At 46.9% G+C, this 71,872-nt stretch overlaps 3 protein-coding genes, 2 long non-coding RNA genes and 1 pseudogene across 5 annotated transcripts in view; 2 read left to right on the top strand and 4 right to left on the bottom strand.

Moving 5' to 3' along the window:
• The first annotated feature begins 21,275 nt into the window (after positions 1-21,275).
• LOC112892052 lies at positions 21,276-21,702 on the top strand. The gene is made up of 3 exons (XR_003228653.1): positions 21,276-21,295; positions 21,390-21,465; positions 21,559-21,702. It is a non-coding gene; the product is annotated as an uncharacterized LOC112892052 (long non-coding RNA).
• Positions 21,703-25,270: 3,568 nt separating this feature from the next.
• LOC112894295 (probable sarcosine oxidase) lies at positions 25,271-26,816 on the top strand. The gene has a single exon (XM_025961952.1). The coding sequence runs from the start codon at positions 25,335-25,337 to the stop codon at positions 26,571-26,573; it is 1,239 nt and encodes a 412-aa protein (XP_025817737.1). The 5' UTR covers positions 25,271-25,334; the 3' UTR covers positions 26,574-26,816.
• Positions 26,817-29,293: 2,477 nt separating this feature from the next.
• Positions 29,294-31,076, bottom strand: LOC112895131. Its single transcript, XR_003229142.1, has 2 exons — positions 30,378-31,076; positions 29,294-29,788 (listed from the first exon to the last, which is right to left on the bottom strand). It is a non-coding gene; the product is annotated as an uncharacterized LOC112895131 (long non-coding RNA).
• Positions 31,077-54,796: 23,720 nt separating this feature from the next.
• On the bottom strand, positions 54,797-56,408 carry LOC112894535 (annotated as a pseudogene).
• A 1,751-nt stretch (positions 56,409-58,159) lies between these two features.
• Positions 58,160-59,609, bottom strand: LOC112894725 (probable sarcosine oxidase). Its single transcript, XM_025962527.1, has one exon. The coding sequence runs from the start codon at positions 59,585-59,587 to the stop codon at positions 58,349-58,351; it is 1,239 nt and encodes a 412-aa protein (XP_025818312.1). The 5' UTR covers positions 59,588-59,609; the 3' UTR covers positions 58,160-58,348.
• A 12,247-nt stretch (positions 59,610-71,856) lies between these two features.
• LOC112895056 (gametogenetin) overlaps positions 71,857-71,872 on the bottom strand; it is a 4,875-nt gene continuing 4,859 nt past the window's right edge. Inside the window, exon 2 of the mRNA XM_025962927.1 lies at positions 71,857-71,872. This exon is cut by the window's right edge and continues 440 nt beyond it. The gene's annotated coding sequence lies outside the window, so the exon portion shown is untranslated.

Raw genomic sequence — 71,872 nt, 5'->3', positions numbered from 1 at the left:
GCTGTTGTTCAAGTTATAAATATGCTAAAAGAGGAGAAAATGTCTTCATTTTCCACTCTCAAATATCAATTTCCCATTAAATATACGAACTGCAGTTTCATATAAGTCAACAGGGGCAAATTCATCTTTTCACAGGTCATTGGATGGAAAAACTAGCGGAGTATCACAAAGGGAATCAAATTTGGACCCGGCGTTAAATAGGAGAGGCTGAAATTTTAAGGACCAAGAAAGGAATTACTCATTATACTGGTGTTAAATAGGGAATTTTCTCTATATCTTTAATTAGCTTATATAACTGTTTGGAAATAGTCATTTGTTGTTAGAACTCAAAAAACTATATTAGTTCAAATAATGAATGAAATCCTCCTATTAATCTTCGATCTTAAACAACATCTTAATCAACAGGCTGAATCTGCAAAAGATTTTCTAAATATCAAATGATACATTTAAATTATATGAAAAAGGTAGCAAGTCAAATATTGTATTCTTCGTGGCGATAATTTCTTCTGATAAAGGTTCACTGAAGCACAAAGTATACAATTTGTACCAAAAGTCTTGCTTTGGTGATCCTCGCTACATGGACTCTAAAGCAAATATATAATTAATTTTAATTAATTTAATCCTACGTGTGCATTACCAATTATGATAAAATTAACATGTTTAGTGTTTGTATGTTTCTTATTTTCTTAGACAGATTAACTAAATAAATAAAAGTTGTCTCACCATGTACAAATTATAAAAGAAACATAGGAGTTGTGTTGATTATAAGAGTGGACTAGACCGGCAAGTCAATCAGTAAAACCACGAGCCAGCACCCAATCCAACCTAGCTCTAGAAAAAGACTATCCTACAATTAGATTAGAGAGTAAACCATATATTTCAAACTTGGTGGATTCCTTAGGTGATCCTCTAAATACTGTGAGGGTCTCATGGCAAGGAGGGAAGATAAAAGCATACCGAGAGGAAGTGATTCAACCCCCGCCATTCAGTGCATCAAGTTGCTCACTATTATCCACTATGTCATTTTATTATCTATGAAAAGATAAAAATATTTAACTGTTATAAAAGTGCTATGCATCATGACGAGGACATCCCTTCTACCGATACAGCCATGCCTACTTCGCAGCAAAGACTAGTGACTCGAGCTCGTGCATGACAACTCATCTATTAATTAAAGTTATTTTTCTCTGTCCAAACAAGTTATCCTCCGAATAGGATGCTTATAAAGCCAGATTACGAACCACATTGGAGAATGGACTGAAATGACAACAAACAAGTGGAAGGAGGCATCAGGAAAGGAAGAATCCGACCAAAGAATCGGATTGCAAGTTCGGACAGCCAGTTCGAACCTCCAGGAACTGAAACCTTCCTCGGGACATAATTCATTGCTCCGAAGGGTGTTTGTTATTGGAAAGCTCTTGAAGTCTACTTTTAGATGGACCAAGAAATACCATCAGATTCGTTCGGAGTCGCCTAGAAACTATATAGAGATGTTCGGACCTCCAGTCTTTGGCTAACATCCTTGTATCAAGTTAAGCCCACTAGGGTTTACACCCTCACATGTCTCCTAGCTGTCTCCCATGTATAAATACACGCCCCAGCCACCAGGAGAAGTTTGGGTTTTGTTTAGATGAAAGTTTAGCTACTGTTACTTCCTTGTAAACGCGTGTGTCGATTAAACCATCCTATTTGCTTGATTCAGAACCCTAAACTTGTGTGTATCGGATTCATCCGTTAGGTAAAAGTTTATGTGTTGTTTGCATATCCACTTGTTTTTACTTGTTCTTCGATTTGCTTGTAGCTTCAAGGTTGTTCTTGGTACATTAGGAACAGCAACAAATCGGAAGTGGTATAACTGTCGCTAAGCGGCAACCCCTTATCGTGTTGTAGTTGGGCAGCACAACGTCGATCCTCCTCAAATCTAGTTATCCCCCACTCTCATCGAAAGATCAGTGAGAGATTCCCCCCATCCTTTTACATATAGTCAAAAAAATCCACAAAAATAGGTTAGATCTAAAAATCCCAACAAGTTTGAGCCTTTGCTGTTCTACTTAGTTTTTTGCTTGTTGATTTTTTAGTTGCATTGTTTGGACTAGTTGCTAGTTGTTAGTGGTTAATTCTTTAGAGTTTTGAGTTCTGGTCACATTTTTTAGTCACCACGAAATCCACCAAATCCATTTATATTTCCCCTATCGTTTTGACACCACGAATCTAGCATCGGAAGAAAATAGTCATATATTTTATGTTTGATGTCCATTCTAGAGGTTAAATACAATCTGGAAAGCTTGTGATCTTTCCAACAGATCTAGCCTTGCCTCCAAATTCATTTCGAGCGCTTCGCAATTGTGCCGGAGATTTACCATATGCTGTTTGAAACTAGAGATGTCGATCTAATTTCAAAGGTGTTGTATGCAATAATCCCCTTGTTTTGGTTATTGTGATACTGAACAAAAGAGTTTTGACCCTTGAATAAAAAGGAAAGAAAGAAAGAGAAAAGAGCAAAATAAAGGAAAACAGAGAAGGGGGTAAAGTTGTTGTTTTCCTTGCACTCGTTTGCTGCTTTAGTGTGTGACAACACTTGTATTTAGGCTCACATCTCTAGCTTGATTTAGCCTTAGGACTAGCATAGGACCATCAATGAATGCTTATTCAATTTGCATTGACTAACATGGTTCTAGCTGTAACTTGATTCATTTTCCTTGCAGCTATCTATAGCTCCACAAATTATCTACTACATCAAAGGGTTGTGCTTGTGTAACCGTTTGTGATGTTCTTGTTGGATCCCAACACCTCCTGCTTTGTATGGCAAGAACATGTAGAACATGGTTGCACAAGATTGAGAGGATGGAGTTTGCTATCACCTAGTGCCACTAGTTGATTCCATATATTTTCTTATGAATTTCTTGCTGCATACTAACCATGGCAGAAGAAGAGGAAAGGACCCCTCCCCAATCACCACGATCGAAGGTCTTGTTGCAGCGCTTTGAGCACAAAGTGAGGCTGCATACTGAACACCTAGATGACGATGTTCGAGTCATCAATGAGCGCATTGGTCAGATGGAAATAGCCAAAGTCGACACCAACATTAGGCTGGCCATACTAGAGAGGTCTACTAGGGATGTGAACGCTTCTCTTGCAGCCGTTTTGGACATATTAGAGAAGATGGACAAGGTTGACCCATAGGAAAATAACAACACTATGGGCAGTGTCTTGGGTCAAGATGAGGATATGTGTGTTCCGATCTGCTGCAACAACCTACCAGATTGACACATATATTTTTTTGCTCTTTTTTTTGGCTCATGCAGTTGTAGATATGTATGTGTCAATTTTAAACAATTTAGACCAAACCCGGCAAAACTATAACTTTTTTCCTATCGGCACTCAGCAGTAATTTGTTCTAGGATTTCCTCTTATCTTCTAGCTTTGATTTTCATGGCCAGCCTGTGCTCTTTTGCTTTATGTAATTAGGCTTCTGAAAAGTAAATTGCGGAATCTCGAAGGTCCTGTGATAGATAAGTAATGTTACTTTTTGTGACTATATAGGATGCTCGAAAGATGTATACTGAAATGCAAATATTTTTGGTGTCCACTTGTGTTTGGTCAATATGCGTTTCTATTGCTTTTTGCATGTGGTAGCTGCTTGCTAGTGAGTGAGGATTCAGTTTCTTTTTCCCCTGGTTTATCTTTTTGTTCATCATTTGAATGTCAACTACAAGAGATGTTGTGTTCTAGTTGTTTGGGAGAGTGTCGTCTCCTTTTTTCTGTAACTTTTTATGAACATCTTTGTTACTTAATACAATATCAATTGTACACGGTTTTTAGGATCGGAGTGCTTTTGAATGTTTTAGTTCAGTGGATATCTATTTCTTTTACCATTTCATGTTTGAATCATTTCTCTCCAAGTAGAGCTGCAATATAAGAAATTATTTTTTGTTTGACTACATAATATTTTTGGATCATATGGAATGTAGAGCTTTAGTTAACATGTGCTGTAATAGTTCCACTCCTATTTTATATTTTGATATATGCACTGTTTTTACCATCCTACCACCTTTCTGTTATTTCTTCTGTACAATCATAGTTCTCTGGAATATATTATTTGTTTTTTGTTAGTTCAATTTATTTCTATGACTCTATATTTATTTTCTGAAGTAGTCCTTTTTTTATCAGCAAGCTTGACTAATTGAAATCTTTTCACCGGAAGCCTGACACTTTTTGCTAGCTGGGTGTCTTTTCTTTGTAAAGGATTTATTATGGACCTATGGATGAGCTCTCCTCATTTTTGCTTGGCATGTCTGTTAATGCATAGCGTAATTTGTTATCAGATCTTACTCACACAAATTTTGGAGTTAGGCAAAATGGTTTTGAGAAGTGAGAAGTAGTAGTAAGCCAGTAGAAGTGGTGTCTGTTTCTGAATTTGGTTCTTTTGTCTTGTAGCTGTTTACTAATCGTTGCTTCTTTTTTCTCGGATTTGATCTAGTAGTTATATGACCACATTTATCCTAAGGAGATACGAACTAGCAAACAAGTCTTATTTCTATTTTTTTAGGACTATAACTACACCTGATGTGCCTATGACTATAACTAAAATAGCTTCATTTATTGTTTTTAGCTTCTCTACTACACCTCTAATTTTTTTTGCTTTTTGTCTCCCTGTATTAACTCAATGACTCTTTTTCCTTTGATTAGGGGGGGACTACATTTTTTATTCTTTAGCTTTTGAAAGCACCACGTTCGAGCGGTAATGTTTTGATCGTTTTGATTGTTTTACAACAGTAATGTATGTCTTTTCGCAGAACTTTTTTTAATTCATTCTGTTGTATTTTTGGCACACAGCTAAACCATGATAGATTCAGTTTTTATTGTGCTATAACCCAGTGTTTATATTTTCTCATTATACTTTTCCATTTTATTTTGTGCCGAACTGATTACAATGATCAGCCTTTGTTATGTTTATAGTGTTTTTAGCTTGGTTAGTTTTGTTATGTTCATAGTGATTTTAGCATGATTATTTCTTGTGATAAATTCCTGTAAGTTTTGAGCCCCAAAATTGTGTTGCAATGTTTGAACCCAATATTTTTTTATGTATGAGCACTTATCTTTTTGTTTTTGTGTTCTCAAACCTTCCTGTTCATGTGCGTCTCCCTTTCTTTGTGCGTGTTTGTGCAGGGGGGGGGGGTTGAGGGGGTCCAATCGCTGAGTTTGGGGTGCCACAAAAATCCACCGAGCGGTTTGTGGTCACTGGGGAGCTGCGTGGGAAGTGAAAAACTATTAAAATTGCACTCTCATTTCCAGTTTTTTAATTTTTCGCGCGCCTCCAAAGCGGCCTTGTAATCCTTGGCGTGGTGGTCCCTAGGCAAAACTGTGGGACCACTTTTGTGTGTTTCTTTTTCTGTTTTTATCTAGTTTTTTGTCATTCCATGTTTTGGTGGCAGCAGCAGGGGGGAGAGGGAGATGTAACAAATATTATAGAACATTTAATTTTCAAGCATACTCCTTAATACCATTTTCTGTTTGTGAAATTATTTTTTTACGCATGTTTTTTCCATTGCAAATATCACTTTTCCAAAAATCCTTGCAGATAGCTCCATTCTCTCAGTTTCGCAGCAGTCGCTCCTGCAATGCATTTTCTTAAGATCCATCACCAAGGTAGAGAAGTTGTACATTTTGTATAATATATCAGAAATATATATTTTCACTTCTTATTATTAATATTTTTATTAACTACATATCCTTTTTTTCATGCGTGTTTTTCTAGATGAGTCAAGATGATGTCCTAGATGACCATGAAGTTTTAGTCTCATCTGAGAGTGATACTGATGGTGAAAATTATGAGGGACCTCCAAATGAAAAAGCACACAATCAAAGTTTTGGTCATGGTCATTTGAGTTCACTTGATGATGATGCACTTTTTGATATGCTAAAGAAATCAGTAAGTTATCTTTCTTTTTGAGATTCTAATAATGTTCCCTCCCTTTCCTGAAATCTTTTTTTGATTTTTGTTCTATACTGTAATCTCTCTCTCTCTCTCTCTCTCTCTCTCTCTCTCTCTCTCTCGCCCCCCCTACCTTTTAGGTCTGCACTTTATTGAGTCACCTTATATCTGAAGCATCTGGTTGTGTTGGTAGCAGCTCTAAATTTTCACATGTTGTTGGAAATACGAGCCATGGTAACAGCCGCGCTGCTACTTTGAGGGCTGTACAAGGCTTAATATCTCCTATTTTTTTGAGATTCTTGATTTACTTGACATAGATAAGCGCCGTGTTATTGAATCTTATGGGTTTGGATCTTTGCTACTCTTTAATAAGTATGTTCAATACCCTTGCGTTCGATCCCTGGGTAGCCAATCATGTTCGTGTTAGTAGCTGGGACATTGTTTTGAAGGACAAATCCATCCCCATAACCCCATAGACTGTCCATGATGTTTTGGGCATCCCGATTGGGGGGAAGACAATAAAAAAAGCAAGCAAAAAGTGTGGAAAGCTTGCGTTCCTAAGGTCCATGAACATGTCCAGCCTGCCAGTGTTGAAGGTTTGCAGTGACAATATTCTAAAAGATGGTATTTCCAACGATGACCTTGTCCGCAATTTTCTTATAGTTGCACTAGTCACCTTCCTATGCCAAAACTACCCCAGCACCGAGTACCTCAAACCACTTGTTGATATTAAGAGAGCTGAAGGGTGGGATTGGAGCAAGTTTGTTCATTATTGGTTAATCAAGAAGATCAAGAAGTATCATAGGCTCAAGAAAGATGACCAAGCCACAACCACCATGGGAGGATGTTTGTTTATCCTTTGTGTAAGTTCTATACGCCATGTTATCTCTTTTTTTTTGCACCATTGGCCTTTCTATATCCTATTTTCTTTTTTATGTCATTTTGCTTTGATGAACTTCTTCTAAATTCTTGGTTGTTGTGTAACTTTTCTCTTTTTTTATATGTGCAGGTTGTGTATATCGATTTCCTGAAAACTGGCCAGCAACAACTACCACCAACGCTCCCACGCATTTCTGTTTGGAAGGGCGATATGATCAAAGAGATGGCCAAGTTTGATTGTGTACAAGGTCACACGTATGGAAAATGCCATGTAAGTTTTTTCCCATGCTTTTTTCTTATTTTTTCTTGTATTTTTGTCTCAATTATGGTGTTAATTTCTGTTCAATTTATAGAATAGCAAGCGGTTTTTTTCCTTCTTTATCTGTCTTCGTTTAATATTTTTTATGTTAGGTATTACCTTTCAAATCAACTTGTGATTACAAACAAACTAGGGTTAGAACACCATCTCCAACTTGCGTTATTGATGGTGCCACTTTTAAGAAGACACTCACTGAAACTTTTCATGGGAGTATGTCTTTTGAGGTATTTTTATCCTCATTCCTTTTTATTCCTTTTTCATTTTCCTGGTTAACTTATGTTCACACACTAAGCTTTTTTTGTGTTTTTTCTGCAGCTGCTTAACAATGTCACCGAACTGTACAAGAAGTATTCAGCAGGGAATATTGATTCCGCTCCAGAAACTGCTCAAAATATTATATGGATGTCATCAGTTATTTTTACCAGTGAGCTCAACATGATAAGTGAGCGAGTAGCAACAATGATGATGACACCCCAAACATTAAGAGGGATACCGGTGGTGACAAGAAAGGTAATGTGCCCGGAGGAGAAGAGCTATCTGCTGATGACGCTCATGCTCATGTTGATGGTAATGGGGAGGCTTCAGTGGCACGTGATGCTTGCAGCAGTAATACTGTGGTTATCCCTCCCAGCAGCGGTGATTGTAGCTCCGCCCTAGAGAGCATCACAGAGGCTGTGAAAGTTTCAGGGAGTTTCTATTGCATGACAGATCAATTGGACTCGTCCCAAGGTACACGATGTGTTCTATTGTTTTTTTTGTGGTCACTTAGGTTGTTTTCAATAACAGTAGCAATAGAAATGTTAGTCTACCATTATAGTTTTATATAACTTTTTTATTTTTTTGCTTCTCATGTTGAAATTTTTTGGTGTAGATTCGTGTAACTTCTAAAAAGTGTTAGTATAAATTTTCATATTCTAATGTTACTTAATTACAAATTTATAGTTCAACTAGTGCTAGATAGGTGCTTGTCTCCTATAGGGTATTTGTTTTAGTTCTTTTAGGGCTTGTCTCCTTTTTTTTCTTTTAAGTTGTCTCTTTATATGATTGGTGTGGATAGGTGCTGGTTCTCAAGCAAAGAGGAGATTATCCACATCTTCCATTAGTGCGTACAATGAATGTGTCAGTTCCACTGTTACTGAATGCACACGGTCTCGTCATACATCACTTTCACCACATGCAGCAGCTCACACTTCAGATCAACCTGGATTTGTTGATAATCCAGAGGTACTGTTTTCTTTCCTCTTTTTTATCTGAAAATGATCACTGCTATTTTTTTGTTTTCTGCTGAATATTTTATTTTTTTGTCATGTGTTAGTTTGTTTCATCAGCCCTATTTTTTGGCTGTAGGCTATCTTGAAGAAAAAGAATGTAAATCGTTTGGCTTCGCGTTCGCACACACAACCTGGTAAAGTTTTGGAGGGCAATTCTCTCAGGGATGATGATGATGTTACTTATTGTGGGTACTGTTGGCGGTCGTTAACCTAGAATTTCCGACCTCCAACAAGTTAATGAAATGATTTTTTGAATGGGAACACCATAGCTATAGGGCTTAATCTCACATGTTCCACAAGTTTTGGTGTTTACATGAATGTAGGACCGTGCTAGACAAATTTGGGATGAATTGGCCAAAGTGCTGGTTCGGCTGAATTGTGTTCTGCTGAACCATGACTGAGCCCATTTTAGCCTATCTTTGGCCACATGCAAGGAAATACACTCAGAACACATTCTATGTGGTGGCTTGATGCTGGTTTGATCCAAGAGCTCCTAGGAACAAGCCTTGTATCCATGGGCCCACCAAGTGACTAAAATGACCGACTTCACTAGCCACCCACCTAAGAAATACATCACAAACCGTCCAAGGGAGACGTTGGTGGAACAGAGGGCGCAGAGGCCCTAGGTGGAGTTCAGCCGAACACAATTGGTTCGGCCGAACCCAACTTGCCCCTACGCAGGCTCAACTGCCTCGGGCAGGAAGTTACCGACCTCAGGAGGCAATCCCCACCGTGCAGCACTCAAGTCTGTGGAACAAGTGGTTCGGCCGAAGCACACATGTTCGGCCGAACCAGGCCCACAGGGAACTGAACTCAGCTTTCTCCTACAAGTACCCCCAAGCTCCCTAAGCACTATAAATAGATGTGTTGGCGCCAAAGATAAAGACACAAGAGAAGAGAAGCTCCAAGACGAAGCCCTGCAAGAATAGAATAGAAAATAGGGAGAGAGGAGAGGTGAGAGTGCTGGGGAGGTGCTGGAGTGACGGCACCTCTTCCACCTTGTACCTCAGCGGATGCAGCTCAACTTCGAGTAACATCCGGGTCTTGTCTGGTAACTCTGGTCTTCCTAATTAATTGAGCATTAGTAATTACTTTCTTTATCTACGGGTTCCTCATTCATTGTTTAGTAAGTTTATCTTACTTGCTCTGGGTGCTTTGCTCTAACGTGGAGTGAAGTAGTAATCGACTAGTGTAGGCGTGGTGCCTAGGCTTTCAATTACCTTGATTTGCACCCAACCACACGGATAGTAGTGGTAGCCAGCAGGTGGTGACAGCTCTGTTCAGCCTACGTATTCCACCACGTGAGAGCGGTTGGTGTTGTACGACTTAGAAGTACACCGCACAAGCTCCCATTCTCATCCCTTTCTGGAGCTTGTCCCGTCCGGGCGCCCGAAGTAGACAGTGTAGGTAATATCTGATTTTCTCAATTGCTTAGTTAGATTTAGTTTATCCGGCAAGTACCCTCTCTACCCTCTATCCTTTTCTCTCTTCCTTCATCGTCAACCTTACCCCCAGGTGAATTAGTTAGGATTAGTACACTTCATGTTCCCCGTGGAAATCGATAATCTGGAATACTCCCGGGTGAAAGCTACATCGATATGTGTATGCTTGCGGATTAATCTGTTAGGCTTAAGAAGTGCCAACAGGTACTTTCCTTCGCAACAACCATCTCCGAAGCTGCTGGCTTCATTACCGGGTGATGGGCCTTCTGATCATAACAAGGAGAGACTTGCGGCTTTAAAGGTGTCATTTTATTCTCAACTTTTGAAGTTTTACACACATAATATACACACCACGCACCAAATTCTGCTGTCTTTTTTTCTAACTTCTATTTATTTTTATATTTTTTTACCAGTGGATTGTAAAAAAAAGTTTGAAGGATCCCTGGCAAAACATAGGAAGCAGCCCCTATCTAATAGCAATATTGAAGCACAGCGTGTTCATGATGATGAAAGGCAACACGGGTTTAATTTTTTCAACAACAACACCGATGATGCCCTTCAAAAGGTTCGGCAACAACTTTCAGATGCACTTGCAAAGGCATGTTTTATTTGTTTTATTTTATCTTTTTTTAATTTCCTTTGCTACTAATTTGTTTTGTATACTTATTTCTTTTTCTCATCTTTTATTCATGTGGGTCAGGACCGTGTCGCTTCCGGAGAATTACATGATAAGGAAGCTTAAGGTGGTCACATTGATGCATCAGCAACATGAGAATGTCCAGAGATGAGTGCTAGATTCAGTCATATGCTAGGTTCAGATATATCCAGTCACAAATCAAGGAAACTCGATCCTCCTTATGTAAGTTCTTGTTCTATCTGCATGTCATCTTTTTTTTTCTGAATGGTTCTGCTGCTGAATGTTGCTCTGAATGTGTAATATATTTTTTGTTTGCAGGTTAACTTGGGGTCTAAATCTTCAAAAACTATTAGTATGATGGATGCTCCTGCTCCATCCTTTTGTTTGTTTGAAGAATTTGATTATAATGAAAATTTCATTGAGGATCCACGCAAACTCAGAGCTGCCGGCTTATCTTGTGATGGGAAAACAATCTATGATGATCCCACATGTTTGCCACATCTTGATGAGGTTTAGATTTTTTTTCCTTTTTCTTTGTTCCTATTTTTTCAAGTTTATAATTTTTTCTATTTTTTTAATTTTTTGTTATGCAGGAGCACACAATCCCAATCATTGAAGTTCCAGCTCCCATCCTTAGCACAAGCCAGCCTAAGCCGACGCACCCCCAAGTATTGCTGATGATGTGCGTGGTCATGGCATCAATGCTGATCATCCGTAGGAGAGTCCTGTTTTTGACAGAACACCAGATGGAAATTATGATTTATTATGTGAAGTAACTCCATTGACAGCTGTCGATGTTCAGGGTCATTTCATATTGCTGGTATGTCTGTTTCTTTTTTCTTGTAATGATCATCATGACACTTTTTCATGTGTGTTCATAGCCTTTTTTCTGAGTGATCCTGAACTTGTAGCTTAAATTTGCGCACTCTTAACGATTCTTGAGGATCTTGTCTTTTTTTATTATCTCTCTCCCCTTCTTTGTTTGATTGCTGCCTAAATTGAATGATGCAGCTTATATGTTTGTCAATGCTATGTTGGACTAAAATTATCTAGGTTATCTGATTCAGCCTCTATGTTTGATTATCTCTTTTGTTGCAGTATATTTTAACTGCAAATTTTATTGTTTGCATAGTATATTTGGTCATACAAATGTATATTTTCTATAATGTAAGCATCATGGCTTTTTGCCTACTCTAGTTACTGTCTCATGGATAGATTTCTTACTTGTACCATTATGGCGCCAATCTCGGGAAGTACTTCTGCGCGCTGAATCTCATGTTTGTTTATCATTTATTGCCATAGTCTCTCCAACTCTTCCTTTTTTTACTATGAGTTGTCTAAGTATCACTGAATCCCTTCATTATAGGTATTGTTTTCAATCAACACACCTTCCACACTTGAGTACCTTTTTTGTTCTTGATGTGAATTTGCACTTTTCAGTGATTTGTATCTGGTAGAACTTGTGCTTTTTGCTGTCATCTTCTTGACTGCCTTGATTTGTCATTATTGAAATAGGTGCTTTTAGTTTGACAAAGATTATCACATCCATTTTATTTTCTGGAACACTAGAAGAGAACTGGTAGAACTTTTTATTTCATTTATTTTCCTTTAGTTTGATCGAGATTATGACATGCAATTTTGTGGAATATCAAAAAGAAACTGGACTTTTTGTGTTGCTACCTGTAGAGTTTTACTACTGTAGAATTTTACTGGTAGAACTTTGAACAACTTTTTTTTGTTGATGAGTTAAATTGCCGCACATATTTATGCAGTTCTTCATGTTGCAAGAGTATGCAAGTTTGGACAACATTTTTTCATTATCTTTTGCTACTGCTTCACTGTTGACAGATACTAATAATTCTAGCAGCTGTAGTATTTTTTAAGCTGCCTATTCCAAGCATGTGCTCAACATCTATATATTATGTAGCTTGTATCATCTGACCTCTAGTTGCATGAAATATTAATATTTTTTATCACATAATTTGTTTACTATGATGATAGTAGTTCAGATTACTGTTCTGAATTTTGTTCTTTTTTTTCTGCAGAGCTCCCAAGAATCACCTGCAACCCGTGAAGTTCAGATCACTGGATTCAAGAATTTCAGTGTTTCATGCAGCACAATGGCCAAAGAGGTTGATGATATCTATAATGAGCCAGGGATTTTATGTTTCAAAAAGTGTGAAAAAATTGGATTCTATCTTGGTAGTTCTTCAACAGGAAAGGAACCAAGACACCCTCCACGTATAATACAACCTAATTCTTATTACAGGAACTTTCAAACCATATTTCAATGTGAAATTCATCGTTTCAACTCATGATTTACTAGTATATGATTGCATCGTTTTCTACGCGTCTCAACGAGACTATGCTAGGTTATTATATTGTTCCTCCCTCACTAAATTCTTTTCATGTTTGTTGATTTTTTATCTTTCCCAACACAATTTCTTTCTTTTTCACCATCTTGTTTGAATAGTATTGTCTCTAATTTTTTCTATCTTTGCAGCACTGAAGTTATCAATTACGACAACATCCGTGTTAGTTATCAGCAACTAGCAATATTAAGACATTCTAACAAAGTATCCGTTGATAAGTTTGTCATCAATGTTTCTTGTCGGAAGTTGTTCAAGGATAAGCACCCTAAAGATTCTTGCCGTCATTTCTTGTTCTCCACAGTTGGTGTAAGTGCATATCCTCTGTAATCCCTAATCTATTTGATTAATTCTAGTGTAATTCCTATTTTTCCTTTTTATTCTTTTTAATTTTTTTGGGTTCGTTTTATGCTGTGGGTTTGCCCAGGACTATCTAATGTAGTATGAATGGAGCCTGACTTTCCTTCATGACACTTGTGGGAAATGTTTTACGCTCGCAAATGGATGCTTCAAGTTCACATCATCAGATTACGAAAGCAGCACACCCGTACATTCCTCTTCAATACGATTTTTTTCTTTTTGTGGATTTCTGACAATCTTTTTTTTCATATTCTGCATGTAGCTTTTGTTCCTAATTCTACACGACGACCACTGGTTTGTGTTCATTGTCGCTCTACATGATGGTTACTTCATCTTCCTCGATTCATTCTTCCACGAAGATGATATGTATCAACAGAATGTCAGGAGCACTGTTGTGAGTCTTTTTTCCTTAGTTTGGTTTTATTTTTTATTTTTAAATGTTTATCTGATTTTCCCCTCTCTTTTTTATGGATCTTAATCTCATTAATAGTGTACATTGTGTTCTATTTGCCCCCTTTTGTGCTGTATGCTATTTTATTTTTCTGTGTTGTTGTATACAAGTTTTATCATGAACAGTGTAAGTTCCAGTTGCATACAAGTTTGAAGACAACTCAATATATTTTTCTCAGACAAAAAATACAGGCATGTGTCATTTTCCCTTCTCTCAGTGTTTTTTTTGGCAATCTACCTTACTGTAGCATCGTTTTGCTTTGTGATTTTAATGTTTGCAACAATAGTTACATATAGAACCTAGATTTTATAGATACTTTTATTTTTATCAGCTACTTGTGTCCTGTCTACACACCTCGGAGTCTACAGCCTGCTGTTTTTTGACTCACAATATCTCATAGTAACCAGTATATTTTTAGTGCACAAAATTGAGTGATATTGTTCGGATTCAGTAGGTTATCCTCATAGTAACCAGTAGATTTTAAATTTTAGAACAATAGTTATCTGTAGAAGCCAGATTTTTACAGAAATCTGATTATATATCTCACAAGCACAAAATATCCCCAACTTGTCTTTTAGCACACAAAGTTTCAGTTTTAATTGTTTCTTCAGTAGATAGAAGCACGAGGAATAGAACAGCTTTAAGCAACATATTTTTGTTTGCTGCTTTATCTTTTAACTACATTTTTCAAAGTCTTTCAAAATATCAACACAACAACAAATAATAGTTCTTCTTTTGTCATTCTTCACATCACCCCTCCTTGATTGCCATTCAGCACGAGTAATGACGATCCTTTACGTTGCCCATCACCTGCATATCAAAACATAACATGTGTTTTTTTAAAAAAAATCTATACACATGATCTTTCTTAAACACATTTTTTCCTATGTCAAAAAAAAACTATTGCCTTATATAGTAAATGTTTTGCACCTGGAATGTTTGTGGTTTGTGTTGGATTGGCCTTTTTTTCGCTGTTGCTTTCTTCTTCATAGCTGCCCCCTCAGCTGGTAGTTTACTGCATGTTGCTTTGTTATGGTCATGAGAACCACAATGCTACATGTTATTTGCATTTTAGTCCGTACCATCTCCCCATATGGAATCAGCCGTCTGCTTTTTTGCATTTTTTTGGTCTGCCTTTTCTGGGTACAACATCTGAATTCTTCAATAAACTTGGCACTTCAAGATTTGTTCTAGTGCTAGAACCATTAATCATTTGTTCAGCAATAGGGATTATTGATGCCGATGTATGGCTGCTACTTGTTTGCTGCCAATTGCCATTGCTTGTGTAACCGCCCATCTCACTTGTGTCTTGATTTGTAGCCGACTGCTGTTGTGGTTCATTCCTGATGTTACCATTTTCTTCTCTAATCAGAATCTTTCTCATTTCAGAATGGATCTTTCGGAGTTCAGCTAACATGTAATTTGTCCTTTCAAGATCCAGGCACCCTTCCGAAGTGACATCAACAAAAACATTTTGAAAGTAAGTTATATCTAAGAGTGTTGTTGCTTCCTGTCAGCTCAGCTGGTATGAATGTTGTCGCATTTCTAACTTCTTTTCTTTCAATTGGCCTCCATCTATCTATGAAGTAATTTTCAGGTAATGTGTGCTTGTTCATCTGGATTAGCGTTCTTAGAATGTGGACACACAGGATGCCATCTTTCTGAAACCATGCACAGATACACATGTAATTCTCTTGTGCCATATCAACCAGAACTAGGTACTTCCTTGGCCTCACCTCATTCTTTGTGTGTTCCTCAGATTTATATATCACATACACCTTTTCTTTCTCCATCTCATCTGCTAGATACCTCTCTGTAGCTTTTACCAACTGTTGGAACCTGTAGAATATTTCTATATTGTAGAAGTCTCTTGCCTGTTTTTCGAATGTATATATGCTGAGTGCAGCAAAGCTACTTCTTTGAACCGAGCATTCGTACATTCATTGCGAGGTGATGAACATATGAATGGGAAGAAGTTGTTCTTGAAGTAAACTGGCACAAATTTTTTTCTATTTTCATAAATTGCTTTCAAATACTTCAAGTGATGCACCTGGTGCTCATTAAGCATGCATGCCCACAACTTTCAAATTCTTCTTCTGTTAAACTATTAAATATGATGTCGTACAAGTCCCTTGCAAATTTTGGATTGTTTGTTAACACTGGTCCCATAAGGACCTTTTCTGCCTTAGACATAATATGGAATAAGCAATTTCTGTGTATTGTCTCCGGGAATTCCAATGCAATTGCTGCCCTCATTGCTGCATCCTGATCAGCAATGATAGATTTTGGTGCTTTCCCCCCGTGCAGGTAAGAAATATGCTGAACAGCCACCTGAAAGTTGGAATTGTCTCATCGCTCAGGACTACACCAGCAAACAGAAGGTTATCTCCATGCCCATTTATGCAAACAAACGGTGCGAATTTCAAGTTGTATCTATTTATTTCATATGTTGTATCGAAACTTATGACATCACCATAATGTTCATATAATTTCCTGCTTGTTCCATAAGCCCAAAATGTATTTCTCACTTTTGAGTCTTCTCCTGTGTCAAATGTGAAAAAGAACATAGGATCTTCAGCTTATTTCTGCTTCAAATACTTTACCACATGTGAGATGTTATTTTCCCCACACTCCCTCGTCACTCTTGTTTTGTAGTTGCTAATATTTGTCTTCACCAAATTTGTGTTTTTCATTCCCCCTCTTAAAAATGATAGGAATGCTAGTATTTTTCTGTTCGGCACATTAACATCTATAAAAGATCTGATCATAGCTTTCTCTTGCTCTGTGAAAAATCTGTGAGATCTCAACAACTTGGCTAGTGCTGGAGCTAGTAGGTTGTGGTTGTGTTCAAGATTCAGTCTAGTCACTGCCCAAACACCCTTCTTCTTTGCTATTGTCATCCCTGCTTGGCAGTTTGTCTTGTCAATCACTGCACCGTCTCTTCCTTGCTGCTGGCACAAGCTCAGCTTCATCATTGTTGATCTGAAGTGCTTTTCTTTTCTTTATCTCACTGCTTTTCTGGACACATGATTCATGTTGGTTTTCCCGACCAGATTCCTAATGATCAAGATTCCCTCTGCGGTTGCACTTGTACATTCTCCTTGTGACTTCTCCTGATGCCCATTTTTCCCTTGAGGTGTACGTACCTAACTTTATTGTTGAAAACCCCACAATCAAGGCGTAGTTGTTGTAGAAGGCATATGCTTCCTCATGAGTTTCAAACTGCATATCAATTCTTGGCACATGGAGATGTACCTGACTTTATTGTTGAAAACCCCACAATCAAGGCATAGTTGTTGTAGAAGGCATATGCTTCCTCATGAGTTTCAAACTGCATATCAATTCTTGGCACATGGAGACTTTCACCCCCTTCTCGCTGAGCGATATAGCTGCTACTTCCACACTCTCACTGTGTTTAAAAATCTCTATGTCTTCTTCCGTATTGTCTTGTTCTATATCTCTTGTGGCTGTTTCAGTACTATGTTCAACATTTGCAATAACAACATCATTGATTGATATGTATGGTTGGTCATCATGAATAATTCGTTGTGTATTTTCTGTTTCTTCATTTGCTTGCGTAAGTGAATCATAATTTGTTGCGTAAGTTCTATGGGCAAGAATCATCAAGCTATCTATTTGGGATTGAGGTATACCATCATAAGGTATCTATATGGTATACAGGACTTCTAATCTGTTCCAACATGAGTCATGTATACTCACCCATCATAAGGTTGTTCGACTTGCCCATAGAATCACACGACATTGCTGCTGCCATGTTCTCCTTAGTAGTTTTGAAGCCCCCATCACTGGCCTGCAGGCAAACAAATTTTTTTTATTCAGTCACCTGCTAAATAAAAAAGTACATACATAACAGTACAGTCAGTTTTTTTCCGTGTGCTTATGCATCTGCTCGATCCCTCTATTTTTAGTTAATCCATTTCATTTTTTCAAGCATTTTTTGTCAAGAGTTTTTTCAAAGTTACACTATATTTTCTGCAATCAGATGATTGTTTTTCAAGATTATCCTGTCTACAAGTTTTTTGGCTCATCTACTAGGCTCTTCTACCCCTATGAATCTGCAATCAGATGATTTTTTTTCTTTTTGTGCCATCCAGCAATGGATCTGGAAGCAACAAAAAGTTATGGATCTCAGGGGAGAACAAGTTTTTACCTCCACCACCGCACCCTGAGAATTGATGCTGTTGTTTTGTGCCCAAATCTGCTCCATCCTTTGCCTTCTCTTGCTTTTGGGGAGAGGATCCTCCACGCCCCACATGTGAGAGCTTGAAGAAAGGGTTGAAGGGGGGAGGGGGGGAGGAGGTGGTGGTGACGAACAGATCTGTTGTCTTGCTTTTTTTCCTTTTTTGTCTTGTGTTTTCTTTTTGGTAGGATAACGATCTGACTTGATATATATGGACAGTCGTGGGGGAGCAAACAACCCAGCCTTTTTTCTAGCGGGCTTCATGAAAATATTTTCCTGCCACTTTTTTCTATTATTTTTTTTGCATGACAAATGATCTGCTTGTTTAATGGGCTATTTTTTTCAGCTAATGGGACTCCAAAATTTAACATTTTTTCCCATGTAACCAACAGAAAAATGATGTAGTTTTTATTGGTCCAACAGTAAAAAAGGCCCACAGGTACAACAGAAAAAGAGTCTTAATATTGGGCCAACAGTAAATAAGGCCGACAAACACAAAAGACAAGATATCGGGTATAGTTTTTCAAATCACACACCCACCATTTTGCTAGTCTTAACGGGCGCACAACAAAAAGAAGCGGGCCCTAAACAAATATATATTAATAACAACGTCCAATCGTTGGATTCAGTTGTACAGTGGGAAACAGGTGACTGGTAGATAACCACGTATCAATCAACTGACAGGGAGACGGACTAGTAAAGACGAAAGCAAACAAAATGAGTAAAATTGATACTCCCTCCGTTCCACTTTATAAGCATTTCTAGTTTTGAACGGTTGTTCCAGAATATAAGCATTTCTAGGATTCCATGGACCCCACAGCCTTATCTCACCCACCCACCTTTTTTCTCTCTCCAACCACGGCCACAAGTTTCTATGGGAGAAAAAATGTCCATCTTCTTCCTTGCTTGCCCGTCTCCACGACTCCTCCCCATTTTGCCTATCCGTCTCTACCGAATCTAGGGGCTGCCTCTGGACCTTGCCGGCTTCCCTCCACTCCACACCGCTCCGCTGCCAGGGAAGCACCAGGAGCGCACCATGGAGGATGGCCCCTCCTCCGAGGAGGATCCACCTACTGCTCAAGAGCTGGAATGGCAACGTCGACGGCAGATGAGGGCGCGAGGGCGGAGGGTGGAGGAGCGACTCCATCAGGAGTGGGTGCGTAGCTCGAGATCTGTGGGCTCTGTGTCAAGAGAGAAGGCGCTTTGGGTGAGATTCATGGCCTTTAAGCCCGGAGATGTAGACGCACCTCCGGTCGTGGAGGAAGATGGCGTGCAGTCGAAGAGAGCCGCGTCCGCGGCACTGGGAAGAATCGTGGCGGGGCTCAAGTTCCTCCCCCCAGGAGCCAGAGCCAGTGCCGACTGGGAACAGCGCGTTCTGGGACGAGGTTATAGGTGGCTCACAGGCGCCTTCCTCGCCACCACGTGCTGAAAGGTTGCTGCTAGGCGTCAAGAAGCCAGTGCAAGGCGATGAAGGCGGTGAGAAGCCGGTGCAAGGCGACAAAGACGGTGAGAAGTCGGACGTCCAGAAGCCGGCGCCGGGAGATGAAGCCAGTGACAAGCCAGTGCCAGACGATGAAATAGGTGAGAAGCAACATTTCAAGCGTAAAAAAGATTAGACTAGGACTATGACCGTGCGATGTGCTAGTACTAATAGTGGCGGTATCTATGCGTCATGTTTAAGTTGTAGTAATATGTTCATGAATGTGTGCTTTGCTAGTACTCATAGTAGTAGTAATTGTGGCAAGTTTGCAACTATCTAATCCTGCAATATTAATGATTCTATGATGCTCATCTCAATATCAATTATTCTATGATGCTCATCTCAATATTAATGATTCTGTACAGAAAACAGCAGTACAGTTGATATGAGGGATTACATTCCTGATTACACAAAAGATATTTCTGAGTACACAAAATGATCGAAACCTTCCACTTCCAGACTTATGATAAACTTTGCATTACATTTTGGTATAGCTCGTGGTCAACATTGAGGGCAGCAGGAAGTGCTCCTGCCATCTCTAGCCCATCCTTGTTGATATGAGGAATCTTGTAGCCATTTCCTCCGGTAACTTTCATGATTTCTATCATGCAACTTTGTAAAGTGAGATAAACCCTTCGAAGCAGCGATGCATCATAACTGGCATACTCATTTTGCACATTCTGAATCAGCTTGTCCATATTCCTAGAATTTGTAAGAAATGTTTTGGACTGTAAGGAAGCAAAGAAACCAAGGTCTAGGACATTCAAGTCTGGTGAGTTAGGAGGCTAGTTAAATATCCAAATGTCTAGACCTGTTTGTGCTACAACATGTTGGAATGCTTCATCATTTTGCTCTATATGTGTGCGCACATTATCTTGTTGTATCCAGATTGTCTCTCTTGTATGCTCACGCGGCCAAGATGCAACAATAGCTGGAAGAACCTTACAAATCAAGTAACTTCTGCTGACATCCCTAGTAACATTGATGGTTTTTGTGATTAAAGTACCTTTGGGTCTATTTCGACTACCCCTTTGTGCTGGTTCCTACAACATGTTGTACAGAAAATAAGTACTTGGAAATAAACAAACACACTTTATTGCTAATTGTGACTAGGACTACACCTTGCACACAAATGGCCATATGCCAATTTTTCCATCAAAGTAGCACACTCCTGCACTATTGTATCTTGGGGGTGCTACAGCACATAGCAGCATACATTTTGGAATAGAATTCTTGTTTTGAATTGTTCTCAAAGGATCTTCTTCCTCCGGCAGCATGTAAAACTTTTTTGCTTTTTTAGTTGTGTTGAACCATTTCTCATCAATATGAATAATATTCTTCGTATCAATAAACTTTGGCTCACTAGAAACTGATAAAGCATCTACCATTGCCACACAATATTTTAGTCGCTCCCTTTTGTTATCATCTCTCAAACATGGCTTGATAGTGTTCGTGTGGCGGCGTAGTTTTCCTGCTTTGAACAAGCGGTAGAGGGTAGTCTTCTTCACACCTAATGCTTTAGCTAGAGACTTGAGTGTGGTTCTCATGTTCAAAGGTATTGTCAAAATTTGAGAAATCAATTTGAACCTTATGGCGGCCACATGCTTGCTTTCTTTTTTAAGAAAGATTTACTGGAACACCTGCAGCACGACATTTCTTTGCTTCCCTCCATATAGTTTGCACTTGACACCTATTGACATTAAACAACTGAGCCACTACTGTGGTGCTTGTTTTTTTCAGTTTGCCATTGTTGCTCATTAGAAGCAATTCTTCATAAACATCATGTCTTTCCTTTTCTATCAAATTCTTTCTTCTTCTCACAATATTTGTATTTGCATGCTGATCATGTGCTTGAACACTGGGTCCTTGGAGACTGCCTTCACCTAAGTTGACATGAAAATCTTCGCCATACACAGGATCTTCATCATCTTCATGGTGGCAGTAAATGAATGTAAGACTCGAATTGTGCTGATTAAGGTAGTTTTAAAATTAAGTACAGTTTGCATGTATTATACCTGAATAATCAAAACATGCTGCTTCAGCAGAAACATTGAAAGGGTCCACATCATCATCAAAATCTAGGACAAGGAGGAAGAAAGCTTTTTACCAAAAGGACAACAGGTAACAAGAAAGATTCTGTTCATTAGCTGAAAAAAAAAGTACAAAAGTTGAGAATGTAACCCCACCCTCTTCTGATCTTGCTGGGAAGTTTAGGTCCGGGAGGCCACCACCACTTGCTCCTGCTGCTGGTCCATCTTCGTTGTCATCAAAGAAAGGGGGATTATTGAGATCAAATGACATGGCTCTCAGCAAGATACGAGATGGAGTGAGGAAAAAAGAGATGAAGTGGTCTTATTTATAAGCTGTAAACTTTACTCCGTAGTTGCCTCCAGTGGATTCAAAATTTTGGTGAAATGTGAATTTGTTTAGAACTGAAATTTGTAAACTGGCGGCAACTGAAATGTGTGTAGAACTTTTTTGTTACCGGCCACTCGAATAAAGGAGGTGCATGTACAAACGTTGGGCAAGTAGCAGTTAATGCATATACTAGTGGCCATTACTTAATATTATTCTCTGAATAGATGATTGAGTGACAACGTACTACTGTCTGACTTTTGAGGGAGTGAACTTGTAGTATTGTCAGACTTTTGAGGGCACATAGGATATTTTCTGCTTCTACTATTCGGTGTGCAGCATCTTAGAAATACTTATAAAGTGGAACGGAGGGAGTAGGTTGGTTCTACAAAAAGCTGATATCTACCACCATTCATCACAAAATCTAACTACGAATAAAGAGGAGTTGTTGGTTCTGTTACACGATTGGTTGCACTGTTTCAACACCACAGTGGGGCTTATTTTTTGCAAGATTGAAATCCATTCACTAGTTCAGTCAGTTTGTATGTCTGAGACTTACGATAATGAATAGTCAGTTTTCCTATAGGTTGGATTTTTTCTGAGAAAAATACAGTCTCTTCCTTGGAAAATGATTTTTGTAGTAAGGAGTCTTTAATCTTCGGTGGTGATTAGTGCTAATAAATGAGATTTAGGTCGTCATGGAAAGACATGGCTGCTGGGATCGAACTGTATACTTCATATCAATATATAATAGACTGGCGAGGAGCTATTTTTGACTAATTTCAGTAGAGAAATAGAGAGATTAGACAACATATTTAATTTGCTTTTGTGCAGCCCAAAACCATGGCATTAGCATTTTTTAGATATGGGATAACTGGTACCTATATCCATCTGTAGTTCTTACACTCTAAACCTCAAATGAGGATCTCTTGAAAAAAAGAAAACTAGAAGACTAAACTTCGATTTCCTTCTTCGCTCCCATTTTATCCCTGCAAAGTCTTTACGTAGCACATGACCATCACATCTCTCGTGTTCTTAGAAACTTGATATCTGAATCGCCTGATGCTGCTGAAGTAACAAAATCAGACCCAAGAACCTCCAAGGCGACGCTTCAAGAAGTGAACGACATCAAAAGATGCCGTCGCCACCTCATCCGGCAAGCCGGAGTTGAGTTTTCACCTGGAGATCCATCGATAGTTGCAGGCTACACCACGACAATGCCCCAAACGAAAATGACGCAAAAAATACACCGCCGTTGTCGACACCGACACACTGCCAGGAAGAGCTTTCATTTGGAAAACCTGCTCAGCAGCACCACCGTCCATCGATGGTGATACTGCTATCAGGGTCGATGGAAATGGCGGCCGTGCCGGACAATAGAGTGGCCCGTTGGCCGTGGCGGCGTGTACGCCTCCAGCGTATGCTCGAGAACCAGCATGCCAGCCCACAGCGGCAGATCGGCGCAGAAGCAACCAAAACCGGCAGCCATAGCTCCGGAGAAGGCACGAGGACCCACCACGCTGGCAAGGGTATCTGAGGTAGGGAAAGCCGGATCCGGTGCAGGAAACTTAGTCCGCAGCCACCAGGTGCCGAATCGTTGCTGCCGCGCGGCCAACACCCGTGACTCTCACCTGCGTGAACGGCTGCCACCGGGTCTCCTCATCCCCCAGTGCCGCAGCCGCCAAGCCTCTTCCCGGAACCAGCCTCAGTGGCCACGGATCCGGACGGCCTCGCCTACCAGTTGCCCGAGAAGCCGGAATCCAAATCGTCCCTTCCCGCGTGAGGATGAGCTTCGTTGTCGAGAGGCCTTGCCGCCGCCCTCCCGGTGGCCACACGAGCTTCCGCGTAGGTCACTCCGCCGGCGGCAAGGAGAAGAACGTGGAGAGGGAGGGGCTAGCTGCGGCGGGGCTGGGCTCCGCCCGTGTCGCCCCGACGGGAGCGACGCGGGGGAGAGAGAACGACGCATGTGAAAGTCTTGATAGCTAGGCAGCAAGCCATGATAGAACTTGCACACCGTAGATGTTGCTGAGATTTTATCAAAGCTACATCGATACTAGCCCTGGTGAATCATATGGGTCATCTCCCTAGTTGTTACTATAGTAAAAATTAGTTATCCCATTTCGCAAAAGAAAAAAAATCCATTGGCTATCTCTTGTAAATAAACAAAACACTTAGCTTTAGAAACATGGCCGATCAATGTGAAGATGACATTTTCAGTTGTATAAGTATGCCTCATGCTCATTCCCATGTAACTGCAAGAGTAGAGCTTCACCCGTATGATCACAGGAAGGCAGCCCACTGCATCGTTGGCCCATCGTTGTTTGGTGCCAACCCGGCTCTTGGAGTCTTCCATCCTTTTCCCTCAACCTGTGCAAGTCCTGGCTGCTGGTATTGCCAGCACACGTGAAGTAGCTGGACCGATTCATGGTCTCCTGCAAACTGCAATTTCAGCTCCCTGAAACGGCCAATCAAAGTTCACATGATGGCCAAGGTCATGGTTAGGTGTAGCAGTCCTCATGCCCTTCAATAATGGTCACCAACGCCACCTACCCATGCAGAAACTGTTCACAAGCTCAGCCATACCGCTCTGACCAGTGTTGACAATCTGTCTAGCTAGACAGATGAACAACATTGATTAAAACGCTTTTGAAAAGACCAAGTGGCCGGACAAATTTTGCAAGGTAGGTTCAGAGATGTACTCTATACAGCAAGCCAAGTTGCAGTTACTTTTTTCACCTACCTCAAGTCCAGTAGGCCTCGTCCGCATTGGTGAATAGGAGATACATTTGTGAAAGGAAAAGAAAGAATTTGTGAGCTATTTAAATGCCCACTCCGATGGCTTGTAGTCATCCACCTTGGAGTTCTATTTTGCCATGGATAAAAGTTTCTAAAACTTAGGGCCTGTTCGTTTCCTACTATCTAAACTTTAGATCCATCACATCAAAAAGAATCTTGCTATTTAGAAGTATTAAATAAAATCTGTTTATAAAACTTTTTGCACAGCTAGGTGCTAATTCGCGAGATAAATTTAATGAGCCTAATTAATCCATAATTTGCCACAGTGATGCTACAGTAATTATTCACTAATCATGGACTAATATACCTCATTAGATTCGTCTCGCGAATTAGCACTAGGGTTCTGCAATTAGTTTTGTAATTAGACTTTATTTAATACTTCTAAATGATAAGATTCTCTTTGATGTGACCCCTCTAAAGTTTAGGTACCCGGAAACGAACACACCCTTAGTCGTATGACCTTTATTTCCTTTTTGTTTTCTCTTACCATTGTTTTCTCTGTTTGGTTTTTCCCCTGTTTGGAGGTGCTAATACTAAGGGCTAAAGTTTAGCACCTATTAGCTCCTTTTTTCCATCTAATGTTTTCCTCTTATTTTTGAATTTGGCTAAACTTTAGCACCCTTATTAGCACTTATGTTTGGAAGTGTTAATGCTAAAGTTTAGTATTTTTATACATTAGAACTAGGATCGAAGAGAGCCTTTTATCTTTTCAATGTGGTTTGCAACATTTTGCCTCGTTTGTTTTCGTCTGAGTCGTCGTCAACGAGACTATAAGAGCATCACCTACGCTTTGCTTGTAAAAAAAGGCCACAAGCCCAGAGCAAAGCAGGATTTGCGCCATGGCCGCTTCACTCGCACTTCCCCAGGTCACCGCTTCCGCCGGCCACCGTTTCGAGTTCGACGTGATCGTCGTCGGTGCCGGCATCATGGGCAGCTGCGCGGCGCACGCGGCCGCGTCTCGCGGGGCGCGCGCCCTGCTCCTGGAGCGCTTCGACCTTCTCCACCACCGGGGCTCCTCGCACGGCGAGTCCCGCATCATCCGCGACGCCTACGCGAAGGCGCGGTACCTGCCCATGGTGCGCCTCGCCCGCCGCCTCTGGGCGGACGCCGAGGCCGAGTGCGGCTACCGCGTGCTCACCCCGGCGCCGCATCTCTCCATGGGCCCGCGCAGCAACGCCTCGCTTGTCGCTGCCGTCGAGAACGCCGGCGCGGAGGAGATGGACCTGGCCCTCAGGTGGGGAGGCGCCTTCCGCGTCCCGGACGGATGGCTGACCGCGGTGAGCGAGCACGGCGGCGGCGTTCTCAGCGCGACCAAGGCGGTGGCCATGTTCCAGGCGCTCGCCGTCAAGAAGGGCGCCGCGGTCAGGGACAACGCCGAGGTCGTCAGCATCGAGAAGGGGCCGGAGGGTGGCGTCGTGGTGAAGACGAGCAGCGGCGAGGAGTTCCACGGCGCCAAGTGCGTCGTCACGGTGGGCGCCTGGGCGAGCAAGCTGCTCAGGTCCGTCGCCGGCGTGGAGCTCCCCATCCAGCCGCTGCACACGCTGACCTTGTACTGGCGCATCAAGCCCGGCTGCGAGCGCAACCTTACGGCGAAGGCCGGGTTCCCGACGTTCTCCAGCTACGGCGACCCGCCCGTGTACGGCACGCCGTCGCTGGAGCTCCCGGGCCTGATCAAGATCAGCTGCGACGGCGGGCCGCCGTGCGACCCGGACGGCCGTGACTGGGTCTCCGGCGACCGCGAAGTCACCAAGCGCGTGGCCAGGTGGATCGAGGAGTCCATGGCAGGCCACGTGGAGGCCGCCGGCGGGCCGGTGATCCGGCAGTCGTGCATGTGCTCAATGACGCCGGACGCGGACTTCGTGATCGACTTCCTCGGCGGGGACTTCGGGGAGGACGTGGTGGTCGGGGCCGGGTTCTCCGGGCACGGGTTCAAGATGGGGCCGGCGGTGGGGAGGATCCTGGCCGAGATGGCCATCGACGGCAAGGCCAATACGGCGGTGGAGGCCGGCGTGGAGCTCGGCCACTACAGGATCAACCGTTTCGATGGCAACCCCATGGGAAATGCCAAGGATTACTAGTGACGTCGATCATGGATCGGATGTGTATCGTCCAGAGTATTATCCATATGATTCATGTCACGCGTTGAAATAACTTAGTAACTAATTGGATCAGCAAGTTGCATGTAATGGTTGCAAGTTTGAAGTGAAACAAGTAAAGTCAGTGCTAAGTCTATGAACTAAGCACCATTATCGAAAAACATAAATGCATTTGAGTTCGAGGGGGAATTAAAAGTACGGTATGTGCTGACCCTTTTCTACCTTTTCTTGGTTTAACCTGAAAGAACATATATGCATGTTATTCAGTTTAACAGTGGTTCTTACTTAGTTCGGATCTTATTTTGCAGTGTAGTTGTGTAGTCCTTTTGCAGAATGCGACAAGTTTTCTGATATTTTTGCAGCAAAAACAGGGTCCTTGGGTGTTGGACTGTTGGTAGATTGATAATAAGGGTATATTTCTAGCAAAATCTTTTTGTCTTTTGCATGGAAATATTAGTTTGTGTTGGCGATCAGAAATTGCATATTAGGGCAATGCTTTGCTGCTACGCGTTACCTTTCCAAGCAAAAGGAAGGACCAGGACGAAACTTCATAGGCCGTTTTCCTTGGTAGAGAGAGAGTGTGTGATTGATTGATTGATTGCTACTGATCCTGAGTCGACATCCGTGTTTCATCTTGGAACTTGTCTCATTCGTTGCATTCGATACTGACAAAATAAGGCTGGCTTGGAACTTGGAAGTATTTCAGTTTGGAAATCTCATTGGCCCTGTACCGTCGCCAGCACTGCCTGTACCAGTGCATGTAGCCATGTAGAGTTGTAGACGACTCTGAATTGGCCATGTGATCTGAGCGAAGCCTGGCCGCTTGGGAACGCCAGAATTGACGGGTCGTCGTTCACGCGATTGGCGGTGGGGATGGGATAGATCATACTCCTTCCGTCAATAAATAAATGTAAACATACTTTTTGAGCGATATTTATTTAAGTACGGAGAGAGTAAACCTTTGTATGAACGTCCGATCAATGATCAATGGTAGAATTCAATCGATGGATCCAGACCACCAGCACCGCTGCAAGTCAGCAAGGCTAATCAAAATAGGGGTTTTCATATCCCTATTTCCAAGAATGCCACGTCAGTTTAGAAATGAATGAAATACTGTATCTCAATAGAGAGTTTCATTTTACTATTTCCAAAACTAACCAGTGTAATTAAATGCTAGTTGATCTATTAGCGCACGGGATCCCCCATGAAACAACGGCGGTCACAGCGGTCGTTTCACGCTATTTCCAACGTCTTGGAAACGAGTTAGGAGTATCATGGGGATGAAACTGGTTCCCTCTCTTCCCTCATTAAATCAGTGCCACATCATCAAAACTGCTAATGTGTCATGGTAATTAATATTATGAAACTCGCCATGAAACCCTATTATAATTAGCCTAATCAGTCCTCACAGCCTCCGGTGGCAAATGGCACCTGCCACTGACTCGTATTGGGAGCAGATTGCCGTATAACAGATGAGCACGAGACTGAGGTCTTGTTTGATCCGGCGCTCAACTTTCATCATATCGCATCGAATATTTAGTTGCTAATGGAAAATATTAAATGTATATTAATAATAAAATTAATTGCATAATTTCTAGCTAATTCGCGGGACGAATCTATTAAGTCTAATTAATCCATAATTAGCCCAGCTAATTATAGATTAATTAGTTTTAATAGATTTATTTCATAAATTAGTTTTAAACTTCCGCAATTAGTTTTATAATTAGCTCCTCCTAATTGATATTAAAATATACGACGCGACTTTATCCCTTACGATCCAAGCACCCTCGAGACACCCACGTCCTATCGTTCCCCACCTCCTGCAACAAGAGGAGCTCGGTAGCTGTCCCCACATTGATGCTGTGGCTGCCGCGTGACACCTGACCCCGCCAATAATGCTACTCATCGTAGGGCTCGATCTTTTTGCAAATATGTTGGGAAATGAAGGGAAACACTGGCATATCCAGGGTTGCAATGGATGAACGCAAAAGCACACAAGATTAGAACGATACTAGGATGGATGTCGCGCTACGCTGCGCCTGTACTGGTAGGTTATGTTTGTAATCATGTGTTGCTATTGTCCATACTTCTCTTGGTCTCTTTATTTCTTGAAATCACTTGATTTTGCTAATCACGTATCATTAAAGAAGATTGTGGAAGACTAAATTAATAAAACAGCCACAAACACTACACGCAGAAGGTAGCTTGGAAGAGCACTTAGGAAAAAAAAGGCTTTCTGAAAGGACTATTAGACAACCACTCGAAGCATGCAGTTTGGTACATTGCCAGAAGCAAAATGTAAGCGATGCATCAGCTTTGCAAGTTTTGCAGGATAGGCTACTAAACCCAACAAAATGGTTGTTACCAGTGTAAACTCAAATTTGCGTCAAATCCTTTTTCGTCAGCAATACAGCTAGCACATAGAATTTTTTACAAATATGTGTACTTACGTACCCTTTGGACAATAAAATGCTAAGCAACCGAATCAGAATGTAAAAGAAAAGAAAAAGGATTCACAGGACGTCTCATCATTCTTTACCCTTAGAAAATATAGTAGGAACAACCCGAGCTGATATTGACAATATGCACAGAGGATGAAAAATATAAGTTACTGTAGCACCATGATTCCATAAATTAACAGGGTCAGCTAACAGATTCACAAAACACATGAATCTTAAGATGAAGGTAAGCAAAACTCCGGCAAATATAAACATATTACATTACCTTCATAGAACACCACCCAATTGATTAGTCATTTGCTATCCATTGGTTGTATTTTAGAGATACAACACAGGTAAACCTAGATGGCTAAGCAGCCCTACAATTGACCTACATATTAACATTTGAGGAAGGCATAGTATTTTAATTTTGGACAGACAAATAGCATTTCTGTTTGAAGGGAACTTTAGTGGACATAAGAGAGTAGAGATCTTCTATTAGCCGTCAAAATGGAAATGAATAACTAAGTAGGCGATAAATTGAGTGCACTTCATCAGGCAATTTCAGTGACAAAGATTCACATATGAAAAGTCATATGAAACTTGCACGAAACCTGTTGCAGGACAACCAAGAAACTTTTGCATTGCCATGCTTGACCGCATGGCTTCAGGATGGCAGGGTCTTCAATAAATCAAGAAGTAATGCGCCTAGCAGTCCATTTGAAATGTGAAAACATAGCAACCATGGCTCTTTGCTTCCTGATGACGATAATAAAATCAAAGAATAAGATATGCAAAGGTGAAAAGACGCATAGGCTAGCCACTAACAGAAAAGTTCTGAGAAAACTAATCTCTGATATATGCAACAAAGCAACTTCGATATATTTTTCTCTCATCTCCCTTCAATTCTATCTTCTGCAGGACAACATATCAGTCAAAGGGAAACAACTAAACAGACCTAAAATTGTCAGAGATATCTACAAACCTAAAAACAGGAAGTGGAACACGTACTAAATCCAGAAATTGCAGAGAAGGATAGCAGTCCAGGATTTAGATTACGAAGCAGAGGGCGGCTTATACTACAGATCAGTTTGTAGGTATGTAAGCTGCCAACATCAAAGTGGGCCTGATGCCCTGGTACGCACAAATGGGGAAAAAATGACCAGAAGAGTTGCTATGACAACGGGAAGGTACATCCAGAAAGGGCTCGAAAATGCTTTGAATATATGACAGTAGAACTATGACTATTTGCATTTCAGATAGCATTTGGAAAGGAATGCCATCAAACATTTGGCTGCAACAGATTTGAATTGCACGCTGGCAAAGTTCAGAGAACAGTACAACGTACGTGGATGATATTTTGTTCTCCGAAATAACATCTGTATCACCTTCCCTGCAATGGTGCCTCCTAAAGGATGCCATCAAACCGTGACACAGGCAATTGACTGATGCTGAACTGGGCACTGGGCCGGCAGCGTTGGCTATGCACCCGGTGATTCCCTGAGGTCCCCCGGACATAGGGAACCCTGATCCTATAGCACCGGGGTCGAGGTGGTCCGCCACGATGGAGTTGCCGCAGTTGTCGACGAATAAGAACCAACGTTGCCGCACCCTGATCAAATAGCTATCTGATGTGGTCATCTGACATCGAAATCATGGCACTAACCCACGCTATCAGCTGAACCTTGGCCGGTGGAATCACGGAGAGGAGTCGAGGGGGATGGACGGCTGGTGATGGGAACGTTTGTGGCGTCGACGCAGCGCCGATGCACGCAAACCACCACCGGCTGTCTATCTCTGAATGTTCGGCATCCACCGGTGGCCGCACATAACCGGAGCCTGCGCACACCTCGATGTCGGTGTGGTGGATGCTTCTTCTGCCATGTGCCATCCCCGTCGCGGCATCCCGTCTCCTCTCAATCGCTGTTGTAGCTTCCACCCCACAAGAGGTCCGGGAAGGGTAGCACCACAGCAGAAAGGAGATGGAGGCGTCATCGAGAGAGAAGGCGGAGTAGGCGAAGTGAGCGAGGAAGGAGATCATAGGAGCGGACTGGGATGCGTGCGAACTCGTCGATATCTTCTTGAGACACGGGCGGTGAAAATCAACACGCCTCGCGGCAAGCTGCGTAGAGGCTACGCAAGTGTGGCCCGATAACGTGGCAAACGCGTAGGAACGGCCAGATTGTGAACAGTATCATAATCAATATTTTATTGGCCGACCCGTTGCCACGCGCTGTAATTTCATTTGACAACAGTGATTCGATGCCTTCGCTGCTCCAGGAATCCTTCGAGCATAAGAGGTTACATATGGCGTCAGAAACCATACAAAAGAACAATACCGTGGTACCATATTTTCTAGAGATGTTCAACCTTGAGGGCTGCATCTTTAGGGTAATTACTATTGGTACACCTTTCTACTCACGGATTACTCCCTCCGTCTCAGATTATTAGTCGTTTTAGTTTTTCTAGATTCATAGATTTTACTATGCATCTGTCGGTACATACAGATAGGGGTACCTCCTGCTAGGGTGACCAGGTCCTGGGACTTCTCATAATCCCCGCTCCCCCTCGCCTCTGGGCCGCGTGGCATACGGCCTCCGGGCCTGACAGCTGGGACCACGGCCTCCGAACCCTCCCCGAGCTCCGTGAGGTCCGGGCCCTCTGCACACCCACGTGAGCGGGAGAGCTCTCGGGTAACCCCTGCGGACCCGGCCTCCCCTGGGAGGTCCGGGGCCGCCACGTGTGATGGCCAGACCATCACAGGCCAGCCCGCTCCGGCCGGCCACGGGGGCCCCGGACCCCTCTTTCCCCCGGGAAGGGGTCCGGTGCCGCCATGTGCTGCCCAGCGGGAGGAGCGGGGCTGACCCCGCCGCGTGCCTGCGGCCGGAGGCCCCTTACGGGTCGCCTCTCCACCTACCAGCATTTAATGCGGTAGCTGAGTTGGGCGCGCCAAGGTCAAAAGGTGCGGCCTGCCACTAACACACGGGGCAGGTAAGCTGACACCACGAGCCCGCCTGATCCGAAGGCGGCGCGTCGTATCACCGCGCACAGTGCGCGGACTGTGTGCAGTCCCGTCACGGTGCTGCGCGCGTGATGATGGTCTGTAATAGGCGTGCTAAGGCTTGCGCTGTAACAGTGCGCATGGTACGAGCCAGCGCTGGCTCACCCCCTGACTGGAGGTTCCATCCCAACAGTGACAGCACGGCTACACTGTTGGGCAACGCTGACACCGAACACTGTACAAGACAAGGCTGTACACGGCTGTATCCCGACTGTGGATACGCACATCAACTTCCCGATCGAGAGGACTACGGAGAGGAGCTCGAGGAGATGACCTCCATATCTCTCGTAGAACAAGCTCCTGTTGGCCGGACCCACATGTCGGGGTCCCGCTCAGTGTAAGCACTCCTCTTGGACTATAAAAGGGAGAATGCACTCGTTAGAACACAGGGATAAAAAAGAACACTCACACTAGACGTTCCAAGTTCCAGGTTGCACACACGCAAGTTTAGGCTGCTTTCCATTCAGGCTCACGCAGCCAATACAACACCAAAGTGAACGTAGGGTATTACGCTACGGCGGCCCGAACCACTCTAAATCTGCGTGTCCTTCCTGCGTTCATCTGTCCACCGATCGAGCGCTCCTGAGCCCCCTCCAAACCCATCCTTAACTAGGATTAGGCGGGTGCTCTCCGCCACCCGGCTGGAGAATTCCTCCGACATTTGGCGCGCCAGGTAGGGGGAGGGTTTTGGTTTGCGCTAGGTCGACCTTCGCGACTTCAATGGCGCAGGAAAATGGTCACCATGACCTCCTGATCGGTGAAGAAGTGGCATCGACAGCGCCACACGCCTCGCGCCGTCACGCCTCCAGGGTGGCTCCGCGTGCTGCTCCACCATGTGCAGCAGAGCGGGACTCCGTGGCCCAATCGGTGCTCCCACCGAGCGGGCCCCTCATGGCAGCCAGGGAGTTGCTCCGCAACCCCCCTGGTGAAGCGGCGTCGCTAGACGCGCACAGACAATGGCGTGACGACGTCGACCGCCTCCTCAACCTGGCACAGGCTTCCCCAGGCTCAGCGGGGGGTCTGTATCCAGGCAGCGCCGTCGCCAGGGCGGCGCATCCGGTTCTGTGCACTCACCATCAGTAAGGAGTGCACGGACTGAGTACCTCCGGGCAGAGCTCAACCGCAGGCATGCGGGAGAGGATGCCAGGATCTCCATCGAGCGAGCACGCAACCGACGGCTCAACATTGAGGGTCGGGACCTTGCGCCCGAGCTCGATGCGGCTGCGGCCAGGCCGCAAGGACTCGCCCAAGTGCCGGTATCGGGCGTGGGCTGTGCAGCGCTCGCAGACCACCTTCGTGTGGTCGCCTGGCCGTCCAAGTTTCGGCCTCACCTGCCGGAAAAATATGATGGGTCCTCCAACCCGTCAGAGTTCCTGCAGGTCTACATCACCGCCATCACGGCGGCCGGGGGTAACGAAGCCGTCATGGCAAGTTACTTTCATGTAGCCTTGACCGGGCCGGCCCGGACCTGGCTCATGAACCTTACCCCGGGATCCATCCATTCCTAGGGAGAACTCTGCGCACAGTTCACGGCGAACTTCGCCAGTGCGTACCAACAGCATGGTGTGGAAGCCCACCTCCACGCCGTGAGGCAACAACCCGGGGAAACCCTCCGGGCCTTCATCTCCCGCTTCACTAAGGTACGTGGAACCATCCCACGTATCTCCGATGCATCTATTATCACGGCTTTCCGACAGGGGGTCCGAGACGAGAAGATGTTAGAGAAGCTGGCGACCCACCAGGTGGAAGCCGTCACCACCCTGTTCGCTCTGGCGGACAAATGCGCCCGAGCTGCAGAAGGCCGTGCGTGGCACTCTGCAACTCAGGCAGGACCTGCTCAAACGAGCGGGCCCAGTGTCGCTGCACCTGGCAGCGGCAAGAAGAAGAACAAGAAGAACCGTGGCTTCGACAAGTCATGGATCGGGGGTCCGGCCGTTGCGGCTGCAACGACCGGGGGCCAGAACTCCCGCGGCAAGCGCCCACGACAGCAGCGCACCGACCCCGGGTCGTGCCCTGTTCATCCTGGGGCTCGCCACAGCGCCGCTGAGTGCCGCGAGATCCAGAAGCTCGCGGAACGCCTCAGCAAGAGGTGTGACCAAGCCTCCAAGGAAGGCTCCTCCCCTCCGCGGCGGTCCGGCAAGGAGAAGGCCTCTGATGCCGACGCTGCTGCGACTGAGAGGGAGTTGGGGTATCAAACCCCCAATAAAGACCTCAAGGGACTGTTCCAGCAGTCCGATTCCGAGTCCGGCGGGGATGAGCGCCGCAAAAAGCTGTACGTTATGTACGGTGGCAGTTCGGAGCTCGTCTCCCGGCGAGACGTGAAGGCCCTTCGCCGGGAGGTCCTCTCGGTGAAACCAGGGGTGCCAAGGGCGGCGCCCCACCAGCGGTGGAAGGGCATCACCATCTCCTTTGGGCCATCCGACTGCCCAGAGAACATGGCGGGTGCAGGGGTGCTGCCGCTCATCACGGCGCCCACCGTCGCCAATGTTCGTCTTCACCATGTGCTGATCGACGGAGGCGCCGGCCTCAGCGTCATCAGCTATGCGGCGTTCAAGCACCTGCAGATCCCGGAGTCCAAGCTGGCTCCATCACGCCCATTCTCAGGAGTGGGCCCCGATCCCGTGTACCCGGTAGGGACCATCACCTTACCGGTTACGTTCGGGACGGAGGACAATTTCCGTACCGAGAACGTGCAGTTCGAGGTCGCGGAAGTTAACCTCCCCTTCAACGCCATCATCGGCAGACCGGCCCTGTACCGGTTCATGGCTGTTGCCCACTACGGGTACCTGGTCCTAAAGATGCCCTCTCCGGCGGGCGTCCTCACCGTCCAAAGCGATCGGGCCGCTGCTGCTGTAGCGGTCGAAAAGCTCCATGCGCTGGCTACGGGGCTTGCCCCTGCAGCTGGCACCCTAGGGTCCGACCCCTCGACCTCACGAGTCAAGGCCCTGGCCAAGGCACCGAAGGTCCATCCGTCCGACACGGACGATGTCCCCGTGAAGACCGTCCAGGTCGGAGCGGAGACCTCCCAGACCACCCGCATCGGTGGCAACCTGGGAGAGAAATAGGAAAGCGCGCTCATCGCCTTCCTCCGGGCAAATGTTGACGTGTTCGCTTGGGAACCGTCACAGATGCCCGGGATCCCTAGGGAGGTGATTGAGCACCATCTGAAGATCCACCCCGACGCCAGGTCGGTCCGGCAGAAGCCACGCAAGCAGTCCATCGAGCGGCAAAACTTCATCCATGAAGAGGTCCGCAAGCTGCTGCAGGCTGGCTTCATCAAGGAGGTCTACCATCCTGTATGGTTGGCCAACCCGGTTGTAGTCCCAAAGGCCAACGGGAAGCTTCGGATGTGCATCGACTACACCAATCAAAACAAGGCATGTCCAAAAGACCCTTATCCACTTCCGCGTATAGACCAGATTGTAGACTCCACCTCCGGGTGTGATTTGCTGTCCTTCATAGATGCCTATTCTGGTTTCCACCAAATCAAGATGGCTTGTGATGACAGGAAGCACACAGCTTTTGTAACAGTGGATGGACTTTATTGTTATGTAGTGATGCCTTATGGGTTACTTAATGCTCTACCCACCTTTGCCCGAGCAATGAACATCACTCTAGCTGATTTGGTTAGAGATATAGTCGAGGTGTATGTTGATGACATCGTTGTCAAGACTAGAGAGTCGAATTCACTCTTAGAAAACTTAGCTCAAGTCTTCGACAAGTTACGGGCGACCTCCACCAAGCTTAACCCCGAGAAGTGCGTCTTCGGCGTATCGGCGGGAAAGCTCCTTGGTTTCCTGGTCTCCCACCGGGGGATCGAGGCCAACCCGGACAAGGTCCGGGCGATCGAGGCAATGAGATCTCCTGCACGCCTCAAAGATGTACAGAGGTTGACGGGGTCCCTTGCAGCCCTCAGCCGCTTCATTTCGAGGCTGGCGGAGAGGGCGCTACCCTTCTTCAAGTTGATGAGGGGGTCCGGCCCGTTTCTATGGACCGAAGAGGCAGAACGTGCCTTCCAAGAGATGAAGCAGTACCTTACCTCCTTGCCGGTCCTGGTCGCTCCGGACCCAGGTGAGACACTGTTTCTTTATCTTGCAGCAATGACCGAAGTGATCAGCATGGTGCTGGTACCGAGAGGTCCGAGTTTCCCTCGCAGGGGGCCCCTGTGGACCCCCCTGAGGGAGAAGGAGGCCCGGCCTCCTCCACTCCAGCAACCGGCCCTGCTTCGGAGGGTCCGGCCGGGTTCCGACCCGGAGGAGCTCTGAGCAGCTTGGGGGCCGAAGGGTCCTCAGCCCAAATTGAAGGATCCAGTCCACCTGGCAGAGTCAGGACCGTCCAGAAGCCGGTCTACTACGTCAGTGAGGTCCTTCATGAGGCAAAGGCCAGGTATCCTGAAACGCATAAGCTCCTTTATGCTATACTTGTAGCGTCCAGGAAGCTCCGCCACTACTTTCAGGCCCACAAGATTGTGGTGGTGACCGCCTATCCATTGAGGGCCATCCTCCACAACTCCAACGCCACAGGCAACATCGCCAAGTGGGCTGCAGAGCTCGCGGGGTTCCAGCTTGACTTCCAGCCGCGTCACGCCGTCAAGAGCCAGATCCTTGCTGACTTCATCGCGGAATGGACGCTGGCACCAAGCGCCTTTGGGGGTCCGGACCAAGGGATGGACCCCCCGCGTCCGGAGGACAGGGCTCCGGTCTTCACCAGGCCTCACTGGACCCTCTTCTTTGACGGGTCCGCCCGCAGCAAGAGGGCCGGGGCTGGCGTGGTCCTCATCGACCCACGTGGCGAGCAGCTAAAGTACATGGTGCACCTTGATTTTGAGGCCACCAACAACATGGCGGAGTATGAGGCCTTAATCTTCGGACTTACGGCGGCTCTGTCCCTGGGGGTCCGAGAGCTCCTGGTCAAAGGGGACTCCCAACTCATCATCAGGCAAGTCCGGGGGGAGTGTTGCTGCAACAACCCCCAGCTCGCGGCCTACCTCATTCATGTGAAGAGGCTCGAGAAGGACTTCGTTGTGCTGGAACTGCAACATGTTCCACGCGAAGGCAACACAGCAGCTGATGCACTCTCCGCGAGCGCATCGACCCAGGCACCCGTGCCTGGGGGCGTCTTCCAGAGATGTCTGCTGAAGCCTTCCGCCCAGCCTGCCGACCTGGGCGAAGGGGGTCGGACTAGCACCTCGAAGCTGGCGGTCCCGGCGGCGCTCCATCCGTGGAGCCCGCCAAGGGTTGTGTGCTCCCTTGAGGGTCCCGGAGACCTCGGGGAGCCACGCCCAGTTTCTCAGAAAGGTCCCGATGCATGGATCTCTAAGGTCCGGGACTACCTGAAAGATAATTACCTTCCTGAAGATCAAGCATCTGCTGAGCGCATTGTCCGGATGGCTAAGCGATACACAGTGGTAGAAGGGGACCTCTACCGCCGAGGCGCCAACGGCGTCCTCATGCGGTGCATCACCCAGGAAGAGGGCCGCGACTTGCTTGCGGAGATCCACGGAGGTGAGTGCGGAAGTCATTCTTCATCCCGCACACTGGTTGGTAAAGCTTTCCGGCATGGCTTTTACTGGCCGACAGCACTCCAGGATGCAGCTGAGTTGGTAAGGTCCTGCAAAGCGTGTCAGTTCCACGCAAAGCAAATACACACTCCAGCTCAGGCTCTGCAGATGATTCCTCCCTCTTGGCCCTTTGCGGTATGGGGGTTGGATATCTTGGGACCTTTTCCTAGGGCCGTTGGCGGGTACCGGTACCTCTATGTTGCCATTGACAAATTCACTAAGTGGCCGGAGGCAACCCCAGTGGTTAACATCACCAAGGCGTCAGCAACAGCTTTCCTCAGGTCAATTGTGTGCCGGTTCGGGGTCCCGAACCGCGTCATCACAGACAATGGGACCCAGTTCACGAGCCAGTACTTCCAGGAGTACTGTGAGGACATGGGCATTCAGCTCTGTTTCGCCTCAGTGGCGCACCCCAGGAGTAATGGCCAGGTTGAGCGGGCCAACGCTGAGATCCTCAGAGGGCTCAAGATCCGGACCTACTGTGATCTTGAGAAGCATGGCGCAAGGTGGATTGAAGAACTCCCAAGTGTGTTATGGGGGAACCGGACCACACCTAGCCGGGCAACAGGGGAAACCCCTTTCTTCTTGGTTTACGGGGCCGAGGCGTGCCTTCCCCCGAGATTACCATGGGCTCTCTGCGAGTCCGGTCTTTTGATGAGGGAATGCAGGAACAGGAGCGTCGCCAAGATGTGGACCTCGTCGACGAGCGCAGATGGCGAGCAGCAGTCCGAAACGCACGGTACAACCAAGCGCTCCGGCGCTACCACCAACGGTTTGTGCGCAGTAGGGAGCTCCGGGTCGGGGACCTAGTCCTAAGGCGGATCCTGAACCGAGAGGGTATGCACAAGCTCTCCCCCAGCTGGGAGGGGCCCTTCAAGGTGACAAAGGTATGCCGACCCGGATCTGTTCGTTTGGCTGCGGAGGATGGAATGCAACTACCCAATCCGTGGAACATTGAGCACCTCCGTAAGTTCTATCCCTAGGACCCGATCGAGAGAGAATTTTTCCTTTGTAATTGGTAGCATCAACGTGCGGACCAGGGCGGTGGAGGTCCGCCCTCGTAAACCCGGTCCCTGGCGTACATCGCACAACTCTTCTGTACCAATTCATTAAGGGAAAGTTTGTTCTTGAATGCGTCCTTGAAGTCTATACAATTCTACATTTTTTCGCTTCTTGATTACGCTAACCCCTCACATGTTTTCTGCGTCTGTGTCATGGCCAAGGTTCTTCTTAAGTTGCGTAGCTACGTCCCTGCCCCGGACCTCTGTCTCAAAGGAAAAAAGGAACCGGACTCCTGTTAACTGGCTTCAGGGAAACGCGCTCGCCCTTTGCTGGGGTCCAAGGCTGTGTAGCCGCTTAGCCTGGTTCCGTACCCTAAGCCTACACGCCTTGCCCTCCTAGGGTGAGCGCCGTTACACCTCGAACCATGTACCAGGGGACCGGGACCCCTTTTTAGCCCTTAAACATGGGTCCCAGAGCTCTGACTCGCTACGCAACTCAGGAGGCCTCTGCTGGCCAGACCGGGAACCTGTGGGGACGTCTACTAAACGTCGATCCTAAGTCATGTGCAGGACCTCGGTCCAGGGGACCTCGGTGGACTCGAAAACACTTTCCGGACCGACGACCAGGAAAACAGCTAGGTTTTTCAAAAAAGTAGACGCACAAAATGTTTAAATGCATCTCTGATAATATGCACAACATTACGAAGTTATTTTACAATAACAAAATTATATTACAAAAGAAATAACAAAAAGATACTAGCACTACTGCTCTGGAGGTCCGGAGGCACCTCCACTCTCTGCAGGTTCGGGACGTCGCCGGAGGCGGGCCGCGACCAGGTCTACTGCCTCCTGGACTCCTTCCCGCGTAACGGCTTGCCGTTGCCCGGAGGGGTCCAACCAGTACGGGAGTCAGCTGGACGCCTGGATCATGGCTCCGGAAGCTGGTGAGGATGTACTCCGCCATCTCCCGGGCAACTACTCGTCCTTCTGCCTCCAGGAGGTCCTGTAGGCCGGCCTCCGCATCTTGCAGCCGCCTGGCGGTGGAGTCCAGCAGATGGAGCGCGGCACCGTATGGTGAAGAGGCCTCCGGCATCCAGATGGGGTTGGCCCCGAGCGCCTCTAGCAGAGGGTTCACCGCGCCAACCCATCTTGTTAATCGGTTGGCGCCGGCGTGCTGCTCTGCCAGGAGCCCCTCCACCTTGGCCTCCCTCTCCTGGAGTGCTGCCTCGCGCTCCTGGAGCCTCTGGTACCCGGCTGCCAGCTCCTCCTCCACGGCCTCTTCCCGCTTCTGGAGCTCCTGCAGCCGGGCCACCTCCTCTGCCTCTCGGGCGGCCAGCTCTTCTTCTTTCTTCGCTGCTGCCGCCACCTGTTCTGCGAGGGAGGCCTGTTGCGCCTCGGCCGTTTGTAAACGCCTCCCTCGCCGCCTCCGCCAGCTCCCGGGCGGCCCGCTCCCTAGCCGTCGCCGCCTCCTTCAGCCTCTCCGCGACGATCTGCGCCTCGAGGGCCTCCTTTTCCCGCCGGTTGGCCGCCTTCTCCCGCTGGAGCGCCGCTGCCTCTCGGCCGCGCGCCTCCTCCAGCCCCTCCTGAAGGAGCTCGCGCTCCAACACGAGCTTGGCGCGCTCCTTGGCGTGGCGGGCGGAGGCGGTGTTGATGCGGTCCCCCAGGCGGACCTCCCAGTCGGAGAGCCGCTGGCGCTCCACCTCCAACTTCTCCCACTCCCGGCGCATGCCAGCCTCTAGCTCCAGTTGAGCTTGTTGGCATTTGGCTATGAGCCGGGGGAGTGGGACCTCCGCTGTGCTCGGGAGGAGACGCCTTCCCAGTACCACCTCCGGTTCCTCCTCCTCCGCTGGTGGGGTGGCGCTACTGGCGACTTCGGCGGCCTCCGGAGCCGCAGCCTCTGCTGCCTCCGGAGCCGCCACCTCTGGTGCCTCCGGAGCCGCAGCCTCTGCTGCCTCCGGAGCCGCCACCTCCGCTGCCTCTGGTGCCGCCGTCGTCGCTACCTCTGGCCTAGCAGCCTCCGCCGTAGCAGCGACCCCCTCAGCTGCCGGTTCGGCTGGGGAAGGCCCGACCTCGGTGCCCGGCGCTGTTGCCGGGGCCTCTGCCGCCGCAGTGGGCCCGATCGCCTCCTCCTGGGGGGCGGCTTCTGGACGTGCGGCATGGTAGCCTCCAGCTCCGGACCACTGGGTCCGGAGGCCTCTAGGGCTGCTCCTGGCGGAGGCCCTGCTGGAGCCGATGCCGAGGACTCCGGCGCTGGCTGGGGGCCGGGTCCCCCATTTGGAGCATTTGAAGGTTGCGGCCTGCCGTACCACCTGTTTGGTTAAGCACCAGAAGCCATGAAAGGAAATGAAAAACCTTGATAAAACCACTTACGGGAAGTCGTACCACTCCCATCTGCCCCGGGCGGCCGGGGGGACCCTCCTCCCTGCCGAGGACCCCCCGGACCTCTGGGGGCCGTCCCCGACCTTTGAGCCCCCTGGCGGCGGCGTTGGGGACGGTGGTCTGGTCTCGGATGGAGGCGGTGGTGTCGCTGGCCGCGGCCCTGGTGGTGGTGGCGGAGGAGTCTGTTGTCCCGGCGGAGGCCGGTACTGTGGTGGAGGTGGTGCAGCTCCGCTCTGTTTCTCCACCCCCGTTGTCTTCTAGCGCTTGGGCGCCGGCTCCCCCACCAAGGAGCCATCGCCTCGCTGGAGCTTCCGGGACTTGCTCCCTTCGGCTTGGCTGCGCTGCTCGGGTGCCGCCCCCTGAGCTTCGCCGCTCCTTTGGGCCGGGGCAGCACCCGCACAGTCTTTCTGCCGGTGCTCTGGCACCGGCGCTTTCTCTTTTCCCTTCCCGCCGGGGGCCGGACCTCTGGGTCCCGGCTCCCCGGCACCTCCGCTGGGGCGTTGCTGGCGGTCCGGTGTGGCCCCAGGGATCTGGAGCCCGCGGTTGGGGTCGCCCCCAGTTGCCGGACCGCCAGGCCGCCCTCGTCCAGGGTCGGCATCGACGCCAGGACCGTTGACCGCAGAGCCTGGTCCTCGCATAGGGCCTTCACCCCGCTCGGGAGGACCAGGGACTCTGGAACGAACGCCTCGCGGTCATCGCCCGGATCGCGCCTCCAGCTCCGCCCGGGTGAAGTCGCCGCCGGGCCCTCGCGCGATCCTGCAGCAGTCGTTTAGCCCCGTGTACACGTAGGCCATCCGGGGACCGATGCTACAGGGGGGCGATTCGTCGCTTCAGGAAGTCGCCCAGCACCATCATAGAGTCAGGCCGCTCCTTGCCAGCTTCTTGATCCGGTTCAGGACTGGGTCGAGCTCTACCGGAATTGACGGCCTGGCCTTCCAGGTGCTCCGGTCGCTCTGGGGGCCCCCTTCCGGCAGTTCTAGGCGGTCGTGGGGGTCCGTCACCGCAATGACCCAGCCTTCACGCCAGTCCTCCCACTTGGAGCTGGAGAAGGCGGCGATGTAGGCGCCCGACATCCCGTGCCGGAGTTGGAAGTAGTAAGCGCCGATCTCACCGCGCTTCTTCCCGGTCCCGACCAGGGAGTAGAAGTGTTTGAGATGGTGGTGCAGGGGCGCACTCCCACGAACATCTCCATGAAGTGGGCGAAGACCGCCGCGGAGGAGAACGGAGTGGGGGGTGAGATGATGAAGTTGGAGGCCGAACTCCTCCAGGAGCAGGAGGAGAAGGAGGAGATCGGAGGAACCAACCCGCACATAATGTACGAGTTGAAGAGGACGAACTCCCCCGCGGCAAGGTCGCGGAGGGGAACCTCGCCGGCCTTGACCTTCCCGGCATTCGCCGGCGGTCCACCCTAGAAGGCGCCGCACCGCGTCCAGCTGATCCTGGGTCTGGAAGCGGCGCGGGAAAGGAAGTGAAGCCATGGAAATTGTTGGGGTGGATCGCGAAGGAGCAAGGAAGAGAGAGGAGCCGGGCGCAAGGAAGCTGATCGCGAGAAGGGATGCGGAGACGAAGGGGCGCTACGGCGTCTGTTGTTGGCGAGAGCGAAAAGGTAGCCGTTCCCTTCGGCGCATACCTTTTATGCAAAAGACTGCTCCCCCTTCGCGTCCCGCGGCGACCGAGGGGAAGCCGAGCGGTCGCCAGCGCCGCCTTCCCCTACCCTCACACTCAATGACCGGTGGGCTCGGGTCCACCAGTCATTGGCGTGGGCGCTGGAGGATCGTGGGAAGGGCGGAATCCGAACCGCCCGAGCCGCGGCGGGCTCGAATGAGACAAGAATCTGAACCGTCTGACGCGCACGGTGCGCGCGGAAGACGGGTCCCTCGGGGATCCCGCTACGGGCGAAAGGACATCCGTGCCCTCGCCTGGCGGGAACGAGCTGTACACCCGGCGCGATGCTGGGATTTGGCCCCACCTGCGGGTTCATCCCTCTCCCGAGGTGGGCCCGGGGGCCTCTGTCGGTACATACAGATAGGGGTACCTCCTGCTAGGGTGTCCAGGCCCTGGGACTTCTCATAATCCACGCTCCCCCTCGCCTCTGGGCCACGTGGCATACGGCCTCCGGGCCTGACAGCTGGGACCACGGTCTCCGGACCCTCCCCGAGCTCCGTGAGGTCCGGGCCTCTGCACACCCACGTGGCGGGAGAGCTCTCGGGTAACCCCTGCGGACCCGGCCTCCCTGGGAGGTCCGGGGCCGCCACGTGTGATGGCCAGACCATCACAGGCCAGCCCGCTCCGGCCGGCCACGGGGGCCCCGGACCCCTCTTTCCCCCGGGAAGGGGTCCGGTGCCGCCATGTGCTGCCCGCGGGAGGAGCGGGGCTGACCCCGCCGCGTGCCTGCGGCCGGAGGCCCCTTACGGGTCGCCTCTCCACCTACCAGCATTTAATGCGGTAGCTGAGTTGGGCGCGCCAAGGTCAAAAGGTGCGGCCTGCCACTGACACACGGGGCAGGTAAGCTGACACCACGGTAAGCCCGCCTGATCTGAAGGCGGCGCGTCGTATCACCGCGCACAGTGCGCGGACTGTGTGCAGTCCCGTCACGGTGCTGCGCGCGTGATGATGGTCTGTAATAGGCGTGCTAAGGCTTGCGCTGTAACAGTGCGCATGGTACGAGCCAGCGCTGGCTCGCCCCCTGACTGGAGGTTCCATCCCAACAGTGACAGCACGGCTACACTGTTGGGCAACGCTGACACCGAACACTGTACAAGACAAGGCTGTACACGGCCGTATCCCGACTGTGGATACGCACATCAACTTCCCGATCGAGAGGACTACGGAGAGGAGCTCGAGGAGATGACCTCCATATCTCTCGTAGAACAAGCTCCTGTTGGCCGGACCCACATGTCGGGGTCCCGCTCAGTGTAAGCACTCCTCTTGGACTATAAAAGGGAGAATGCACTCGTTAGAACACAGGATAAAAAACACTCACACTAGACGTTCAAGTTCCAGGTTGCACACACGCAAGTTTAGGCTGCTTTCCATTCAGGCTCACGCAGCCAATACAACACCAAAGTGGACGTAGGGTATTACGCTACGGCGGCCCGAACCACTCTAAATCTGCGTGTCCTTCCTGCGTTCATCTGTCCACGATCGAGCGCTCCTGAGTCCCTCCAAACCCATCCTTAACTAGGATTAGGCGGGTGCTCTCCGCCACCCGGCTGGAGAATTCCTCCGACAGCATCTAGACATAATATATACGTAGATTTATAGTAAAAACTATAAATCTAGAAAAACTAAAACGACTAACAATTTAGGACGAATGGAGTAATAAGTACAGACATCAAGGCAAGTCTAGTCTCTTGCAGTTAGACCGCCAACCAACCAACAAATTGACTCTGATACATTAATAGTTATCCCATACTAGGAATACTGCTCCAACTCTATCTCTAACTAGCGATTACAACCCAACTTCTAACTATACTTAAATGGGATGTACACATATTGGACACGATTACTTCATGGATATTCTTACCCTATTTTGAACCCAATTGTGATTTTACCCCCACTTTCTTTCACTTTGCATTTTTACCCTTACTTTACTGTTTGGAAACGAAAACCTCACTTTACCCCTACTCCGTGAAAAGCACATAATGGTGTCAAAGAAGACAATTTTGACCTTGCGAATATACCCTACTTTTTTGAACTTTGTGAATATACCCTTGTTTGCCATTATATTTTAGCAGCATTTCAATAAGAATATGAACAAGAATTTGACAGAATTTTGACAGCATCATAACACATAAAAGTAAGTTCAAACCACATGCATATATATATATAGATAGATAGATAACATCCTATCATACATATCCAAAAGAGATGTACTACTAGATCACATCCCCATCATACATATCCAGAAGATGAGCACCACCAGATCACATCCCAACATAGGTGTCCAACAAAAGCAACTATATATTACATGTTCAGTGGCTGCATCACATTCATGCATCTATTCTTAACAATGTAGCCAATCGTCCTCCTATTCCTCCCCTTCTTCCTCTTCCTCTTCCCCTTCCTCCTCCAACACCTTCTGTTCCAGTTTCACTTTCACTTGGATTTCCCCTTTCTCTTCCTCTTCCTCCTCCTCTTCCTCTCCCTCTTCCTATTGCACTTACACCTGCACTTGCACTTCACACAAAGATAGAAAAATAGTTCAGTGGACAATTTGACTACATAAAGAAGGAAAAAAATATAAATAGTTAGGAATCCATCACTCACACTGAGGTTTGTGAAGATGATCCATTTTGTGAAGCTGAAAGCTTCCTCTTTTGACTAGCAATGGGACCTCCTTGGCAATACTTGACTATATGGCCTAGTTCATTACATTCAGAACATGGCTTCCTCTTTTTGCTAGTGCCAGCCTCATCATATGACTTCATTCTAGATATTCTTGGTCTATCCGGTTTCCTTCTCAATTTAGACTTCTTGATTTTGTAGCCTAAATCAACACATGGCTAACTATCCTTCAATGTCATAGGATTGAAAGTACCTGCATATGCCTTCCTTCCTGAACTTATCAACAGAGAAGTAGTCATTAACAAATTCATCTATCTGTACATGCCTACTAAGCCTAGCAATAAAAGCTAAAGCATGAGTGTAGGGCTTTCCAGTCACTTGCCAAGCCCTGCAACTACATCTCTTTTGTTCCAAATTCACTGCATGTTTGAATCTATTCACAGTTACTTCTATTGTTCCAGCCCCACATATCAACACCTCATGGACCTTAATAGTCTTGATTTTAGCATTCAGATCATTGGTGACAGCTGGAATGACTTTTCCTGATATTTTCCTAGCAATTTTGGCCCTCAAAACCATTTTCTTGATGATCATCTGTCTTATCTTGTCATGCATGTCAACAACTTAAAAATCCTTGGTTTTTGACACCCAACTATTAAAATATTTAGAAAGGTTGTTGTTGATTTAATATACCTTGCAATCTTTAGAGAATTTACTTCTACTCCAAACATATGGATGATTATCATCCAACCAGTCAAGTCAAGTGCACCAGGATCCTTCTCCTCTATCTTGCCCATGAAGTAATTGAACTTATCAATTGTGAAGCTCTTGGCAGCACACCACATATTCTTACCATAAAGCTCACTACCGTACCCATTCTTCTTCGTGTTCTTCCACAAGTGTATACATCATATACAGCCACCTCTATACCTTTGCCCGCATCTGTACTAATGAAAAATCCAGGAGGAGTACCAATCGCCTTCTTCAAGTTATTGACAAACCAAGTCCAGCTTTCTTTAGACTCGATTTCAATCACACCATAAGTCATTGGAAATAGCCAATTATAACTATCCACCGCAACCGCTGTTGCCAACTCATCTTAACCTACAACAAATGAGAGAAAAAGGTACTAGTTAGTGCTAGTTACTTGCCGAAAATGATAGAAAAAGGTGTACTTGCTAAAAATGACAGAAAAGGTACTAATTACTTGATGATTACCTTGCAGCCAATGTATTTCGTACTCGTTGATGCAAAAAAACGTCCACTTGCAGCCCTAATCAGCTCTCTTGCATTTAGCTCTAAACCTACTCTTGTCCTTTTTCACAATCTCAAAAGCATGATCATGCAAGATTGCATGATGGGTAACTGCAGACTTGCACTGATCCACATATGGGAACACCACATTTACATCAATAATTGGATCATCAACATCATATGAAAAGGGGGGTCATATTCATCATCATTGTCAACTACTTCACCATTAGGATCAAACTCAGGGTCAGAGCAATCATCATCAGAGTCGGATGATGCAGCCAAGTCACTATCATAGCTGCTATCACTTGGCACCACAAGCGAATCAGTGTTAGAATACATGCCCTCCTCATCAACTCCTACACCCTCATCACCATCTCCACCTTTTCCCTTACATTTGGTGCCTCCCTTTTTCTTACTTGTGGATGTGGCTCTCTCATTGGTGCAGCTCTCATTGGTAGGTCTCTCGGTGGCTCTTTCATTAGTGGTGATGGGTGCTTTATTTCTTACAGATGGGTGGCACCTACGTTTCATTGTCGAACACTGCAATGGGCCCACAAAATCATTGATTTGGGCATTCATATGAACTACTCCCTTATCTATATTAAGCTGAAACCACTCAAGCAACTGCTCATTAGATTTTATCTCCATAGAACATTCTAACTCACGCCACAAAGTAATGTGCTGCTTGGAACCCCACATATAGCGTTCAGCTATGAAATCAACCAACTGCAACAAGCTATAGTTATGGATGTCAACCGTTTGAGTTGGCAAAGTTTTACCCGGCGTCCATGGTTTTGGTTCCCCATCAGGAAAACTGAAGAAGGACCGAACCCTAACAACAAGATTCAAACTCTTCTGATTTGTTCTACAAATCAGAGCAATTGAAACCAAATTAGTGCAATTGTCTAAATCCCAAGGTTAATTTGTCCCACAGTTGGTCAATACACAGTCATAGGTCAAAATTTCATACCTAGGCACCAACTCCACGGCTCTGGACTCTGACTCAATGGGCGCACGCCTGGCTGCCCGGGCCCTAGCCGAGCCCGCCCTTGCCGCACCCTGGCCGAGCCGCGCCGCCGGGTGAGCCACGCGCTGGCCGCCCGCGTGCGCCCGCAGTGGCACTGCCAGGCGAGCTGCGCGCTGGCCGGTCGCACGCGCTCGCGCCCGCCCTCCCCCAAGCAGCGACTTGGCCGAGCCGCCCTCCCGCCGCCGCGCTCCTCTAGGCCGCGTCCCCAGGCCCGCCGCAGCCACCGCCGCTAAAGCACCGGCCTCCAGACCCGAGAGAACGAGAGGAAGAGAGAGGTCTGGTTCGATCCGGTTCGGGGAGAAGAGATAAAGGTTAAGGGGTATGTTTGTCTTTTCGTAGGGCTTTTGTTATTTTTCTAATTATTTTATTTGGGATGAAGCTAACGGTGTTAGGAATAGGGGTAAACGGAGGCTTCATTTCTAAACAATAAGGATAAAAATGCAAGGTAGTAAAATCAAAATTGGGTTTGAAGTAGGGGCAAGAACACAATAGCCCCAAACTTCATTATATGAATACATGAGCCCAGATACTCAGTGACGCAACAAACTGTTCATTTGGGCCAGCTGAGTGCCAACTATCACCAACGTGAGTACTCCACCAATGTCATTAGTACTAGGAAATATGGTGGGTGTCGTTGTTGCATAAAATTGTGAATTGACGATGAGAGGGACACTTTTACGAAGTGGAATTGAAAACACTTTTTACCCTTAAAAAGTATTTTTGGAATACAAAGTGGAATAACTAAGGGCTAAGTACTTTAAGAATACTATAGGTGCCATTGGAATAAAAAGTGGAATGGTAACTCCCTGAATACTTTAAGGGTACATCTGAACTAAACAAACAAAAACGGCATTATATTTGCATTTTTTATTTTTCCTCCCGTTCAGGAACTATCTTGCGTGATACTTAAACTAATTAATAGTTGTGCTGATTGGAACAAACATGCTTCTAAACGTTCATTTAGCTCGTGTTACGCTACTTGCTTGACATATGTTTCAAAACAACTTAAAATTACCTCCATGGCTCAAAGGAACAGGAGCTTGCACAAGTTCTCTTAGATGATTAATACAGTAAATATGATTAATATAAAAAGTAATGTGAGGAACAATACGGGTAGATTCAATATATTTACTCAAAACACGAAGCAATGCAGAACAGAAATTTACTGTTTTAAAGTACTATGCATTTCATGGAATGGTATTGTTATGAGAAGATATTGTAGTACCTGAGCCACTAGGACATCCCTGACTTGGATATGTAAATGCTTCACTTCCTTGATGTTTATTTTCCAATTGTATGCTCTTGAAACAAATATCTGGATGTTGCAGGACCTCCCTCCCATCAACAATCCGAAGCAAACCTGTTCTGACTTGCACTGAGGGAACCATAGTCAATTGCACTTGAAGAAGGCACAGATGCAAAAAGATTAATAGATTGAGTTAAACATTATAAACTATTGACGACTGATCTTATGAGGTACAAAATAAGACAATCAGATTGGCCTTCAGCAGGAACAACATGCCCGCTCTATAAATTCGCAATTCATCTGATCACAAAAGTGATCTTTAGGAATTTGTTGCCAAAATAATTATATGGTGAAAAACTTGCTAGATATAAGTTGAATACTCCATACATAGGGGCGGTAAAGGGCTCAAATTTTAGCCTAGATAATCTAAGGGACGGACCCTAATAAGTTGGGCTCTAATCTTATTAAATTTTGAGCTAAAAATATAAGTGATGAGGACATCACTAACATGGATATGGCCATATTAGTGTCTTCTTTCCCAAAGCTGAATCAACTCTATATCAAGATTAAATTCGATACATTTGAACAATTAATGATGTAATATAATTTCTATGCATTCTTATTTTCAGAATTACTTGATTGGGTAAAGCTTTGTGTGGAAATTACATGGAAAATATGAAGGACCAAAGAAATTAATTGGGGACCAAGCCCAAGTCTTTCTAATGTTCTCCACAACGTCACTTTTAGTTCTGTCCTGCAGTCTGAATCCAACATCCAAAATATGCTGGATTTGGACTCTTTCTTTCCCCACCACGTTACTTTTGGTGCAAGGAAAGAAAAAGTCCAAATCCAACATGTTTTGGATGTTGGATTCGGACTGCAGGACAGAACCAAGTTGTAACGGCTGCCACGACTTCATACCGACTCCGATTGGGGCGTTTTTCAACTTCACGAAAAGCTTATCAAGTCTACTATCATATGGATCTGGACTCATATTCATATCTTCTTCAAGGCAGCCACAGTCGTTGATTTACTACAGAGACCTTTTCTATCCACGGTGTTGCGTCACCCTATTTTGGTCCGATGGGCTGTGTATCAAGTGAGGCTCAATAGGGGCGTGTCCTAGGGTTTAGGGATGACCTCCACCATATCCTGGTCGTCCTCTACCCTCTCATATACCTCCACAGCTGCCACAAACAGATTGGGTTTTATTTTGTTGAAAGTTTAGCCATTGCTACTTGCTTGTAGACGCGTGTGTCGGCTAGACCATCTGTTCTACTCGATTCATAACCCCACCTTTCTGATCTCAGATTGGTTGTTATTTTCATATTTGCAATTGAGTTGCTTGTTCTACTTGTTCTTGCTTGTTCTTCGATTGCTTGCAGGACGAGTGCCCTAGTGGCCGGGTGTTGCGCTCCACAAGATCGCGGCAGCCATTGGAGGTGGTGTATCGGTTGCTAAGGCGCAACATCCTTGGAAGGCTGTAATCAGGCCGTGAACGTCGGGTTCACACATCAGTTTCTCCCCTTCTTGTCTTCAAACCATCCTCGGTTTGGCGTTATGAGTGTTGTTCAGTAATGGAGTCTTTTCAAGTTCTTTCAAATATAATCCTAAAACTTCAAATAAAATACAAGATAGCAAGATTTGCTCCCTTCTTGAAAATTAACCTGCAACATGTTATCAATAGCAAAGAAACTCGATATGGTATAATTAGTTTTAATGCAAATCATTTGCTAATCGCTTTGAGATACTCTTAAATGAGATTTTAAATCTAAATAAATATACACCCAACGTACCATATACTCTCCCGAGTGTTATATTTTCCAATTACATAGAACGAACAATGATCAAAACATGACGAAATGCAATTCTGAAATAATTTCTTCTCTAAACAATTTAGATTGCAAAGAATATCAAACTCAATGTGGAAAAACAACATGTTCATCATTCAAATCAGATTGCACATGTCCATGTACTAGTTGTGTGGTAGATTTGAGTGAAGTATGATCACACAACTCCTCTTTATCACGAGGATCAACAAGCAAATCACCATGTAATAAAGGTAAATCAGCAATGATTCCTACTATTTGTTGCTCTCTAGTAGCATGATAAGTAGACAATTGAGTTTGATCTTGATGGCACCCACCTCGAGTATCAGAAGCACTCCATGCGTTACCTACATGAGCCTCCTTAGGGAATGATGGCAGAAGAAGCTTGTCTTCTTGGTTATCCATCGATGCACATGGCAGCTCATCTCCCATGTTGGAGATGGGCCTAATTTTCTGCAAATTGTTAGAACCATACACAGGAACAAAAGGAAGCTCCTCTGCTGAAAGCTTTCTTCATTGCAAGTATGCAAGGCTAACAAAGTCTCATTTTCAGCAGTGCAAGCTAGTTTTAACAATTGAGGCAAGAAAGTATATGTTTCATGAACAAGAATATCATAGATTTCTTTGTTCAGCCCTCTCAAAAATCTATTTTCAGTAGCATCTTCGCATTCCATGAAACCACATTGCAACATAAGAATGTGAATATCTAGTTAGTATATTCAACAGTGTTACTACCTTATTTCAAACTTTATAGCTTAGCAAGAAAATGATCAGCATAATATTTAGAAACAAAATACTCTCTGAAAACAGTTTTCAACGTATTCCATATTTTAGATACCTTATCATGTCTACACAAACATTTCCGAATAGCTAAAGCATAATCAATAAGAACTCTAACAGCAGCTAGAGTTATTTGCTCTTCTGACAAATCATGTTTGCAAACTTACCATCATATAGCGGCAAGTGTTGAATGACATCCTGAATCTGAAGATGTAGTTTCATTAGCTCAAAAATCTTCGTGTCACCTGTCATGATTAGTAGAAAACAAAAAACATAAAAATAATATGTATGCTCTTGTCAACTATTAGCATATGTCAGTTGTAAATCTCTCAAACTCACCTTGTTTAAAACAAGCTCTTACAAGTTCTTACCAAGTCAAAATAGTACGGGTCGACAGCTAACAAGTCAAGCACCTGAAAAGAAGTGTATTGGTGCTGCAGCAATAACACCTATCGAGCCGTAGTCAGATATGTGAAGTTGTAGGTGGCTAAAAAAAAAGAAGCACAAGGAAATACCAGCACCAAATTAGTCATAAAAGCAAACTGACTAATCGTTCAATCATGGTACTGTGCTGGTTCTAGGCTAGGACGTGCTAGAGACGCGAGCCTGGACACAAACGAAGTCACTGAACTGCAGCAAAGACGGGTCACAAGGAGAGGAATACCACCAAAAGAAAACCTCTTCTCTTCTTCTTTCTCTTTCTTTTCTTTCTTTTCTTTTTCTTTTTTATTTTTTATTTCAAGTACCGCAAAGCTGAAATTTTACAACAAGAGATAACAAGCTACTTACACCAACTAAATGTTCCCTTGGGAAAGGTGATTCATCAGCAAAGTCGAAACAAGTGGCTGTTTTGCAAAACCAGCAGATGTGCAAATATCCAGGGCGATTGCGAAGCGCTCTGAAGGAATTTTGGGGTGACGTTGGATCCGTTACAAAGCCCATGAAAAATTCTTTCCAGATTGTATTTAAATAGCCTATTTGGATTCAGCACCAAGGAAATATGGTGGTTTTCTTTTTAGGAAGAAATTTGACTCCGAATCAAATTTTGTTTGGAACTTGTTGGGTTTTCTTTTCTAGATGGAAGGATGAACGTGGATGAAACCTCAACGGACGTGGTTAGCGTTATGGTGGCAAACAAAACAAAGGGATTTGGAAATACTCTAGCTCGTGGAGAGAAACAAAGAAATCCTAATTTGCAATTGTGACACAAACATGACTAGAACTCGACACTCTAAACGACTAGACGCTAAGACCAGCAATTTGGCACAAACTGATGCAACCGAAAACTCAACAAACCCTAACTCAGCAGTACTAGTAAAAGGATCAAAAGATTTATAGGATTATGGACAAACTAATCTATTATTTTTTTTCTTTTCTGGACTTTAGGAAACTAAAAACAGCGAAGGATTGAAAATCTCTCACCGAACAACCTTGCTCTGATTACCAACTAATATGTGACCCCACTAGGGTTTGTTCCTGATCTTTCGGTGATAGGGGATGGATAACTCAATTGGTGGATGGAGACGACAGTCACGGCCCGACTACAACCTTCTAAGGATGCTGCGCCTTAGCAACCGATACACCACCTCCAATGTCTACCGCGATCTTGTGGAGCGCAACACCCGGCTACTAGGGCACTTATCCTGCAAGCAATCGAAGAACAAGCAAAAAAAAGTAGAACAAGCAACTCAATTGCAAATATGAAGATAACAACCAATTTGAGATCACAAAGGTGGAGTTCTGAATCAAGTAGAACGGATGGTCTAGCCGACACACGCGTCTACATGCAATTAGCAATGGCTATGGAGATATATGAGAGGGTAGAGGATGATCAGAACGTGGTGGAGGTCGTCTCTAAACCCTAGGACGCGCCCCTACTGGGCCTCACTTGATGCACAGCCCATCGGACCAAAATCAGGTGATCCAGCACCGTGGATAGAAAAGGTCTTTATAGTAAATCAACGATTGCAGCCGCCTCGGAGAAGATTTGGACATGAGTCTAGATCCATACAAAAATAGATTTGATAAGCTTTCCGTGAAGTCCAAGAACGCCCCAATCGGAGTCGGTATGAAGTCGTGGCAGCCGTTACAACTTGGTTCTTTCCTGCAGTCCGAATCCAACATTGAAAATATGTTGGATTTAGACTCTTTCTTTCCTTGCACAAAAAGTGACTTGGTGGTCTGGTGGAGAACATTGGAAAGGCTTGGTCCCCAATCAATTTCTTTAGTCCTCCATATTTTTCATATAATTTCTACACACGGCTTTATGCAATCGAGTAATTCTGAAAATGAGAATGCACAGAAATCATAGTACAATATTAATTGTTTAAATATATCAAATTTAATCTTGATATAGAGTTGATTCACCTTTAGGCAAGAAGGCACTAATACGGTCGTATCCATGTTAGTGATGTCCAAATCAATAAGAGTCAAGTTGAATTGTGAAGAAAGCACTTGGGCTTTGATCTGTTGCCACCCCTATCCATACAACTGCTAGTCTATAATTATACGGGGAGTATCAGATTGCAGTGCTAGGTATATATATATGAGGAGGCTATTATTCCTGCGATTTAAGGCTTGACTTGCATAAATTCAATCTGCAACACAGAATGTGTATTTTTCCCTTTGGACAAAATTCAATGATGCTACCATTCTTTCCTATAGGTCGTCATGTGACTAGCAGATCGAATATACACCACCACTACAGTTTAACAAATAGTCGTATTTGTAACTTAGCATCTATTAGCAGTGATGGAGTTATGGATACATAGAGAAAAACTGAACTATGAACCAAAAAGAAATTAGGAGCATAGAAACAGAAAACAGAGGTGATACTTTGAAAGTGAAGGGGCTGCGTCCATGAACTCATGATAATAATCCTGCCACAAAATAGAAGAATCATTGTGCAAACGGAGGAATCATGCAAGGCAGCAACCACTCATAGATTTTTCTATTACCTTTACCTCTGAAAAGGAAGAACAGGAATTTAACAACCAAATGGGTTTTGAACACCAAGGCACCATGGGAACAGGAGGATACAAAACAATCATATTAATAACAAACAACATTAAATATTATTGCAGAACTTAATTTAACACATTCATTTGTTTTTTCAACTTGCAGATAAGCAGCATGAGAAATGGTATGCCCTTTTCCACCATCTGAATTACAACCCTCCTCCCCTGGCAGCCTTCCCTCCAAATCTTCAATATCCCTAAAATCCAAACACTAAATCCCCAACCCTAACCACAAAACATAACTAATATACTGGAGAAGTCTGATGTTCCCGAAGATGGAGTAGAGAGAGGAAAGCTGAGACGATAGGACAAAAGTTTCGGGTATCTGGGAAGGAAGAAACGTCCGAATTCATATAGCTCAGCACCTCATGTGCCGGTCACTTCAAACTTACAAATGACATGAACAGAACTCGATGGTCCAATTATTTGAAGTTATTGCAATGCACCTATCATCGACAAGAATCACAGAGAACACGCCACACATCCATGATCGAGCTCACAAATCCTTGGCATTTCCCATGGGGTTTCCATCGAAGCGGTTGATCCTGAAGTGACCAAGCTCCACGCCGGCCTCTGCTGCAGGCCTCGCCTCACCGTCCATGGCCATCTCGGCCAAGATACTCCCCACCGCCGGACCCATCTTGAACCCGTGACCAGAGAACCCGGCCCCGATCACCACGTCCTCGCCGAACTCCCCGCCGAGGAAGTCGATCACGAAATCCTCGTCGGGCGTCATGGAGTACATGCACGGCAGGCGGTCGGCCGGCCCGCCGGCGGTCTCCACGCGCCCCGGCATGAACTCATCAATCCACCGGGCCACCCGCTCCACGACATCGCCGCCGCCGGAGACGAGTTCGCGGCTGTCCGGATCGCACGGCGGCCCGCCGTGGTAGTTGATCTTGATCATGCCCGGGCGCTCCAGCGACGGCGTGCTGTACACGAAGTGCGGGGCGCAGTAGCTCGAGAACGTCGGGAATCCAGCCTCCGCCGTGAGCTCGCGCTCGCGGCCGGGCTTGATGCGCCAGTACAGGACCATCGTGTGTAGCGGCTGGATGGGGAGGTCCACGCCGGCGACGGACTTGACCAGCTTGCTCGTCCACGCGCCCACCGTGACGACGCACTTGGCGCCGCTGAACTCCTCTCCGGTGCTCGTCTCCACCACGACGCCTCCCTCCGGCCCCTTTCTGATGCCCACGACCTCCGCGTTGTCCCTCACCACGGCGCCCTTCTTGGGGACGAGCGCCTGGAACATCCTGACCGCCTCGGTCGCGTTCAGGACGCCGCTGCCGCGCTCGCTGACGGCGGCCACCCACCCACCCATCGGGGACCCGGAACGCGCCTCCCCACCTGGCGGCCAGGTCGCCCACCTCCTCCGCGCCGGCGTTCCCGGCGGCGGCGAGGACCGAGGCGTCGCTGCGCGGGCCCAGGGAGAGCAGCGGCGTCGGGGGGAGGACGCGGCGCCCGGACTCGGCCTCGGCGGCCTCCCAGAGGCGGCGGGCGAGGCGCACCATCGGCGGGTACCGCGCGTCCGGGTACGCGTCGCGGATGGTGCGCAACTCGCCGTGCGAGGAGCCGAGGCCGTGCAGCAGGTCGAAGCGCTCCAGGAGCAGGGCGCGCGCGCCGCGGGACGCCGCCACGTGCGCCGCGCAGCTGCCCATGATCCCGGCGCCGACCACGATCACGTCGAAGTCGAAGCGGTGTCCGCCGCCGCCGCCGGCAGCCACGGTAGCAGCAGCAGGCGCGGCCATGGCGTGAGTAATTGCTGTGGGCGGTGGCCTTTGGTGCACGAGATTTTGGGGAACTGGCCAGTGTGCTGCCTGAGCAGAGCAGAACGAAAAGGGGAGAGCGGGCGAGCCAGGAGCCCCAGGAGACGGCTGCTGCTGCAGTGCTGCGTGCTGCCAGCTACGTTAGGTGTGAAGTGGGCCAGATGGGCCAGAATACGGGGCGGCCCAGTTCAACATGTTGTTTCTTTTTTTATGCATTTGTTACTTTCAGTTGATCTATACTTGCGTTGCTAAAAAAATATGATGCATACTTGTGCCGTTGTGTGTGACATATATATTGTACCATATCAACCAGATTGGATCTACGGTAGAGTAGAAGTTCCATGAACAACCTCGACACAATCCCATGGTGAAGACATGCATCATAGGTTCTTTGGCATCCCGGAGGGCATGAACATGATCAAGGTGGACAAAGTGAGAGTTCATCTATATGTTCTTTCTCTACTCATGAATTACGGGGCCTGCAGGACACATACGTGAAACGCATTGACATTGTCGCTGAAGCTGAGCGCAGGAGCCAAGGGAAGTCAGTGGACGGGGAACTCCTATACCTAGGGCGGCGCCAGCAGGTAGCCGCACCGAGGGAGGGGAGGGGCCGGGGCGGTGTCGGCGGGTCCCATCGACGCTGTGTTGAGGGCGGCACCAGCAGGGGATATCATCGCGGTGAGTAGGACGGCGATGTGAGGTGGGACGGCGCACAAACGGGAAGGGGAGGAGCGACGACGAAGGGGAGGGGACGGGGTGGTGCCGCCAGGGAGCCGGGCCGGCGCCGAGATCTCGCGGGGGTGGGGAAAAAAGGAGGGGTGCGTGGAGAGAGAGGCAGAAGGTGACCAGGTGAGGATAATGTTGGGGGGTGACGGACGGGTCACGTGGACACGCGGGATGGAGGTGGGTTGGAATGATCCCACCGATTTGGAGGGATCGTCCCAACCCGGATCTCATGCGCATATTCTTAGGTAGGTTGGACTCGGTTCATCAAAATTTACGACCAAACACGGGTCCAACTGGATCAAACCCGTTCTAATCTAGTTGAACCTTGCAACCAAACAGACCTTAAGCCTAGCTAGCTCTAGCCTATCTTGTCTAATGCAGGAGGTTCATGTTTGTTTGAGCTAGGGCTAGGTTCATTTATTATGATTTGGTTGTCTGGATTGTTTGAGTATGATCACTTTCATATTATCTCTTAAAAAAAATCACGCTCTCCCTAGCTCTTCTCATCGCTAGTACTCTCGATAGGGTCCAGAAAATGACAATTTGCTCCCTTGTTACCCATGAGTCACCATGAAAATAGATACACACGTTAATATACATGACAGATTTTAAAATTAACAAAATTACCGTAGGCGCCTCGCTCGCTGTCGACGGATACGTCACCTACCGCTGAAAGAATAACGTCTGGTTAAATTCTAGATTAAATCCAGAAAAATGTGAACGCCCGTGCCGAATCAAGAATTTGAATCTAGTTGGGCAGGTTTCATAAAAAAACCTTAACAGCTGAGCTGCCCTCGATTTGCGGGCAACCTTCTTTATTGTGTTAACAAGACATTTAACGTGGTTGTCCTGGCCTGATCTTTAGAAATATGGTTGATTACACGTAACACAAACATTACCACCCTGTTGGTTGAGTGGATTTTTTTGTCACTGTGGCCAATTGTTAATGACTGAGATGGTACCATATCAGTGAGAGTAATTGCAGCTAGGATAGAGTAGGGGAAAAAACATATAGTGAGTAATTTAGAAGACAACTGGGTTTTAAAAATTTGATACTCTTTTGAAAAGTAGAGATCCTCTATTTGTAGTAGCACTACTAGTAACAAGGAATCAATCTAAAGACAATGGAACATGGCAACATGCATGAAAGACGGGACAGAACACAACTTTTTTTTTCAAAAGTACGGCAAGAGATTTGCTGTAGAAATTTTATTAGAAGAAGAGAAAGTTAAGAGAAACAAATACACAAACACAGCTTCCACTTATGAAATTATTACAAGAACAGAAACTTGCTGACTAAATTAACCTCTCCCAAATACGATCAGAAGAATCATCACACAGATGTATGGTAGGACATCACTGATCCAGCATTCCAGTCGTTCATTAGTTCTTGCCGTTCCCCATGGGGTTACCCTCGAACCGGTTGATCCTGAAGTGGCCTAGCTCCACGCCGGCCTCCGCCGCCGTATTGGCCTTGCCGTCGATGGCCATCTCGGCCAGGATCCTCCCCACCGCGGGGCCCATCTTGAACCCGTGCCCGGAGAACCCGGCCCCGACCACAACGTCCTCGCCGAACTCACTGCCGAGGAAGTCGATCACGAAGTCCTTGTCCGGCGTCATGGAGTACATGCACGACTGCCGGGAGACCGGCCCGCCAGTGGTCTCGACGTGGTCAGGTATGAATTCCTCGATCCACCGGGCCACCCGCTCCGCCACGTCGCCGCCGCCGGAGGCCCAGTCGCGGCTGTCGGGGTCGCACGGCGGGCCACCGTCGTAGTTGATCTTGATGAGGCCCGGCAGCTCCAGCGACGGCGTGCTGTACACGTGCGGGTCGCCGTAGCTGGAGAACGTCGGGAAGCCGGACTCCGCCGTGAGGTCGTGCTCGCGCCCGGGCTTGATGCGCCAGTACAGGACCATCGTGTGCAGCGGCTGGACGGGGAGCTCAAAGCCGGCGACGGACCTCACCAGCTTGCTCGTCCACGCGCCGACCGTCACCACGCACTTGGCGCCGTGGAACTCCTCGCCGGTGCCCGCCGTCACCACGACGCCTCCCTCCGGCCCCTTCCTGATGCCGACGACCTCCGTCTTGTCCCTGACCACGGCGCCGTTCTTGGCGGCGAGCGCCTGGAACATGGCCACCGCCTTGGTCGCGTTCAGGACGCCGCCGCCGTGCTCGCTCACCGCGGTCACCCACCCGTCGCGGACCCGGAACGCGCCTCCCCACCTCCGGGCCAGGTCGACCTCCTCCGCGCCGGAGCTCCTGATGGCGGCGAGCAGCGAGGCGTTGGTGCTCGGGCCCAGGGAGAGCTGCGGCGCCGGGGTGAGCACGCGGTAGCCCGACTCGGCCTCGGCGTCCGCCCAGAGGCGGCGGGCGAGGCGCACCATCGGCGGGTACTGCGCCTTCGGGTACGCGTCGCGGATGGTGCGGGACTCGCCGTGCGAGGAGCCGAGGTGGTGGAGCAGGTCGAAGCGCTCCAGGAGCAGGGCACGCGCGCCGCGGGACGCCGCCGCGTGCGCCGCGCAGCTGCCCATGATGCCGGCGCCCACCACGATCACATCGTAGTCGAAACGGCGGCCTGCGGCGGCGGCGGCGGCCTCGGGAGCTTCTGCGGGCACGGCCATGGCGCGGGCACTGCGGTGGCCTTTTGATGGACGGCGAAGTGAGAAGATGAATGTGCTACAACGCTAGTTACAAGAGTGATTTATAGGTGAGCTTGTGACTTGGGAGTTGGTGTGCAAGTGCAACGTTGCCAAGTTGTAACTTGCAAGCAGTGGTGGTCTTAAAAGCGATTGTAAACACATTTGTGACACGTTTTTGTCTCGATTTGTATTAGAACTAAATTTGGTAGGGCTTCGATGAAAGATGGGAAATAAATTTAACTTAAAATTGCTTAATTTGGGCAGTAGTCAAATTGATGTATTACAGTTGTCAGTTCAAAGTTACATTCTTGTATTTAACGACGAGATAGAAAGACTTGCGTGTCAATTCCCAAAACATCAGAAAAATATTGTAAGCTGTGCAAGGTAAGGATCAGGATGGTGCAATATTTTAAAAACTCAAGTCTACATAGAAAAGCCAAATAAAGCCAACTCCTTTTATCTTTTACAAAGCCAGCGGCTGCTACGTGTGATCGGTGATTACCCTTTCAAACAAAAATATACTAAGGTCGCAGTCATTTTCTTGATTGATGGGTACCTTCAAATTAAAAACAACTGGCGTTTTTGGTTGCTCAAATAGAAACTTAACTTTGTCTGTCCTGTCAATATTTGATTAATTTAGTTGGGACCTATATATGTGCATTGGTGTGGATACTGCTACTGTATATTCTAATAGAAATTTAAAATGATCGCATAGCATTTTGCACTATTAGTGCACATGGTCCTTTATGAGCACTTAAATGTGTCTTTGCAGGAGTTTTAATTTGTGCATTATTGTCCTGACTGACATGATCCTTATATGCGCTTTTAGCACCTTACCGGCTCACCAAGGCATCACGCACAATATATCGCATACTCGGACTCAATTCATGCGACCAGCATTGAGGCAAAGCATTCCAACTTTAACCGAGAGAAAATGGGAAGCCATTTTTTTTAAAAGTAGAAGCCATTTTTACCCGCACACAAGTTCGTCTCGTTACAAAGGGGGTGTTTGGCAGGACTTCTCGTGAGGGGCTCCAAAGTAGGAGCCGCAGTTGTTTTAGAGAAGCTATAAATTGTGGCTCCTCAAAAACAGCTCCGGCTTCTCTATTTTTCACTGAAAACGGCTCCTTAGATAAAACGTTTGGTAGGGCTCCTGTAGGAGCCGGAGCGTTAGAATCTTGAAGGTACGAGGAAAGACCCAATACTTTGTCCATTAGCTGGTTAGATGAAACAGATAGGACATGGCCAAATTACAATAAGAACTACACTAGATGGATGGGGGCCAAATCCTAACAAGATGCCACAATCAAATTGAACACATAATTGCATGATCGTTCATGCATTTGACACCAGCCTAGGGATGTAAACGGATCGGATACGGACGAATATAACTGATATCATATTTGTTTTTATATTTTCCTTTAGAGTCGGATTCGGACACGGATACTGGTCGGACATAGATACAAATACGGATTACCTTGGTTACAAATACGAATGTATATATATCGAATAAGGGCTGAGACAGATACGGATAAAGTCGGTCAGGAATATTTCCTCGGGAATGGAGTAAAAGCAATAACTATATATATCATACTTATTTAATTATTTATCCACTCCACGAGCATAAATTCTAACTAGTTTGTGGTGAAAGAATAAAATTATATGATACTTAAACAAAAAGCCAAGATATATGTACCAAATAAAATCAACCATATTAATGGATGTTTAATTGAAAATGTTGAATTTAGGTTAGATAGAAAAAATACTTTAGAAAAAACTAGCGCTCACTTCACTTGCTAGTCTGAAAACCTTTTCAGATTTTATTCATACAGAACATGTCTATTTTTGACTATTAAACTAATGCTAGAGTTCGAATTTAGTCCTCGAACTAAAAGACTAGGAACAAATAAGATCCAATTTCAAATAGAGTATCAATAGATAGATTATATTTTTAGAATAAATTTGGCGGTAGCTTTGTAATTTTTCGATTTGAAATGAGTTAGTAAAAAAATTTAGAGATTAAACCATATTTTTATTAATATATATATTTATTTAATATAACAAAACTACCCGAACCTAATATCTGACTTCACTGTCCGAATTATCCGACCGGATATCCGATATCCGACGGATACACTCTTGTATCCGAATTCGATATCTGAAAAATAGTATCCGGATTTGTCAGACCCGAGACTACGGGACTGTGTACGTAACGTAGTTCATATAGGATTAGGGGATAGAACTTATTCTATACCTTATTTGTGTTATACTCTACTCGTATGCGAAGTAGGACTATTCCGTACAGAAGGAAACTACTCGAGTTGTACTCGAGTACGATTCCTTGGCTAGTATTGGACTAGGATTCATGTAACTCTATCCTCCCGGATATATAAAGGCGAGCAGAGACCCCCTCAAAACATAACATCAACACCCAAGGCAATACAAACCACCATTCAGGACGTAGGGCATCACGCACATCGCGGCCTGAACCTGTCTAAACCTTGTGTTCCTTGCACCTTCGAGTTTCTGATCTCGGTATCTCCCAACCTAAACTTACCACCTCGGGTATACCCCTCGGTGGGTAGCCGGTAAAACACCGACAGCTGGCGCGCCAGGTAGGGGAGCGCATCGAAGATCCACCGGCGAACTCGATGGCATCGTTCAAGTTCACCAGTGATGTGCCCTCTCAGGGCACGATGTTTGTTTTCGGCTCGTGGGTCTACATCGCAGATGGTGCAGGCAGTTTCCGTCGATTTCTCGTCGACATGAAGCCGAAAACTCCCGCGGCGAGTTTTCATAGCAACCTCGACGAGTTCGTCGATAATCTCGACGACTTGTCAATCTATGGTTCCGTTATAAGGACCGAGGAGGAGTCTGCTTTCGGCGCGACTCCATCCAGCGCTGCAACAACCTTGCTCGGGTTGGACTCGTTCCAATTCGAGGACTTGCGTAACCGATCGCGACTCGGTCTATGCAATCTGGCCGCTTGACTCCATCCAGCGCTGCAACAACCTTGCTCGGGTTGGACTCGTTCCAATTCGAGGACTTGCATAACCGATCGCGACTCGGTCTATGCAATCTGGCCGCTGATCTTCAGGAGGCCAACAACTCCGACTCCCTCTCCACATTGGAGAAGGACATGGACTCTTTACTCCAACTCGGAAAGCCCGAAGCCACCGCACGTCGGGGGGCTGCGGGTTGTTTTGGTAACAACGGTCTGATGATCACCTCCACTCCAGAGGGGCGTTTCGTTCATTGGAAGGGCATGAAACTCTCTAATCTACTCGAGGCCGAAGACCGACTGGTGGCACACCTTGAGTCCTTGACTTTTTAGGAAGGCAGGCCATTAGCCACCGTGGTGGAGGAGTCGACTGAGCTAGTCGAAGCGAGCTCTGATGAGCTCATCTCACCCAGGTGCTGATGGCGGAATAAGTTGAGGATGATGGCGACTTGCCCATCATCGAATTTGATGCGATATCTAAAGATGAGGTCACAGCCAATGCCGGCAACAAAAACGACGCCGATCGTGAGGCACGGAGGGCCAGGAACAGAGCTTGCACAGTCCGGCGAAGTAGGGTCAACGAGCGCATGCGATCTATGCATCACGAGCTAGACGCCGAATTCGCTGCCATAAGCAAGCGGGGCTTCAGGACTCCGGTGGCCAGCATTGCCAGCGTAACTGCTATACTCGAGCGCAGTAACGATCCAAATCTGCGTCAAGCATTTCGCTACGTGCAGAGGGCTTGGGTTCAGCTCGATCAACAAAACCCGGCGTCCACCATCAGGGAAGAACGCGTGGGTGAAAGCTGCAGCCAGGCTCATAGTCGAACGGCAGGCGGCTGTCCTCGACCTTAGCGCAGTAACAACAACGACAACGCTCACGGGAGTCAGGCCACTAGCGGGAGGCAGCAACCACCTCCAGGAGGCAACCCGCGACACGCCAATCACCATAACCCTCAAGAAGACCTGCGCCAGCGAATAAATGAAAGACGCGATGCGCGGTCCATAATCGATTCCAGATGCAGAGAGCGCGAAGTAGTCGAGACAGAGGGTACTGACTGCAGCGACCGTTTTCCAGCTTTCTCCGCATGGTTCAGCAGTTACAAGTACCCTGAGGGCTTCAAGCCGATCGGGATCACCAAGTATGATGGCAAGCAAGCTCCTCAGCAATGGCTACGTTGTTACTCCACCGCCATCGAAGTCGCAGGGGGCTCCAACATCACCAAGGCCATCTACTTCCCGATGGCTTTGGACCCTGCGCCGCTCACGTGGTTGGAGAGCCTCAGCAACAACTCGATCGACTCTTGGGAGCAGCTCAAGAAGGTCTTCATCGACAACTTCCAGGGGGCGATTACTCGCGCAGGTACTCATCATGATCTTGCTCAAAGATGTGCAGAACTTAACAGGATGTATGGCAACCTTGAACAGCTTCATCTCCCGACTCGGGGAGAGAGGACTACCCTTCTTCAAGCTCCTGAAATGCCAAGACAAGTTTCAGTGGATGGAGGAAGCTGAGCAGTCCCTGCAAAATCTAAAAAATCACTTTCAGTCTCCTCCGGTCCTTACAGCACCACTGCCGAGAGAAGATCTACTACTCTACATTGCGGCGACAACTCATATTGTCAGCAGTGCCATTATAGTCGAGCGTTGCGAGGAAGGCCATGCGTTTGGAGTGCAGAGACCCGTGTACTTCGTCAGTGAGGTACTCTTTGAATCCAAGGTATGATACCTGACTAGTTCAAAAACTTTTGTATGCTATACTGATTACATCGAGAAAGTGCACCATTACTTCGACGAGTACAGGATCACTGTGATTACGGATTTTCTGTTGGCGGATATTCTTCATAATCAAGATGCCACGGGGCGTATATCAAAGTGGGCAGTGGAACTGGGTGCTTTGTCAATCGACTTCAGGCCACGCACTGCAATCAAGTCTCAAGCTCTAGTCGACTTTATGGCCGAGTGGCGAGAGAACCAAGTCCCAACTCCAGTCAACAAGCCAGAGCACTGGACCATGTACTTCGATGGGTCTCTTAAGCTCGACGGCGGCGGCGCTAGAGTCCTATTTATTTCTCCACGAGGCGAACAACTGAAGTATGTCCTCCAGATCCTTTGGGAGGTATCCAATAATTAAGCTGAGTATGAAGCATTGCTTCACGGGCTACGTCACTAGGCATCAAACGACTACTTGTATATGGCGATTTGCTTCTTGTCATTCAGCAAGTTAACAAAGAGTGGGACTGCAATAAGGAGACCATGGACGCTTATGTACAAGAAGTGCGCAAGGTGGAAAATAAATTTTCCGACTTGGAGGTTCATCATGTGGTACATGAACATAATGTTGGCGCAGATATACTATCCAAGCTATGATCCACCGGCGCACAGGTTCCAGCGGGAGTTTTCGTCCAGGAGCCGAAACAGCCATCCATCAAGTCCTCACCTCGAGTAACCACTGATGCTGGCCTTCAATAGCCTGATCGGAAGGTTATGATGCTTGGAGAGGACTGGAGAGAGGCTTATATAGACTTCATCCGGGATCAAAGACTACCAGCGAGGATGGACGCAAGAAGCGCGGAGGCAGCTCGTGTTAATGCGCAGAAGTAAGGGTTTCATCCTAGTTGACAATAAACTCTACCGGCGTGGCGCACGATCAGGTGTGCTCATGAAGTGCGTCATGAGAGGAGATGGCTACGACATTCTGCGGGAGATACATAAGGGCGTTTGCGGCAACCACGCAGCTTCAAGAACGCTGGTGGGAAAAGCATACAGAGCTGGTTTCTAGTGGCCCACCGCAGTGTCCGATGCTAAGGACCTCGTGCAGAGATGCCAAAACTGCCAATTCTTTAGCAAGCAATCTTACGTCCCAGCTCACAGTCTTATCACCATACCACCATCCTGGCCGTTCGCTTGCTTGAGCCTCGATATGATTGGGCCCTTCACAATGGCGCCATGCGGTTTCACCCACGTATTGGTAGCCATCGACAAGTTTACCAAGTGGATCCCATACAAGCCGATAGCCAAGCTCACACCAGATCGAGTCGTTGATTTCATCTCCGATATCTTGCATCGCTTCGGCTTCCCGAACACCATCATCACGGACCTAGGATCAAACTTAACGGCCAACCAGTTCTGGGAGTTCTGTGAAAATGCGTGCATCGAGGTCAAATATGTCTCTGTTGCACACCCAAGGGCCAATGGTCAAGTCGAGAGAGCAAACGGCATGATAATCGATGGCCTCAAGAAAAGACTCTATGATAAAAACAACAAGAAAGGAGGAAAGTGGATACACGAGTTACCACATGTCGTCTGGGGGCTCAGAACTTAGCCGTCCAAAGCCACAGGACAAACACCGTTCTTCCTTGTCTACGGCTCTAAAGCTATCTTACCGGCCGACATCATGTGGAAATCCCCAAGGGTTGAAATGTACAATGAAGGCGAGGCGGATGAAGCAAGACAGTTAGAGCTTGACTCTGTCAAAGAGGTTGGCTGCACCGCTCTTGTTCAGTCAGCATGATACATGCAGGGGATCCGGTGATATCACGCTCTTGTTCAGTATAGGCGATTTGGTCCTACGCCGCATCCAAGACGAGTCCGGCTTACACAAGCTCAACTAGAGATGGGAAGGACCGTTCATCGTCAAGCAGATTACAAGATCGGGGTCTTATTGACTACAATACCCTGAGGGCCAAGATGTCCCAAATTCTTGGAACGTTCAGAACCTGCGCTAGTTTTACCCATAAAAATGACATGCAGGGATAGCTGTTCTCCGAGCGCCTAGATGTTTTTTCTTCCGAATTCAATTTGGAGGCTATGTGCCACAGAATTCGGAATGTAAATTTTCTGTTAAACATACGGAGGCTATAGCCATGTTCATATTTTATAGGAATCGACTTCTTGCCATGAGATTTGATGGTCATTAAATACAGAGGCTACAGCCACGTTCATGTTTTATATGCATCGACTTCTTGCCATGAGCTTTGATGGTCGTTGCGATGACGATCGCGTTTTTTCCTAACATGTTAGATCCGTTTGATCGGATTATATCTAACTTGTTGGACGGGCTCACATGAGGAGCTATTTCGACTACGTCCAGAGTCGTTGCACTCGGGGTAGCTTCGACTTCTTGCCATACGCACGGCAGTCACGCAACGATGCTCGCGTTCCTTCCTAACTGGTTAGACCCACACGATCGGGTTATATCTAACTTATTGGACGGGTTCCTATGCAGAGCTACTTCGACTACTTTCAGGGCCGTTGCACCCGGGGTAGTGTCTACTACTTAGCCTTTGAACATGGGTGACAATCCAGAAGTCATAAGGCACATACAAGTGGAGACATCAATGACAGATATATACAAGGAGAAGAGTACTTGTTTTTATAATATCTCAATCATGTATTACACTTTCTACTATCTTTTCCACTACAGGTCGGGCTTCTTGGAGGTACTTGTTGAATTGTTCTTCAGTGCACTCTGCAGCCACACCCTGCGCGAATGCCTCTAGTCGAGCCTCCAGCCAAAAGGATTTTACAAAGCTAAGTGCATGGCTGACACACGCGATGGGGGCTTCGGTGAGGAAACTGAGGACTTTCTGTGGTGCTCTGAGGAGTCGCTCCAGCAAGGATCGCCCGTCTGCTTCGCCGCCTTCTTGTGGGTCCACCATGTCAATAAGCTTTTGGGCAGCTCCCTTGAGGTCCTCCATCTCCTTCTATTGCTGCTCCTTTTCCTCGCCCAGCGTCTTGATCTGCTGAAGGCAGCCGACGAACTGTTGTTCAGTATCGGCGATCACCTTCTGCAGCCTCTTGACGTCATCTGCACGGCGATACAACATATTCTTCATGTCAGTAAGCAGCTCTTCTTTATATGTTAAAATTTTCCTAAGCTCTACGGTGAAGATAGTTTTCAGAATTCAAGATAAATTGTTATGAGAAAGGACTCGAGGGAAGAAAGGGCTTGCCTTGGTGCACCTTTTTATGCTCTTTGAGTTATTCTTGGAGCTCGGAGTTGGCTTTCTCGAGGTCGCGGAGATCGTTCTTGAGGAGCCACGTTTCTCGCGTCTGCTCCAGCTTCAGCTTGTCGAGCTCTCACTGAAGATACATGTTCTTCGTAAACTCTTCTGATATGCGTTGATCCTTTGCTCGGAGTTCCTGGAGGCCACTCACAACTGCTTTCAGTTTGTAAGACTTTTGTTGTGAGTGTTTGGCCACATCCTGCATAAGGGGAAGGATTAAGACAAACAACTCGACAAAGTATAAACGGCAGAGGAGTAATCATGCCTTACCACGGTATATTGGTACATCTCCTTGGATATCTTCTGGAAGTATCGCATGTTGTTGACCGTCAGGAGTGGATCATCCACTAGATCTGTGGTGATGATATTCTGGTATCTACTCCTGGACACCAGTAGATTTTCAGGGTTCCTTGAGGTACCCGTCGCTTCTTCAGATGGTGGTTGTGGGGTACCTGCAAGTCAAGACGCATTCAGTACATGATGTCTGTGGTCTAAGCAGTTAGCCATGGGAGGTCAGACGCTTACTTGTGCCATCTGCAGGAGTGGCATCAGTGGCCTCGACTTGTTCTTCACCACCGGCACTGGCTTCGGGTTGCTGGGGTGAGGGGGGTGAGGGGTCGGGCAGTGTCGTGTCCTCCTCAGGGGCTGGCGGCTCGAGGGCTGGAGTAGCCGAGACAGGCTTTGGCTTGAACCTCATGGCAGTCACAGACCTAATGAAGCAGAATTAGTTATATTGTTACACAAGTTGAAAAGAATAGAATATGCATTATGCAATAAGGATCTACACTTACAGCAAAGATTTCTTCATGACAGCTTTCTTTATCCTCAGGGTTCGTGGTTTTTCAACCACGGTACTCGTTGCCGATGGCGGGGTCACACCAGCTGGTTGCGAGGTACCCGCCATGGCAATGGTTACCATCCCTGCTGAAGTAGTCGATGGGTCCGTCCTAGCAGTTTCTGCGGCATCATCTGCTGGAACATCATTCCTAGCGAATTTGGTCCCGGCCACCTTTTGACGCTTGGGGTCGGGAGGAGAAGCAAAAGGACTGCAAAAAAAAGACAATGTCAGCATGCAACAACTCCAATATTTGATAATTCACCAGGGCAGCAACTTCATACCTGGGGCTTCGACTACATGCGCTTTTCGTTTGTGCACTACCCGACGACCCCGTGGGACCAATGGTAAAGCTTTGGCCAACTCCACGGATGGTCCGGGGGAGTTGTTCCTTTTCTCCTTCCCTTCGGTTTCCCTTTCCGCCAGGGGGCTCTTGCTCTCGGTTGTTTCGTCGCTTGGTCGAGCTTCGGATGCTTGAGCCTTTTTCGCTTCTACCGCGGCGCTGGGAAGAAGGTGGTCTAGTCAGGGGATGTCAGGTTGTGGTGGATAGCTCTGGTACAACTCTGTGTGTCCCTGCAGAGGGTTTTTAGTTAGCGGTTGCTAAACAACAGAACTTATTCCAAAAGTAGTCGAACACTTACCGGTTTTGGAGGGTTTCGTGCAGAAAATAACTCCGGGACGTAGGGAACTGCGTTCACGTCCAGCAGCACTCGCTTGACCCGGATGAGCGCCGTCAGCCAGCTCCTCTGCGCACATTCGAGATGGATCTTCAGCGCCCATGTACTCGAAGCCTAGCGTATGGCGCTGTTGGATTGGCTGGATCCGGCGTTTGAAGAAGGAAAACATCACGGATGCTCTGGTCACTCCTATTTCTTTATGGCCTGCTATGGGCTAGCAACTCGTCGACTTGGTCCATGTCTCCTCTGGAGAGTTCGGTGTTCCACTCTGGCCTCACGACAAGGGGTTTTTCAGATTTTTCAGGAAGCTGGGGGGGCATGGTTTCCGATGCAGAACCAATGGCTCTTCCATCCAGGAATGTTGGAGGGGAATTTGTAGAAAATGTACCTATCGCCGGCTTGTTGTCTAAGCTGGATGCCGGCGCCCCCTACAACGGATGGATTTTTGGAAGTGGGTTGCGGTTTTACCCGAAAAAGAAAGCGGAAAAGATCCCAATGGGGTTCGATTCCAAGAAAAGCTTCGCAAAAGTGAATGAAGATAGCAATGTGGCAAATCGAATTCGGGTTGAGGTGATGGAGCTCAAGCCCGTAGAAGTAAAGAAGGCCCCAGAAGAAAGAGCAAGAGGGGAGGGCTAAACCCCATTCAGCAAAATGGTAAAATAAAACGATTTCGTCCACATTTTCCATAGGAAGAGGTTCGCGAAAAGAGGGGCGTCAGTTGACAAGACTTTTCTCCTGAAGCAAACCCTCGGAAACAAGATTCATGAGTTCGTTGTTGGAGCACTTATTGTATGTCCACTCTCCATATGGCGGCTGCGACTCCTTCCCCTTCCCATCTTTCTCGTGGGATCTCTTGGGCGCCATTTTCAGATCTGCTTGCCACGAGTTGCTCGGGGGCTGCGGAGAAAGGACCGGAGAGATTTGGCTAGTTTGGGGGTTCTCCAAGGGGGTGAAGGTGGAGCGCGGCTCTGATTGGGGATTTAAAAATTTCTTGGCGGATTGAAGATTGGAAGCACGGATTTTACTTAGCGTTACCGCGGGGTTAAATAACGAGCGGCCGGATACAGGTTTACGGTTTCGAAGTTGAAGAGTCGTCTCAGGGAATATTCCAAAGATGAGGGGTCGTTTGGTGGAATTTTTTTGATAAAATATTTGATTAATCATTTTTTCAGGGTTAATTGTCCCGTAAAAAGAGGCTTTTCGAATTCCAATTCTAACTTCCATCATCTGTATCATCACACCAGTTATTTATCATGGGAGTATTTTTTCACTGCATGCCACGACCTTTGGATCCTTATTTCCAAACCTGAGAGATTTGGATTCAAGGCTCAGGGGCTGCGGGATACGTGGCATCGACTACTTATTTTTTGAATTTATTTGAAAAGTAAAAAAAGGAAGATTCAAGACTAATGTGACCCTCAGCCTGATTCTCCGATTCAACCTAAGGCTCGGGGGCTACTCCATATGGAGTGCGATTTTTCAATCGTACACCATACCAAAGAAATAATTCGAGGTATGAGCACCTCATAGCTTCGATGCAGCTAAGAAAGTACTCGAAGAAGAACTTCAAGACGGAGCTTCAAAAGAAGCCGAAGACTACTTTGAAAGTACCCGAGGAGCCTGCAGTACTCAGCTACGAAGAGCTCGGAGGCTTGTCAGACCCGGGACTGTGTACATAATGTAGTTCATACAAGATTAGGGGATAGGACTTGTCCTATACCTTATTAGTATTGTACTTTACTTGTATGCGAAGTAGGACTAGTCGGTACAGAAGGAAACTACTCGAGTTGTACTCGAGTACGATTTCTTGGCTAGTATTGGACTAGGATTCATGTAACCCTGTCCTCTCGGATATATAAGGGCGGGCAGGGACCCCCTCAAAACATAACATCAACACCCAAGGTAATACAAACCACCATACATGACGTAGGGTATTACGCACATCGCGGCCCGAACCTATCTAAACCTTGTGTTCCTTGCACCTTCGAGTTCCTGATCTCGGCGTCTCCCAACCTAAACTTACCACCTCGACCCCTCGGTGGGCAGCCGGTAAAACACCGACAGGATTCGATCCCATATCCGAAAAAATATCCGAATATCTGAAAATAATATCCGAATCACTATCCGACCCCTCTCAATCAGTCGGTCGGAAAATATCCGTACCATTTACATCCCTACACCGGCCACATCCATGCACCGGCTGCTTGAGTTCTCTATTGCTTGCTTAGGTCATTGCTTACGAGAAGACCAAATCTGAGCTCCTTATTTTCCCAGAAAGATAGCAGGAAGTACTTGGTGAGTTGGTGTATGAGTATAATTTAATTTATGTTTCTCCATGTTGCAATTTTGTTGTTTCCTTTGCCCGTTTTGTAATGCTCATATATCTGTACTCTGTTGCAGTGTTTAGAATAGGCAAAATAGCAGGCCTGCTTACCAAAGATGCCTTAGTCAGGTCAACCTCAAAAAGCTGCTCAGAAACTCAAAATGCTAAGAACAAGCTCAAAAGGTTTGGTATTCCCAGGACTACACAAACAATGGGGACAAAAGGAAGAGAAACTGTTTGCACCTTGGCCGGAGAATCGGATTCTCTTTTTCTAGGAACCTATTGAGAAGCAATTCCGAAGGGTTCCTACAGATGTTCAACACAGGATAACACAAACAATCCATATAAACATTAACTCGCGCTGAAACCAATAGCAGGATTAACCACTGCAGCTAAGTAGAGCTAACTGAAGCTGAGTATCCC

This window comes from Panicum hallii, chromosome 5, assembly GCF_002211085.1.
Source record: "Panicum hallii strain FIL2 chromosome 5, PHallii_v3.1, whole genome shotgun sequence".
NCBI classification, from domain to species: domain Eukaryota; kingdom Viridiplantae; phylum Streptophyta; class Magnoliopsida; order Poales; family Poaceae; genus Panicum; species Panicum hallii.
The sequence above is the reverse complement of the archived record's forward strand: the minus strand, read 5'-3'. Positions and strand labels throughout refer to the sequence as shown.

What these genes read in the sequence shown, in the direction of transcription:
- LOC112894295 (XM_025961952.1), top strand. Translation starts at nt 25,335, where the DNA reads ATGGCCGCTTCACTCGCACTTCCCCAGGTCACCGCTTCCGCCGGCCAC.
- LOC112894725 (XM_025962527.1), bottom strand. Translation starts at nt 59,587, where the DNA reads ATGGCCGTGCCCGCAGAAGCTCCCGAGGCCGCCGCCGCCGCCGCAGGC.